This window comes from Sminthopsis crassicaudata, chromosome 2, assembly GCF_048593235.1.
Source record: "Sminthopsis crassicaudata isolate SCR6 chromosome 2, ASM4859323v1, whole genome shotgun sequence".
Classification (NCBI taxonomy): Eukaryota; Metazoa; Chordata; class Mammalia; order Dasyuromorphia; family Dasyuridae; genus Sminthopsis; species Sminthopsis crassicaudata.
This window is the reverse complement of record NC_133618.1, coordinates 606981015-607053103: the sequence shown is the minus strand read 5'-3', so window position 1 is coordinate 607053103 and position 72089 is coordinate 606981015. Positions and strand designations below refer to the sequence as shown.

Genomic DNA, 72089 nt, shown 5'->3' with positions numbered 1-72089 from the left:
ACCTGAAATGTGAAATATTCATCTGCTGGTGCATTCATCATATTACAAATCTGCAGAGAAAATAAAATGTCCTCAGAAATAATAGAACTGATAATAATAAGAGATAACAAAACTCAGGTCAAATACAGCAAATAGCATTAGTACCATCACTTTCAAAATTAAAATACTTTATGTTAAGAATTGGTCAATTAACAACATAGAAAGTGATATATATTAATAATCAGAATCAATAGTAAGGGTTTTGCTTAGGATATTTTGTTGGTTTTGTTTGGGTGTTAATCTGATGTTCCAATACAAAATTATTAATTAAAATTTAAAATTAATTTAAAATAATTGAAATAAAATTATTAATTAAAACAAAATATGTTTTAAAAGTCATTGACTATTCAAATCTTCCCAGCTTGGTGAAAACTGAAGCCCATTCATTTCCTTCCAGAGTACATGAGGGGTCTTATAGACTCCTTTATGGGGTTACTTCTTAAGGAACCAGACAAATATTCCAAATAGCAGCTTATCAATGACAAATGCCCATTGACTTCTTATTGACATTAACATTTATGCTGCTTACTTGTCATTTGTTGAAATTTAATATTACCTCTCTTCATTCATACTTCTGCATGCAAATTGATTTGTAAGTAGTTTGAAACCAAAGCACTTTATTTCTCCTATCTAAAGAAGACAGGGATATAGAAAGTGAAGTGTGTGTGGTGTGTGTGTGTATGTGTGTGTTGTAGTTGGGGAATGGGGTATAGCGACTTAGTGTGGGGTAGGATAGGGGAAAGATGGTGGAAAGAAACCTTGCTTAAACTGGTGTTTTGTATGAGAGGATGCTGAAGATTGTATTTCCAATACAAAGTGGAATTAGGGGAAGAGGAAGGTAGGGAAAGGCTAAGAAACCAGACAGTTTCTCAGCTCCTTCTGAATTAGGTTTTCACAGAGTGACTTCATTATTTTAAATGTTATGAATTCTCAGAACATTAGACATATTTATATTTAAATGTATGCACAAGATGACATTCCATTACATGCTATTTTTGGTTCCTAAATAGCAGATAATGGAGCTGTTACTCAGCTTTTGAGTCCGTAATTACTTGCAAATTTCCTTTCCCCCTTTCCTCTCTCAGGTCCTATTCATTCCTCTATCTGTGCTACCCTCCCACTTCCTCTCCCTGGCTCTCTCCAATCTTCCCCTCCCATCTTTCTTCAGCTCTTTTTGTTTCTCTTCTTTTTGTTCCCTGTTATCTCCTCCTTTCTCTCTTTCCCTCTCCCTTCCCTTTCTTCGCTTCTCTTCATTCTTGACCTTTTCCACTCTCCTCTTCCCTTCCTCTTTCTGTCCCTCTTTCTTTTTCTTCCCCTTTACTTCCCTTTCTCTATTAGCTCCTCCATTCTCTTCCTTTTCTTGTCTCCTCCTCTCTCTTCTTCCCTTTTCTCCCCTTCCCCATTTCTCCCTCCCTTTCTTTCCTCTTCCTTTTCATTACTAATTAAAGCCACACTCCAAGCATTGAAAATTTACCCACAGAAGAAAAATATCACAAGGTCTAGATTCTAAATAGGTTCACACTGACTGCTTTGTAAATCTTCATGAGTCATTATGAGTCATTGAGACTCTCAGCCCAGGTGGTCAAAACTTAATGGACGCTGCTAAAGGTGTAGAGAAAATGTTAGAGGAAAAGGAGAAATCGTGCAAGTAAGCACAGCAAAAATACACTTCAGGTGTTGGGCTGTGAAGGGAAGAAGAGAAACCATGGTAACCAAAGGAAAAATCTGACTTTGGTGAACATGTTTTGAAAATGTACAGGCTCTGAGGTAGATGAATGAGGAGTCAGAAGCCAGGAGAGTAGGAATGAACAGGAATAGGGAGACTTATGACAAAGACAGAATGGTTTAGGGAGGCTGAGTTAGGCAAGACATTCAATGATGAGAAGAAACAAAGGGTCCTTAAAAGACTGGGCAGTATGACATATCCAGTACAGCTGTGAATCAGAATGTCAGGAGAGCTGGATTCTCCTGACTATGCCTTTAACTTGTTGAGTATCCTTGGACAAACTCATTTCAGTTCTCTGAGATATTTTTTGCATGCTAATAAAACAACACAATCGTGTTTGATTATATGGTTTCCAACTTTTGCGATTCTACAAAAACAATGTTGCCATGAGAGAGCCCTGATACTATTTGGCACAGATGGAGGTATTTAACATGGGAGAAATTGGTGCAGATTTCAGGTTTCCAAAGGGCTCAGGGAATCAAAGAATTTCAGAACTAGAACAAAGTGCAGAAGGAAATTGAGATTTCATCTTTCATTGGCTCTTAAGTGAATGGAAGAGATAATACATTTGGTAATTCATAAATATCCAGTATGGGAGGGGGAGAAGAAGAAAAGAGAAGAGCAAGGAAATTATAGGAGACTTATGAAAGAAGAAAAACCTGAAACTGAATTATATATAATCATGATGACAAGTTTGGTCCCAGAGAAGAAATGAGAAGACATCCCTTTGCAGAGATAGGGGACTATGAGTGTGAAATAGTATTTATATTATCAGAAATTAATAAGGTTTTATTGTAAAGAAGGGAAGTAAGATTGGGAAAAGACATGTCAGAAAATCAAGAGATATCAATAAAAATAAAATTTAAACACTTTTTAAAAGAACAATATAATAAGGAGGCCATTTATAGGACATCACAGTGGAATGGAAAGGATCGTTTTGGAATCTAGAGTCCAAAAACCTAGGTTCAAAGCTTGATTATATGACTGGGCCTCTCTTTGGCATTCTTCTAATAACATAGAGTTTAGAGTTAGAAGTTAGAGTTAGAGGTCTTTAAGTAGCTTTATGGCATATGCTACCTTATGTCATAGTTGAAAGAAGGATCTGTTCCAAGGCTAATTAATGTGGTTATTCCCTGATGTATTATTTTCAATCCTTTAGCTAATATCAATTGGAATCAACATTTTGATAAATAATAATTGCAGAGAAACTTACAAATCCATGTTCAGCAACATATGTTGGCAACCCACTAACAAGAGACCAGTGGTCTGGAGGAGGTGTCCTGTGGGTTTAGAAAAAAAAGAAATTATGAGGCAGATAAATATAAAGTATATTAAATCAGTCAGTATACAAGGAATAAAAATCATTTGTCATTCATACAGCAATATCATTCATAAAAATACTCACTGGATGACTTTGATCTCTTCTTTTCCATGCAGAATATAATCAATAATCTTATAAAAGATAATTTCCTAAATGAAAGGGACAGATTAAGAATGTGTCAGAATGAACAAACTCTCCTTAGAAGAAACCCATAGTTTGAGAAATATTTTTTCATAGAACACTTTAAAGCAGCTAGTCCATCATCTTTTCTACCAACCCACTTCCCCATCATACCTTTTCTTCCTGATGTAAGTCTTTTTCTATGGATTAAGGTTGTAGTAAAATGAACAGTATGTCACTAACTAGTTAGCTACACAATAAATCTTTTTTGACCAAATTTATATCTCCAGTACTTAGCACAATGCTTGACACATAATAAGTGTTCAATAAATGCTTTTTCAGGTAAATATGACTTCTTGAGACCCAAGTTTAAATCCTTATCAGACTATTTCTATATTACAATGGCAGAGATAAATGAATCATGGTACCCTTAGTGGGGAACTCAACTTTCTCCAGTGCTCTGAGAACCATAGAATATTTTAGTTAAAGTGAGGGAGGAATTTAAAGATGAACCTGGAATGGCTGTTGAACTGAGCTGGAAGTGAGAGAAGTTTAGAAAGGCCTACTTGAAGTTATAAGATGGTTATTAAGGTTGAAAAAGAAATAGCTTGAGAATAGAGAGTGAAATAAAGTATGACTGGCATATTTCAGATAATAAATCAAAAGCTACCGTTCCAATCAGGACAGTGGGCCCCAGAGTATTTTTTCACCAGAATCCAGCATAGGGTTTTACCCACAATTTGTTCTGTGAGATAGATGAATAGATGAATTGATGGATGGATGGATGAAGGATTGGATTAATGGATAGATGGATGTCTCTTCCAGTCTATATTTGTGCAGAGCTTCCTCCCTCCCCCAAATGGAACTAAGACGTAGGATTTTCTTATATTCAGTACAAAGTGGAATGAGCCAAGGAAAGACTTTCTTTAAACTTACTCTGCCATCTGGTGTCTTTGGACCTTTGTAGGGCTCTACTTCTCCAAGCTTGATAGGCCATTCATCATAGAATTCCTACAGATAATTAGGTTTGAATGTTATCCAATAAAAAAGTTCACAAATCCATCCACTTTAGATACATCTTGTATAGTTGTTAGTTCAGTGTATTTCTTGTTTATAGACACTGAATTATCTAGATTACTTTAGAAGTTCTCTACTACAACAACTTTACCTTACAGATAAAGAAACAGGAAAAGAGATTGAATGATTAGATAATTAGCAGGAATAGGATCAAAATTCAGTATAATGTTCTTTCTGTACCATCACACTTCTTCTCTTATGTCACTTCAAATCTCAAGGATATTAAGTAAAAAAAAATATTTGTTATTAGTAGCATAATGAATGAAAACCCTTGAGAGATAGTTTTCAGGTAAATAATAATCAATTTCTTATTTAGGCTGGCCAATAATCAATAGATTGATGGTCAGAGAAACCACTGACCCAAGTAACCAAAGTAACCAAAGACCCAAAAGGAGACGTGGAATTACTTTAAATTCCTTCTGAAACAGAACTCCCAGGACAAGTGGAACTTATCCCTGATTATTAGATATTTAATAAGGAGATGCAAGTCTTCAGCTCCTCCTGCTGAGAAAGTGGTTTGATCATGAAATTCAGCAACCTTAAGGCATCAAAGCAAGGGAAGCCTCCATCCATACCTCTAGCTAGTTTTCTCCTTCTTGAGATGAATGGACCTAACCTCTAATGGAGAGGATCTAGAAGCTCTTTCCTCAGGGAAAGGCTTGTCCAGACTGGATTTTGTTTACACGCTGAACAGAAATTAAGTTCCCAATTGGGTGGGGTCAGACCCAACCTAGATAATAAGCATGTACTTTGGAGGCTAGGAGAAATCTCATCACTCAGCCAAGTATTTCAGAAACTGAGTGACCTTTTCAGATGTTGGGCTTTAATAGAAAAAGCAAGATAAAAGAGTGGATCACAAATTAATAATTAGTTACTTAAATAATATTATAATATTAATTTCTCTCAGTAGACATGGGATTTAATTATTATGGATCACAAATAGGTGCACAACAAGTTCTTTATACTTTACCAAAAGCCCTCACAGATCCTATTTTTAAGGTTTTTTAATCACAACGCTAAGAGCTGCAATTTCACTTGAGACAATTAGTTGCACTCTATTTTTAGTTAGTTATTTAAATAGTGCAGGTGAATCAGGCATTTTCTATGATGAGTGTATGATTCACTGGAGACTTTAAGTGGGGAAAAAAATCAATGGAATGATGAAGACCTTTTCTTTGGTCATGTCCAGCAGGCCGATGGAGTATCTTTCACAGTTCAGATAGGCTCTAATGGTATATAGGGCTTTATGAAATTGCCGCTCAATATCTGTAAGTTCTTCAAATACTTTGTTGGCTGACCATAAAAGGACCTGTGAATAGTTGTAAGAAAAAAAGAGTGAAATATATAGTCCTTAGATAAAACATTAGAAAGATTATTATTTTTGTTGATATTTTATGAATATATATCCAACAGGCTCCTAATGTACCTAATTTTCCCTAAAATAGGAGTGAGAATGAATAATTAAAAATATATTGGAGGGACATCCTTCATGAACTGACCAAAAAAGGGACACAGTATTCTAACATGCAGAATTGTACCTACTGAAAATTTGAATCTATAAATTTCTGAATGCACATCATAAAGTAAGGGCAGGGTGAGCTAGTAAATGTCTTAGCTTTCCTGATCCCACACTTGGCACTCTATACATGTGTCATCTAGCCATACCTACTCTGCCCCCTTGCTCTAAAGTAAGTGGTGAGTAAAATAGCCATCATGGTTTCAAAAAGAATAGATCATAGCATACTAACTTATTTGCATTTATATATAGCAGGTAAATCAGAAGAATGGTTGCAAATATAAATTTACCTGTCCTTTAGCAAAGCCTTTGATAAAATCTCTCATGCTATTTTATGGAAAATGTGGAGAATGGTAGACAAGATGATAGGACAATTAGGAAGATTCTGAAACAGTTGAATAGATGAACCCAAATAATAGTTGTTAATGGTTCCTTATCATCTTGGAAAGAGATCTCTCATAGATGATCCCAGAAATCTGTGCATGGCCATACATAATTTAGAATTTTTATTCATGGTTTGGTTAAAGGCATAAATGGCATATTTATCAAATTTGTATCATATACACAGTTGAGAGAGAGTAGCTAATACACTGGACAACTAAGTTGTCCAAAAAAAGATTTTGACAAGATTGAGCATTGGGCTGACTCTGATAAGATATAGTTATATCATTATAAATGTAAAATTTTACTCAGGTTCAAAAAATCAATTTCCCAAGTACACAAAAAAGGAGGAAGGCAAAATAGGAGTTTGAAAAAGATCTTAGAGTTTTAGTGGACCATTAGTTCAATAGTATTATATGGATAATCAAAAGGTTCAAACTCAGAATATATGAAGAGAGGCATAGCATTTAGGACTGGGTAATAATAATATTATTAATGATATCTAACATTTATATAGTGCTTCAAGGTGTGTAAAGCAAGTTCCATAGATTATTTCATTTATAATAAACTTAATGTACTCTACCCATGTCAGGTAATAGCTAGAATATTGTGTTTGGTTCTGGATATAAAATTCCAGAAAGATTATCAGTTTATGTTGTTAGAAACATTTATTAAGCACCTGGGTATGTTCCAGGCATATGTGAAATGATGGATCTTCAAAGGCAAAAACAAAAAAAGTTCCTACCCTCAGACAACTCACAGTCTATTGAGAAAGGGGAAAAAATACATACATACATACATACATATATATATACACATATGTATATATATATATATATATATATATATATATATATATATATATATACACACACAAAAGATGTACAAAATAAATCCAAGGGATGGGAGAGGTTGTAATTGCCAGGGGATCAGGAAAGGTCTCATGTAAGAAGTGGCATTTGAGTTGAACTTTGAAGAAAACTAGACATTCTAAGAGATAAACATGAGAATAGGTGTTCCAAGGAAGGGGAAACAGCCTGGGAGCAAACTTTGGTGACCTCCTACTTTAATGAGCCTTTGACATTAATCACATAAACACACATACTCACATGCATGGACTCTGGATTCCCTCATTCCCTTCTTCCCTTTCTCTTTTTTCAGTTGAAGACAAGTTTAGTTTCAGAACTGCGCTTATCAAGTCTGTCTGCATTTTGTCACCATAATCCTTAAAACTAAAATCATAATAAGAAGAGAGCACCAGAACCAAGCACAAACTCAATCTTAAGGTTTGAAGCACCAGCAGAGGAAGTCAGCCATAGTGCCCAGTATCTGTGTGTTCCCATACCAGTGCTTGGTACAGCACCTAGCACACAGTAGACACTTGAAAATGTTAATTGACTATTTATATTCAACAGCTTCTCATTTATTCAAAAAGCCCAAGAGACTAGACTTCAGACCCCGAGTCAGATCATAATCAACAGAACCAAGTCTGGGAAGGGGAGTAGACAGACTGCTTATTGCACTTACTGCACAGCTACATCTTATCTACAAGGGTATAAACCTGCCTCAAGGATCTTAGTCTTAATACCCATGTCTATCCCCAAATCAAGTCTTGTCTCTGGGATTTTGGAGGAATTGAGGCTCATTGTCCTTTGTGTATGTTCTTCAGAATTGTTAGCAAAATATTGGTGACTGGTTTCATGATTCCTTTACCTGAGTTTTTCGAGTTTCAATACTGTGAAGATATGATAGGTGGTCCTGCCTTAGAACAAAAGAAACAAAACTGAGGTATTTGGAAAAAACCTACAAATAAAAAAAGAAAAGAAAAAAAATGTGAGTAGCCATTAGACTTATCTTTTTTCTTGGAAGGGTAGGGAAGATGGTCCATATATAGGGAATGTAGGTCCAATAAAGGAATTCCCTAAGTGGAAACTTTCTCCATTGATACAGATAGAACATTTGTTCAGTTGAATCCAACTCTTCATGATACCATTTGGGGCTTTCTTAACAAAGATACTAAAATGATTTGCCATTTCCTTCTCCAGATCATTTTATGAATGAGGAAACTGTAGCAAATAGGGCTAGGTGACTTGCCCACAGTAACATAACTACTGTCTGAAATTAGATTTTTATTTATGAAAGTGAGTCCACTGCACCATCCAGCTGCCCTACCTAAACCATTACTTATCTTTTTTTTTCCTTTTTTGAAATAATTTTTTGAATTACAAGTAAAAATAATTTTAAACATTCATTTAAAATTTTTTTGAGTTTCAAATTCTTTCCCACCCTCCTTTCCATTACCTCTTCCTGAGATGGTAAATAATTTAATATAGGTTATTCATATAAATCATATAAATGTATCTCCATATTAGTCATGTTATGAAAGAAAACATAGACCATTTAAAAAAAAATACATACAAAATTTTAAAAGTGAAAAATAGTATTCTTTAAGTTGCATTCATACTCCATCAATTCTTTCTCTGGAGATGGATAGCATTTTTCGTCATGAGTCTTAAAATTGTCTTGGATTATTATATTACTAAGAAGAACTAAGTCATTCACATCTGTACAAATATCATTGTACAAATACTGCTATTACCATATACAATATTTTCTTGGTTCTGCTTACTTTACTTTGTATCAGTGCATGTAAATCTTTCCAGGTTTTTCTGAAATTAGCCTGCTCATCATTTCTTATAGGATTATTGTGTATTCCATTATATAGCACAACTTGTTTAACCTTTCCTCAACTAATAGGCATTCCCTCAATTTCTAATTCTATGCCAACACAAAAAATTGGTGCTGTGAATATTTTTTACTTATGGATCCTTTCCCCTTTAAAAAAAAATCTCTTTGGCATACAGATTTAGAAGTGGTATTACTGGACCAAAGAGTATGGAGAGCTTGATCGTCCTTTGGGCACAGCAGACGATTGCTCATCTGTAACTTCTAGGCTTAGAACTGCCTGGGGTTCTGAGAAATGAAATGTCTTGCCCATGAACATGTGGCAAAGTCAGAACTCAAACTCAGCCTTCCTGACTCCCAGCTTGGCTCTTGCCATGCTGCCTTCCATCTTGAAACAAGAAGAATCAACTGAGAATAAAATCCTGTTTCTAATTCCTTTTGATTAAAAATGAAACCTATACCCGTTTCTTATCCCCATGCCTATCATTACCTCTTCATCCTGCTTAGTAAACTCAGGCTCGTTGATTTTGTTGATAGCCATCATAACAGCAAGAACCTCCTTGCCCATCACGATAGGCATTGCCAGCATGTTCTTAGTGGTGTAACCAGTTTGCTTATCCAGAAGGTCTGAAAAATGGCTGTTCTGAAATTTTAAAAAAAAATCATTCATTTATTAAAGTTGTTCACTCAGACCCATCCCTTACTTAAGGGCATTAATTAGTTCTGTGAAAACTTGAAATTAGATGCCTAATAATAGTAGAAATAATAGTGAGCTAATTTGTCACTCATCTACTTCCACAACCCTTAATGAGTGGAAGTTCCTCTCGCTTTGGGTGAGATTGGTTTTTTTGTTTGTTTTTTTTTTGTTTGTTTTGTTTGTTTGTTTTAACTACTCAGTTCCTCAACCTCTCTTCCTTTGGAAAAATGGTTTTCTTTTTAAATTAGAGTCTGAAAAACAATGGGAAGAAATATAGGAAGGCCTCACCTCCAACCCCATCCCAAGCCAGTTAGAGCCCACCTTCTTCCCTTTCCCTCAAGCCACTGATGACATTTATTCATTGCCTAGAGATATCGTGGTACAAGTTTCTCTTTCTAACATGGGGAGTTAAAAAAAAGTTCCTTTTTCAATTCTGATTACCCACTCATTAGGTAAGTGATTTTTAAAAATTCTGCAAAAAATTGCAGTTTTAAATTTATTGCTTCCCTTAACTGCCACCTAATTTCTCCTCTCCTGTTCAATTCAGCAATTGAATTCACACACATAGATTAGCAGGTTCTCACCTGCTCCTTTCCCCAAGAAGGCATGAGAGGAGCCAAAGAAATGCGAAAGGAAAAGAAGAGAAGGAAGAATAATTTCCTTGGAGCCTGTAGTGAGGATTGGGGATAGGACTGGTTAGCAATCCATCCTCTTCCAACACACCACAGACAATATCCATATGCTCAGTCCAGTTCTGGAGTCTGATACTGCTGATCTCCTAGATCTACCCCCCACTTCCATATGGGACAACTCCTTCTTCTCTGCCCCTGCCCCATGTTTACCAGCTTCTCTGATATCATTCCCTGAAAATCACTCAGAGTGGAAGGAGCTATTAGCCAAAGTTTGGGTCCATTAGACACAAGATCAAGGAAGAAATTCTCCAGAAGACCAAAAAGAGTACTTTTTGCCTGAGATGGATATATCCTTATTGTCAAGGGAAAGCAAGGAAGGTTTCCAGTATGTTTCATGGCTCTCTGTGGTGAAATTATGGAAGGAGATGAGCACAAGTCTCATGGGATAAATAAATTTTACAGGTTGTGATCTGCATGGTAAGGTTTAGCTATAAAGGATTGTGGGGAAGCTCAAATGAGAAAAATGTAAAGTACTTTGCAAGCCTCAAAACTTTGTATAAAGGCCAATTATTATTATGATGATATCTGATATCAAATCTAATAGTCTTGTCAATGCACCAAGCTGTAACACTTCTTGTACAGCTGTGAGCACTAATCACATTCTAAGTAGCTATTTTTCACTGACCTAAAAATTTCCTTAGTATTAATAATTATCAGTTTCAGAAAGGGTTAAATGGAAGCCATTCAAGATAATTCTCTAGTAAAAGAAGGACGAAAACTTGTAGGAGGCCATTCCAAGACCTGTCCATGTTACCAAGATTTTCTTTTTTTCCATGCCCTATTCTTCCTGTGCTCTCTTTTTGTGCTCATTAGAGATAGAATATATGTAGCTCTGCATTAGAAATATGTCATAATTCACATTAAGATCTGGGCCTCAGAGAATAATAATAAAGTAATAAAATTGTGAGACATCATTCGCAAATAGTTTTGAAGTTTGAGCTATTGATACAATAAAGGATAGAGACTAGATCTGTGATTTCATTAGTCTAGGGAACACATGGTTGAAGAGACTTTCTCTATAGCTATACCTTATTTTATTGTATTTTGTAGATACATTTATTTATTTATTCATTTTTATAAATTGAAGGTTTGTGTCACTCCTGCATTGAGTATGTCTATTGGCACCATTTTTCCAACATATGCTCACATCATATTTCTGTATCACATTTGGGTAATATTCACAATATCTCAAATTTTTTCATCATTCTATTTATTGTGGTATCTTTTATACTAGTGTAATTGTTTGGAACACTGTGAAGTACACCCATATAACATGGTGAGTTTAATTGTATGTATTCTGACTGTTGCACTGACTGCCTGTTCATCTCTCTCTCTTTCCTGGAGCCTCCCTATTCTCTGAGACACAACAATACTGAAATTAGGCTAAATAAAAGCTCTACAATGACTTCTAAATGTTCAAGTGAAAGGAAAAATCAATGAATGCAGCAAATTTCATTGTTATCTTAAGAAATTTCCACACAACATCCCAACCTTCTACAACCACCACCCTGATCTGTCAGCAGCCAACCACTCAAGGGAAGACCCTCCACTGACAAAAGGTTTACAACTTGTTGAAAGCTCAGGTGATGATTAATATTTTTAGCAATAAAATATTTTTAATTATGTTTCCTTTCTGTTGTGTCACCATATTTTATTGGTCCACACACCATCCTCAGATGTTGAAATGACACTTTTTTTAACAGTGGAAATTTGAAAAGAATAAAATACAGGAGCCCTTGAATACGAATTATATTGAGAGGTGATGGAGGATGGGGAACAGGAATAATATCTACTATTAAGCTAAACAAGATTATAAATTTGATTACACATATTGTTTTCTTTTCACATATTATTATTTTTGAGAGGCAGAATATCATAGTGGGCAGTGACAAAGCTGGCCTCGGATCCAGAAATACCTGATTTCAAGTCTTATTTTAAGTATCTTCTGGGTGGTGTTTCTCTAGTTAAATCACTTAACAGCTTAGTGTCCCTGGGCACCTTGGTAAGATTTGCATAAAATGCAGAGCAGTTGCTAATCTGAATTATAGAGGAAGTTTCCTCATTAGAAGCTTCTTATGACAGTGAAGAGACAGGTCTGGTCCAAACTATTTTATTTGGAGACACATGGTTTGATAGATCATATAGGCATTCTCCTCTAATGGGAATTTGCAGTACTTGGAGCACTGAGTTGAGGGTATTTTATAGTATGTAGACAACTTTAATTATTCTTTGACTTTTCTTATTAAGGAGAGACAAGGAAAACATGAATCCATGAAAACTATAGAGTATTTTTCAGTAGTTTTCATTTTCTTCCTCACTTGCCTTCATAACAAATTAAATTGATGAGAATTTTCAATCCTCTTCCTGTACCTGTTTGCCCCTTAGTGGAAGTGCTAATAAGCAATAAAATAATTAAAAGATAACTGGTGAATGGGAAAATGATTCCCAGCGCAGAAGGCCTCTTCACCCACCAGCAGAGGGGAATGGCTTTCAGAAATCTATATATGGAGCTCTTCAGTATCTGTCTCTAGAATAGGCAGTTTATGGAGTCTGTATAAAATTAACTATGTAATATTTTGTAGGTTTCATAGTAGTTTTATAGTAGTGTAGTGGATAGAGGGCCAGTCTGGGAATTGGGGAGGCTTACATTCAGGTCTTACCTTTGACAGAGACTAGTTAAATTCCCAGTTCCCCATGCAATTCTCTAATATAGTTGCTGATCTGTCTTGTTTTGGTTAACCTACACAAGACATTCCCGGCACTGAAGTTACAGGCTTGGATCCTGGCCCACTCCCCCCAAAAACCATCTACTTTGTTAACATTGACAAATTGACATCAAGTTCCTAATCTGTTGAAGGAGAGGACTTGGGCTAAGTCATCTATGGATTTTTTCTACTCTAAAATTTTTTTTTTATTTTGAGCCCAATAACATAGTATACTCTTCAATAAAGCCCTTTTAGAATCATGGAGTAAGTATCAGGAAGAAGAGAGACACTTCTGAGCCTTAGTTTCCTTGTCTGTCAGAGAGGAAGTTAGGACAAATACTTTTTAAAGGCTCATCCCAGAGTGAATTGTCTGAGGTTATATATCATTCTCTGTAACACCTGCTGTTCTGGTGGGCTGACAAGTGACCCAGGACAGAGGAATCCTAGACTGCAAAATGTGCTGACCATCCCCAGTGCACTTGTTCCCTGAACTTGAGAAACCACAGCTATTCATTATATAAAGGCAGCAGAAAGAAATAAACCAATGTTAAACAATAGTTCCTTTTTTCTTATTATTGAAAATTAAAAGAACCAAAAATCTTTTGACTTAGTGTTTACTTAATCCCAATGTTCTATTAATTGTGAGCAGTAATTCAGCTAGAGAAATTATAACTCATGTGAAAATGTTCACCTACATAATGACCCTGAGCAATAAATAAATAAATAAATAAAAAAGGCACTTTCTTGGGTCAGTTTCACCAGAGAGAAGGATATGAAAAAAATCACCCATGTGGCACCTTTCTTGATCTCTGCAGTCTTTTCCTAGGTAATCAGCTTCGTGAATTTAGAAGGATTATCCTTCCAGCCTGCCCAAGGCATGTCAGACGCAGCCCAACAGAGAAAGCATTTTTAATAGAAGTCCAGCACAAAGTAGTCCAGAAACAGAAATCCTTTTTATAAGATATTTTCTTTCTATATCATCTTAATGTACAATGCTAATGATAGTTTGTATTTATATTATTTCCTTTAAGAAGTTTTAATTGTATTATGTATATTATATGTAACTATTCTCTAGAAGGAGAAGAAAAGCAGCTGATTTTTGGAATTAGAAAGATCTATTAAAATTGGGATCTATATTAAAATTAACTATGTAGTATTTTGTAGGTTTCATAGTAGTTTTTATGGCAATATAGTGGATAGAGGGCCAGTCTGGGGATTGGGAAAGTTTACATTAAATGTGTGACAATAGGCAAAGTCTTTTAACCTCTCAGTGCCTCGGGAATGTCTATCCACATTGAGAAAAGATTTTTCTATGACTAGAAATTCCCCAGGCCAACAAAATAACATAACCAGATCCCTTCCTCTTCTTTCCCTAACAAAAATTCCTGTGATGTAGAGAAGTTTCAAACAAAATCACTTGTTTTTTAATTTTGTTCTAAATTCCATATGAAAATTGAGAAAATGAAAACCCTGAACCTTTATTTAACATCACACTATGGAACTTATTTTTAAATTCTATGTGCTCTAAGTAGTCTCTAGACAGAAGGATAGTGTTCATGAGTGAATATATTCAGTTAGACTGAAGGGACAGTTTCAGTGTTGGAGAAATAGAAAAACAATTTCAGAAGCATTAAAATAAAGAACAAATGTGTTATAAAGGAAAAAAAGAAAGAAATAAAAGGAGAATAGGAGCCACTTTAGTTGTTCAGTTACATCTGACTCATCATGAATGTATTTGGGGTTTTCTTAGCAGTGATACTAGAGTGCTTTGCCATTTCCTTCTCCAGCTTATTTTTCAGATGAGGAAGTTGAAATAAACATGATTAAGTGATTTACCCAGGATCACCCAGCTAGTATCAGTAGCCAGATTTCAACTCAAGAAGATGAGTCTTCCTGACTCCAGTTGACTCAGTACACTATTCATTGTATCACCTCAATGCCCTTAATAGGAGTCATAGACCTCGGTTCTAAGTCCCAATATACTATGGGACTTTGGAAAAACTGCTCAAATTTCTTTAGGCCTCCATATCTGCAAAATGGGACATTAGACCAAATGATCTCAAAGTCCCTTCAACTTCTTAATTCTATGGTTTTGTTAAAATTCATGCCTCTAAAAATAAATAATTTCTTAGTACTTCTTAATACTTAAATCTGAGTTGTTGTTTGTCCTTAGTTCTCAAAGAGAACCATGACGTGTGGAGAGGTGATTCCATGACATGCAAGTGAATTGGATTTAAGTGATGGAAGCCTGTGCAAGGTCACCTGCCTCACCTTCTCCTTCAGAGCCATCTGGGTCCAGTTGCCAGATATAGATCAGGATGACTGGAGCTGGCCCTGGATGAAATGGAAGGCCTTGGCCTTTTTAACCTAAGGTCTTCCACAGGTCTCAGTTTGACTGAGGTTGCACCCATTCAGATATTAAGGCTGGGTAGGAATTGAGACAAAGAATCTCCTCTTTCTCTTAGTCCAAGAAAAACAAACAAACATGAATCTGGAAGGGGAAGACTCTCTGGCCAAAACAGAAATGTCTGAGTCAATTAGGACCCAAACAATGACCACATGGGGCTTGGGCTAGGACTATTGGTGGCCAATTAGAATCAGATTGGTTTTGGTTTAAAGCTTGGTTCTTAAAAAAGAACTCTAGCTAGTAAACCCCAGTATTTTTAGTACTCAACCTAGGACTCTTGAACTATAAAGAAAAAGAAGGTAATAGATATACCAGGACTTCTTAAGCTTTTTCCACTTGTGACCCTTTTTGTCCAAGAAATGGTTTTTTTTGTTTTTTGTTTTTTCTGAGACAATTGAGGTTAAATGACTTGCCCAGGGTGACACAGCCAAGAAGTGTTAAGTGTCTGAGGTAAAATTTGAACTCAGGTCCTCCTGACTTCAGGGCTGGCACTCTGTCCACTGTACCTGCACTGTCAAAGAAATTTTTAAGCAGCCCTTTCTCAAAACTGAGTGGAGGGGGCAGCTAGGTGGCAGCTAGGTGGCGCAGTGGATAGAGCACCAGCCTTGAATTCAGGAGGACCAGAGTTCAAATCTGGTTTCAGACACTTAACACTTCCTAGCTGTGTGACCCTGGACAAGTTACTTAACCTAACCTCAAAAAAAAAAAAAAAAAAAAAAAGTGGAGCAGCAGCTCTCTGGTGGCATTTGTTGGCATTTCCTGGCATTCATGCATGCACAGTACAAAGTGCACATGTTGCATGTTTAGAACCAAGGCTGCAAGGAAGTTGGGGATACAATAAGCGCAAGCACTGTCAGAAACACCTTGTACTCATTAGGTGTTTTATTAATTATTGGTCATTGCACATTCAGAAACCTTTTACTATTGCCAAATTTTTCTCAACCCCCACATTCATGATTTAAGAACCTTTGATCTAGACCATTCTGTTGGTAGCCATCACAAGCAAACTTAAACCCTTCAGTCACTTTGGGAACACACTCTAATTTATAATAATCCTGTCACAGAGGCAAACTTCTCTCACATTGGGGAATAATCTCTACTTGCCTACCCCAACACTCTCCTTTGCAGAACTCTCCCTCCAAAAGAGGTCTCACAAAAGACCATCTCACTTCAAGAATTTCTTCTACCAGAATCATGTTTACAGATCAGAACCAGTGCTGGCTACAATTTCCACAAGCACCAGAGACAATCTTCTCTCCCAGAAGAGTGTTTTTTCTCAGGAAAATAAAAAACAAACAAACAAACAACTCAGATTTGTTTTTTGAGACACCTTTCCTCTTCATTGGATAACGTTTCCTTAGCTTGCCCCATGGAATCCCCAGTCTGGCATCATGGAGGATTTCATAAAACAAACAACCAATCACTTTATGCTCGACCCTGAGGAAAAATAAGTGAATAAATCTACTAGGAAGAACTAATAATACATTTGAAGGAAACAATCTGCCAACCACAGAAGCTATAGGATGTGGTCTGAATAAACCCTCAAGAGGCTCCAAGTTGCTCCCTATCAGATAATAGCAAACAGATGTAACAAATACAAGAGGAGGTATCAGTTACCGGCCCCATCCCTACTCAGGTGCAGCTAATTAGGGTTCGCCCTGCAAGAACTACTTTATGACTAATAGGAATGAGTCCCTAATCTGTAAGTTTTGCTTTTCTATGAGACTTTTCCCCGAAAATAAGTACTCTTCCCCCACTCACTCTATGCTCAGGTCACCTACCTTGGTCACATCCGGAATATTAAAGGATTTTTTAGTATGAGCAACCCAACCCACAATCCCGTTTTCTAGAGGAAAAACAACTTCTTTGTCAGGAGACACAAGGTTGTCCTCTAGCTTAGAGGTCGGGGTGACATCCAGCAGCCGCGACGCCACCTCTGGAATTCCATTGCGCGATCGGCAAATGAACATGCTACAGCGGTCTGCGGAGAGCAATTGGGACAGCCTCTGGAGATTCTTGTGCACCACTGCCTCCATGCTGGCTGCTTCATCTTGGACCTTCTGCAGCAACTCAAAGAGCAAAGCTGATTCTTCCACTTGAGTCATCTCACTGAAGGATGTATTGTCCTTGATGGGAACTGGGCTGCTTTTGAAGACTTTTCCCAGCACCTCTGCCCTCAGCTTCTTGTCAAAATACTCCTTTGCAAACTGAGGGTTGTTTCCTAAGTATTTCTCCACTTCTTCCTTGGTGATCTCACCCATTTTGTCTTTGCTTTTTTTCTTCTTGCCTCTTTAGAATCGAATTGAATATGAAACAGTAACAGCAAGGGGATAAAATAGTAACAACTACTGAGGAAGGGATGAAAGATTTGTACCACTTCCCAGGGGATTCATCTTGCAACAGCTCCCCAACCTTCTGAAAGCCCAGAGCAGTGACAGAAGGTCCTGGCTTAGCATACTCTTAGCAGGGTAGCCTGGAAGCTGTGACTTTGTTGTTCAGGACACTAAGCCCTATAAGCACAATTAGCTCCTAAATCCTGCGAATCGTTTGAGCATCTTAGACCAATCCGTTCTTAAACATCAAATAACAAGTGAATATGTCACAAGCAATGGTGTAGCAATGTCTTCAGCAAAGACAAAAATATAGGGAATTTCACAAATTGTATTTATTCAGCATTCTCTTTGCAAAGAGTCTGCCTTTTCATTAAAGCAAAAACTTCCTTTAGTTTTAAACTGCTAATAAGGGAAATTATATGGATTTCAGAAATGTGTTTTAATTTATTGTCACACTTCTTCAGGGTTTGGCAGGTCATTTCAAGGGCCCTTAATTCTAAATAAGGAAGCACACTATTTTTTTAAACAAAGTTTGTTAATAATTTGTGAAATTAAATTACGATAGAATAATAATATAAGATGTAAGTGGCACCCAGTAGAATTCAGCAGTGTTTAAATAAACATTTATGATATATTGATATTATAGTTAATTATATAATACAAAATAATGGCCCCAGTAGGGAAGAAATATGAGCAAAACCATTGTGATTTTGTTTGAAATCATATTGTAAACATGATTTTCTTTACTTTCCATATTTTAAGAAGGTATGTATTGCTCTGGTCATGAATGGCATGCTAATTCCTTAATCAAAGTCAAGTTCAGTGCATGGCATATAATAGATCCTTAATAAATGCATGGTAATTGAATGATTGAATTTGTATATGTTTTGCATTAAATAATTTGTGGACATATTATATTCTTCTAAGTGTCTGCAAACCTTGTGAAGTAAGGGATTGCTTGGATAATTTAAAAGCTTCACAAATTGCAGGTCGTTAATAAATGTCTGTTAAATGAATAAAATATTCTACTTAGACTTTGTGCAGGATATCATGTAACCCTAATTGCTTTGTCAAAAAAAAATACGGAGAAGAATGATGTAAGATCAAAAACAATAATGTCCCACTAAGCATCCAAAAGCAGGAATGGAAAAAAAAAAATCAAAACATCTATTTCATTGATATAATTTTCATGAACCCAGAGTGACCTCTATTACAATGATACACTGAAATAGGATTTTAACTACATAAATTTCACAAACTAGGGCTAATTTTTTTAAGTAGGGTAATATACAATGTGATATGATTTTTTAAAAAGGCACTGGGTCTGTATTCTGTAGTCACTACTTAACCATGTGTCTTTGGGCAATCCACTAAACCAGCAGATTATAATAGATAGAATGCTCAATGTGTAGTCAAGGAGATCAGAGTTTAAATATTACTTCTGACATTTGCAATTTGTACTGCCATTGACAAGTCACTCAATCTATATCTGCTTCTGTTTCTTCATCTCTAAAAAAAGGATGTGACAGAATACCTATCATACCTTCACAAAGGATTGCTGTGAGACCTAAATTAGATAATCTAATTAGAGCCCATTGCAAACCTTAACTAACTAGATAAATCTATATGTATGCACAAGGTAAATATGATTTTTTATTAAAGCACTAAGTTTAATGTGTTAACATTGTTGTTAATTATCTTTCAGTATAAGCAATCCAAATCTGAATGTATTTTTTTAAAACCATTTTCCAAGAACCAATTTCTTCTAATGGCCCAAATGAATAGAACACTGGGCCTAAGTCAGGAAGAACTAAGTTCAAATCTGGCCTCAGTTTCCTCATCTGTAAAATGAAGATTATAAGAATATCTACCTCACAATGTCAATGGGGGGATCAAAGGCAATAATAATTGTAAAATGCTTAGCATGCAGCAAGTGCTTAATAGATGCTTTTAAAAAAGGAATAACAAATTTTGTAATGAATTTAACAACAGCCTCCATATGTTGACTTAACATATATTTTAATTTTCAGTGATTTTAATAAGGTAAGCAGAGAGGAGAAAGGTGAAAAATATATTGGAAATTATGTTTCGAGATTAAGAAATGAAAGAGGTCAAAGGCAGAAATTTCACACCTAGGTATAATGAATATATCTTGAAGAGAGAGCTGCAAGGTTCCAGGCAAACCCAAAACAATATCCCAAAAGAAATGAAAATTTTATCTCTTATGAGATAGAAAATGACTTTATCAGCCTGACTGATCTTTCAGAATTAGTATTTGTGACTTCATAGATACCATAACTGTTTAGAGCAAAGGTAAAAATAGGAAGAAAGGATAAAGACTTGTGTACAAGTACAAACGCATTATCTAGAACTATTAAACAAGCCATTGAACCTCCAAAGTGGGAAATGGATAAAAGTAAAGACATAGACTCTTATTATTACTAATTCTTAGAGAAATTTATAGAGTAATTGCCACAATGAAAATGGTAAAAGAAATTAGAAACTCTTGATCTTGTCATAATTAGAGGGATGAAGCACAATTTTCCTTGAATACTTTGCCTTAATTTTTCCTTGTCTTATACTTATTTATGTGTTATACATTTCATAATACCCCCAGAAAGAAATCAATTCCTAAGGAAAAACCTTGTCAGATTTTATTTTTGTATTCTCAGCATACTGCTTAATACATAGCACACATCTTTAACAAATACTTGATGAATCAAAATGAATTAAAAACTTTTTTTTAGAATACAGGCTCATTTGCTAAATATTGCATAGGATGATGATTAAGCATATGAAGTGTGTCACTTTACAAAACAGCAAAAATCAGTGAAGGGCAAGATGACTCGGAAGACTCACTTGGCATGAATGGAAAATGCCATCCACAACCAGAGAGAGAACTATGGAGTCTAAATGCAGATAGAAGCAGATCATTTTCATTGGGGGGTGAGAGTTACTATGATTTTTCTCTTTTGTTCTGTTTCTTCTTTCACAATATGATTAATGTGGAAATATATTTAGCATAATTGCACATGTATAACTTACATCAGATTACTTGCCATGTTGGGGAAAGGAAAGGAAAAAAAGGGAAAGAGAAAAATCTTTAAAAAAAATGTTGAAAACTATCAACATATAATTGTAAAGAAATAAAATACTATTTTTGAAAAGAAAAAAAGAAAGAAAAAGAAAGTTTGGCATGAGACTAAGTCAGATCATTCCAAGAGCATTTCTAGTTGAAACTGGGAATAACACCAGAAATCAATATCAAATGGAACAGATTGGCCAGCAGCCAAATAGCATCAGCAATGGTAGTAAAGCCAACATATCTGGTCTCTAATATCTGACACCCTGGTATATAATATGAGGAGGTTGAAGAAAAAAGAAATGAAATTGGGTAAGAGCAGTAACTCTTGACCATACACATATAGATGAAAACCATTCTTGAAGCTATGCAATTTGGGAGGCACTCAGATCCATTTTCAAGATATTTTAAAAAGAGAGAAAGATCCCAAGGGAATGGAAAAATCGTAGTTTATAGTAAGATCAAGAGGTGACCACAAAATTATCAGTAGCTCTTGACTTCTATGTATACTTTCTCTATAAAATCTTTATGAAAATGACCTATATTTGCATGTAACTGAAATATTTCATATTTATTCAGCCCATTAAGGCTTGTGAAGTGCTATTCTATGAGGTAGGTAGCATAAATGCAATTATCTTCATTCTGTAGACAAAGAAACAGATTCAGAGATGATGTAATTTGCCTAGGATTCCTTATCTAAGCTGGGATTTGAACTCTGTTTTCTTGACTCTGAGTATAACATATTCAGTATGAAAAAATTGAACACAATAGAACATCCTGCTTTGTAATGATAGATGTTTTTGTTTTTATTTTTTTCTCTGATAGTAGAGGTGTTTAGATAAAATTATCAGTGTTTATTTACTCTGCTTCCCTTGTGACCATGTATTTTTACAAATTGCCTGCTTAAAGTTAGGTCAAATAGTATGACCAGGTCAGTTTCTTCATGTTGAACACTACCCAGGTCACCAGAGAGTAAACTGATGACCCTGTGATCTCATTACCACCACACCCTTAGCCTGAGACAGAAATATATTGCAGACATGTGTACTCTCACATCCATGGCCTGAGAAGTGGCAATGAGGGGCAGTGGATGGAGCTTCTCAACCACATGGCCCCAGGACAATTTCTAACCCAAGTTCCTAGACCATATATTCCTAGACCAGCTATATAGAAGCATTGGTGTAATCTTGTAGCCAAAGAGATGGTAAAGAAGAAAAGAATCTTTTAACTAAGTGGTAGGAGCTCCAAAAACCCAGCCTTTGAGTGGAAGTCAAGAATTCCTGTACTAGCATGTGGTCCTGGGAGTGAACCACAAAAGAAAGGAATACCAGAACTCAAAAGAGCCTACAGCAAGCAAGCAATGCTAAAAACAGCAAAAAGAGTTGCTCTCATTTTGATGTGGTTGTTAGAGCTATGTTGAGGCAAAAACAAAGAGGATCAAAGAAAAAATAGACCTGCTGTTTGGGACAATAATTACTGACCACAGAGGGAAGAAAGCTGCCCAATCCTCATTTTGCTTCATTTACTTTAACAAAGAGAAATCTCTTTTTCCTGAAAGAGACAGAATAAAGATGGCTAATAAGGTATTGATGCCCATGATTCGAGCACCTGGTTTCCCTTGATTAATTCATGTCTTCAGGTCCAGAATAGTTGCATCCTCAGGTACTGAAAGAGCTGGCAGATGTGATTGTAATTCTGAAGATACAGTCAATGATCTCTGAAGATGTGGAAAGCAGAAGATGTATTCTGGGAAGGGCAAAGGTTAATCTAATTTTCAAAAAAGGGAAGAGAAATGAGTCCAGTAAGCTTGGCTTTGATTCCTGGGAAAATTTTAGAACACATAATTAAAGAGCTAGTGCCTGGCACATAGTAAGCATTTAACAAATATTTGTTGATAGATTTACATTGAACATCTTGAAAAGGAAGCAATTATTACAAGAGCCAACATGGCTCCATCAAAAGTTGACCAAACCAGGCTAAACACTTACTTTCTTTTTTTAATAGAATTACCAAACTAATAGTACAGGGAAAGGCTATAGATAAGAGTTTACTTAAGAAGTCATAAACATAGTGGATAAAAAACTGGCTTCCATGCAAGAAAGACCTGGATTTAAATCCTAACTTTAATCTTCTCAGTGCTCCAAGGCATTGATAAGGTTAATCTAGTATAAGTTTTTTTTTTTTTTTTTAATAATACATCCTTATAGTTTGCCTAGATTTTAGCAATATTTTTTGATAGTTTCTTAGAATCTTCTTGGGAAAAAGATGGAGATACTGAGCTAGAAGATAATAAAATTAAAAGAATTTGGAAGTGGTTGAATGTCAGGATTCAAAGATTAGTCTTTAGTTGTTCAATATTAAGTGTCCTAGAAACTTGGGTTTGTCTTTGCAATGTGTAATTTTTTGTTTACCAGTAATTTGGATAAAGGCATAGATAGCAATTTTGCAGATGTTCTTGATGTTGCTGTTGATGTTATTTTTATTAGTCCTTCATTTTATTTTATTTTTTTCTTTTCTTTTCTATCCGTTATTGTAATTGCATTGGATCTTTGAGCCACTGAGAAGAACCAAATCTTTCATAGTTCATCAATGCACAATCTTGCTGTTATGTGTACAATGTACTCCTGATTCTATTTGTTTCACTCACATTAATTAATTCATGTAAATCTTCCCAAGGCTTTCTAAAATCAGCTTGCTCATCATTTTTTTAAATTTTATTTTTAAAATTAATTTTATAATTATAATGTTTTTGACAGTATATATGCATGAGTAATTTTTTTTATAACATTATCCCTTGTATTCACTTTTTCAAATTTTCCCCTCTCTCCCTCTACTCCCTCCCCTAGATGACAGGCAATCCCATACATGTTAAATGTGTTACAGTATATCCTAGATACAATATATGTGTGTAAAACCAAATTTCTTGTTGCACAGTAAGAATTGGATTCCAAAGGTATAAGTAACCTGGATAGAAAGATAATAGTGCAAACATTTTACACTCAATTCCCAGTGTTCCTTCTGTGGGTGTAGCTGTTTCTGTCCATCATTGATCAACTGGAACTGAATTAGATCTTCTATATGTTAAAGATATCCACTTCAATCAGAATATATCTTCATATAGCATTGTTGTTGAAGTATACAATGATCTCCTGGTTCTGCTCATTTTACTCAGCATCAGTTCATGTAAGTCTCTCCAAGTCTCTCTGTATTCATCCTGCTGGTCATTTCTTACAGAACAATAATATCCCATAACATTCATATACCACAATTTACCCAACCATTCTCCAATTGATGGGCAAACCATTATTTTCCATTTTCTAGCCACTACTAAAAGAGCTGCCACAAACATTTTGGCACATACAGGTTCCTTTACCTTCTTTAGTATTTCTTTAGGATATAAGCCCAGTAGTTTGCTCATCACTATTAATAGAACAATAATGTATCATTTCTTTCATATTCTATAATTTATTCAGCCATTACCCAATTGATAGGCATCTACTCATTTTACAATTCTTTGGTAGGTCCTTCATTTTCAAAGTCAATCACTAACATAAAAATTGGAAGGAATAGCTCACATACTAATGAAAGACTTGGAATCTAAAAAGCTCTTGATATGATCAAATTTTGGGCTGAATTTAATAAGATGAATTTTATTTGAGATAAATGTAAAGCCTTTGACTTCAGTTCAAAAATAAGTTTTGGAAATAAAGAAAGGAGGGAATGTGCCTAAATTATAGTTTGTGTGAAAAGGATCTAGGGGTTTTGATGCAAGCTCAGTATGAATCATCAGTGTGATGTGGACACTAAGATAAAGATAGTATGATGCTGAGCAGTATTAAGAGCTTCTAAGAATAAGGAGACAAGTCTACCCTGGTCAAACCCCATCCAGAATATTATGTTCATTTCTGGACAAAGAAGAGTGACCAGGATTATAAAAGGTCTAGAATCCATGTCATATGGCAATCAGTTGAAGGAACAAGTGATGTTTTAGCCCAGAGAAGAGAAGATTTGTAGGGTCATGACCAACTATGTGCAAGAATTTGAAGAGCCATCATGTGAAAGAAGGGTTAAATTTCTTCTCTTAAGCTCCAAAAACACAAGTGTATGGAAATTGCAAAGTTGGGCTTTATACAAGGGGGAAAAAACGATTTAAGTTGTCTTAAAAATGGAAAGTAGTCTGTTCCATTTTTAAGACAACTTTAATTGTAGAATAGCTGCTAATCTCCATGGCCAAGAGGGAGTTTCTTCATTAGAAGTTCCCTATGCCAATTAAATCACAGATCTACTCAAAAAGAAAAAAAAAAAAAAAGGAAATGGAAGGATAACTTGAATGTTGTACTGATACCCATGAAGTATTAATTGACCTAGATGAATCTACAACATGTTGAGTAGATTCTCGATGGAAGATTTTTGGGGGAAAATGTGGAAGTCAAGAAGTAATTATGAAATGCTTACTCTGTACCAGACAGTATGCTAAGTGTTGAAGATACAAATAAAGGCAAAAATAGTCTTTGCTTTTGAGGAACTGAGACAACATGTAAACTACTACATTTAAATAAAATGTATACATGTTAATTTGTAGATAATCTTAGAGGGGAAATATTATCATTCCAGGGGACTAGGAAAGTTTCCTAGTAGAAAAAGAGATTTTAGCTGAGATTTGAAGGAATCCAAGAAGTGGAGACAAAAATCAAGAGCATTCAAGGAGAGACAGCCAGTGAAAATGTATGGTGTTGGAAGATGGAATAGGTTTTGTAATGAAGAACAAGTTTTCCAGGGACACTGTAACTCAGAATATGTGAAGTAAAGAAAGGATAAGGCATTTTATGAAGGGCTTTAGAAGCCAAATAAAAATTTTTGTACTTAATCTTGGAAGCAATAGTGATCTGTTGGAATTTATTGAATAGTGGAGGGTAGGAATAGGAATCATCTATGTGATGTCAACAAACTCATTCTTTAGGAAGATTACTTTGAAAGCTGATTGGAGACCATTCTGGAGAGCAATTTGTAACTATGTCCAAAGGGCTATCTAAATGTGCATACCGTTCAATCTGGGCTTATATCCCAAAAAGATCTTAAAGAAGAAAAAGGGACCCATATGTACAAAAATATTTGTGGCAGCTTTTTTTATAGTGGCAAGAAATTGGAAACTGAGTGGATGCCCATCAGTTGGAGAATGGATGAATAAGTTATGGTATATGAATATTATGGAATATTATTGTTCTATAAGAAATGATCAGCAGGAGGATTTCAGAAAGGCCTGGAGAGACTTACAAAGATTGGATGCTAAGTGAAAAAGAGCAGAACCAGGAGATCATTGTACATGGCAACAACAATATTATAACATGATCAATTCTAATGGACGTGGCTCTTTTCAAGAATGAGAATCAGGCCAGTTCCAATGATCTTGTGATGAAGAGAGCCATTTACATCCAGAGAGAGGACTGTGGGAACTGTGGATCACAAAATAGCCTTTTCATTCTTTTTGTTGTGGTTTGCTTGTATTTTATTTTCTTTCTCATTTTTTTTCTTTTTTGATTTGATTTTTCTTGTGCAGCAAAATAATTGTATAAAAATGTATGCATATATTGGTTTTAACATATATATATATATATATTATCATATTTAACATATTTTGGATTATTTGCCTAAGGGGGGAGGGAGAAGGGAGGAAATTGGAGGGTTAATGTTAAAAAGTTATCTATGCATATGTTTTGAGAATAAAAAGCTTTAATTAAAAAAAAAAAGCTGATTGGAGGATGGACTGGAATAGGGAAAAAGTTGAAACAGGGAACCTAATCAGAAATCCATTGTAATAGTCCAAGAATGAGATGATGAGAACCTGTATTAGAGTGGTAGAATTATCAGATGAGAAAAAAGGGGAGTGTATGAAATGTTAAGAAAATAGATATAACAGAATTTGGTAACAGATTGGATAAGTAAGAAAATTGGATAATTAATTGGATAAGTAAGAAAAAGTGAGGAGCTACATATGACATCTAGGTTGTGAAACTGGGTGACTGGGAAGATACTTCTGCAGTCATTAGCAATTTAGGAAGAGGACTTTGGAAGAAAATAAATGCCCAGTTTTGAACATATTGAATTTGAGATGTCTAAGAGGAATTTGAAAATATGAGTCTGAAGGTCAGGAGAGAAGGGAAGATGAAAGAATAACCCATTATGATTAGATAAAGGATTTTCAGAGTTTATAAACATGGAGATGGAGCAAGGTCAAGGTTAGGATCATCTTGTGTATAGCTGAAGTAGGATAGAAATGGGAAATGGAAAATGTATCAGTTGAGGAACTGGGAACTTAATGTTTGAGGGATTATCAGCATGTATGTTGAAGTTTTTAAAATGAGAGCAGGAGTTAGGAAGGAGAGAGAGAATGATGAGGCATTGTCATTAAGGAAGGAAGAAGAGTATCCTGGAAATCAGTCATTGATAGTTACTAGAATCTTGCTATGGTCAGAAATGGATTGAATGAACCTCAAAGGAGAAAAAGGTCACACAGTGATTGTAGCAGAAGAGTCTAGAAGTGACAGTGAGGAGCAAGGAGCATTCCCACTCACTCACTATAACAAGTGATTCAGAAATTTGAGTGAAAATGCAGCCAAAATGGAAACAGTATCATCAGGAAGGAGCCAGGTCTCAGTGAGTACAAGATGGAAGGAGTGAAAAAGGATGAATCAAGGATCACATAAGAAGAAGGGTGGACAGAGTACAAACTGCATCAATGAAAGGAATGAAACACATTGGTGAGATCATGGATCTCTTGAGGTATACAAAAGCCAGTTTCAGAAAGGGAAGAATCAAATAAAAATATTTATTAAAAACTTAATACAGTCTCAGAGAGATATCAGAACATAATCGGAGAAAAGGTTGGTCTTGAAATACACTGTAGGTTCAAGGCTTGCCTCTGACACAAACATTTAACTTCTTAGCCTCCTGAGCAATTCTCTAAGACAATTTGTGGCAGGTGCAAAAATAAAGTCAGATTTAAATAATTGGAAAGACATTCAGTGCTCTTGGATAGGCCTAGCGAATATAATTAAGATGACAATACTCCCTAAACTAATCTATTTATTTAGTGCTATACCAATCAGACTTCCAAGAAATTATTTTAATAACCTAGAAAAAATAACAACAGAATTCATATGGAACAACAAAAGGTCGAGAATTTCAAGGGAAGTAATGAAAAAAAAATTAAGTGAAGGTGGTCTAGCTGTACCTGATCTAGAACTGTATTATAAAGCAACAGTCACCAAAACCATTTGGTATTGGCTAAGAAATAGACTAGTTGATCAGTGGCATAGGTTAGGTTCACAGGGCAAGAGAGTGAATAAAAATAGCAATCTAGTGTTTGGCAAACCCAAAGATCCCAAATTTGGGGATAAGAATTCATTATTTGACAAAAACTGCTGGGAAAACTGGAAATTAGTATGGCAGAAACTAGGATGGACCCACATTTAACACCACATACTAAGATTAGTATGGACCAAAAATGGGTCCAAGATTTAGGTATAAAGAACAAAATCATAAATAAATTGGAGGAACATGGGAAGGTTTACCTCTCAGACTTTACTTAAATTGTATTTCATTTACATAAGAATGAGAATCAACCTAAGACTATTTTATGGGGCTAAATCTCAATGTGGTTCAACCTTATTTTACCCACCAAAGCTAAACTAGAGTTGACCTATATACAAGTATTTGTAATCATGAAGAAATCTGAGTAAGTGTGCCAAAATCAACTCTTAATTTCATCAGGACCAACTAAAAAACACACGAATAAAGAAGATTAAGTACCTCTTTCCTGGGTAACTAAGAATTACAACATGTTGTTGTAAAAAAATCACATCAAAATGATTAGATTTGCAAACTAGCCCACTTTTTCAAACTTTGAGTCAAGGACTTGATTTGTTCAAATGAGTCCTGTTGTTATTACAGATGTAGTCTATGTTAATAATGTTGGCAGCATATGGGGAAGAGAGGAGCTTATGGAACATTCCAAGACCTCATTTCTTGGTCATTTGGCCAATTCTCTTCCTTTCAGTCAAAGACTGTGATTTCCTGGGATATTCTAAATAAGCTAGCTGATTCCTTGGCTATCCCTAGCTAAAGCCAAAGCAAACCATTTTAGATTCAAAATATCCAGTCAATCTGAATGTATACTATTGTGTAGACATTGGGTAGACCCATTGGCTCAGGACGTGGTCCTTATTTATCCCAGTTAATTCCAAATGCTTCCCAGGATCAGTAGTTTTTTAAAAAACAAAAAAAAAAAATTCATATTGAACTTTAAAATGGTTAACTCCCCTTGCTGATAGTGTTATGGAGTCGGAGGTCATCCCTGTAATTATTGAAAGTTCTCCTCTGCTGTCCAGGGTTGCATTGCTAGAGAATATTTAACAGGGGTTTTAGTGTTTCTACAGATGTTGAAAGGCCCTGACAAATATTGACCTAGGGGCACCACCACTTGCCTGAAAGAGAGAAAAATAAATCCTTTATGTAATAAAGAGCTCTTTTGCTGAAATTCTTCTAATATCCTTCATAATTTACTCTCCAGTGGGAAAAGGAAAACCTTTCACAATGTTAGCTCCATGGTTACTAATATAACGAGGACCACACTGATTTCCACAGGATCTCTAGAGACTTAATGCTCTAAGGAATCGTTTTTTCTTCTGCAAGGGCTGCAAAGGGTCTTCTGCCACTAAAGACAGGACCCTGCAGATACAGACCAGGTTATGATTGAGCACAACTGTTGAAAAACTGAACCCCGGGGTCTTTAGGCTATTACTGGGTTGCTTCCTATCCCTCTCTTCCTCTCCCCCCATCCCCAACCCTTTTCAGTTCTAGCAGCAATCTCGAGGTTCCAGGCTCAGGGCTGAAGAGGTTTGACGTCCTTCCCGAACACCCCTGTGTGTGACCTGGTCCCAGAGATCCTAGTGACTGTGCCCTCCCCCCCCCCAAGGCAGCGGCAGACAGAGAACTGTTATGTAGGCTCAATCTCCGCAAGCCCCCTACCACCTGTTGGGCTGGACTGTGCGCGCCCCCTCCCCCAACTCCCGGGTCTCTCAGTCGGTCGGTCTTTCACCCTGCAAAGTTACGAAAGAGCGGCCCACCCCGGCGCTATAAAAGGGGCGGCGAGTCGCGCGCCTCCGCTTTGGCTCTGCAGTCGGCCACAGCAACCCCGAGGACCAGCCGGACGCTCCCACTGAGCCGCGCAGCATCTGAGTGAGTCTGAATCCGAGCCAGCCCCGGCGCTCGCCCCCCGAGAAATAGGCAGGCAGGAGGAGGGCACAGCCGTTTTGCTGACGCCCCTTTCCCCTGTACCCTCCAGGACGGACCTCAGGAGCAGGAGGATGCAGCGGGCCTCAGCTCTCCTGCTGCTGCTGGCGCTGGGCGCCTGCAGAGCGGAGCGCGATTGCCGCGTGGACAGCTTCCGAGTGATGGAAAACTTCGACAAGGCCCGAGTAGGTATCCGCGCGGCCCCCTGAGCCCAGCCCGCCCGGGACCCCGTTCAGGGCTGGGCCAGGCTCAGCGAGTACTCTTTCCCCCTCTCTGCCCCCTCCCCTTCTCCTTTACAGTTCTCCGGAACTTGGTACGCAATGGCCAAGAAGGACCCTGAGGGGCTCTTCCTTCAGGACAACATCGTCACCACTTTCTCTGTGGAACCCGAGACTGGCCAGATGAAAGCCACGGCCAGAGGCAGAGTCCGCCTTCTCAAGTTAGTCTCCCCGGAATAGCTTTGCACTCTCACTTGGCGGGGTCCGAGCTCGGTGCTCCGCGCGCCAGCGAGTCCTGAGCGGGTTCTGGACACTGAGCCCTGAGCTCCGCGCCCTGCGCCCTGCGCCCTGCGCCCTGGCCGGCGTTGCGGGCAGGGCACGCTTGTCCTAGGCATCTGCCCCGCGCTCCCTCCGCCCTGGTGCTGGACGGTGGCGGGGGTGGAGGGTGAGGAGGTGCTGGGGTGGGCGGAGAAGGGACCCTGAGAGGAGAGTGCGCCGATCAATCTTGATTCACTCTCCCTGTCTGTCTCCTTTGCAGTGACTGGAACGTGTGCGCAGATATGGTGGGCACTTTCACGGATACAGAAGACTCTGCCAAGTTCAAAATGAAGTACTGGGGAATGGCGTCTTTTCTCCAGCGAGGAAGTGAGTATTGAACTGGTTTGACAGCCAGAGAGCCAGGATTTGTGGGGCAAAGATTCAGTACTTTGAATATTAATACTACTCCTTGGGGAAAGAGTTAATGATGAGCCTGAGATTGGAAGTGGATGGGAAACTTGAGAAAAGGAATTGGCATGATCTCTTGGGAGTGTTGTCAGGTTTTGGGATTATTCAGACTGTTTCCTGAACCCTTAGTCCCATACCAAGGTATGCAGGTGGGAGACTGCTGGCCAGTGATCCACTACATCTTTAAATATGGAGAAAGCACAAGTTTACCTGCTTTTCTTGGAGTCCCATCCTAGTTTAAGGAGTCACCTAACAGTGTCTCAGAATGATGCCTTAAACTGTATTTATTTTGACTGTTCATATTTACTAAATGAATTCTACATATCATCCTATTTGATGTTAATAATTCCATGAGGTACTTCAAACAGGTATTGTTCCCATTTTACAGATTTATAAAGTGAGGTTTCTAAGAGTTAAAAGAGCGTTCCTAAATCACACAGCTGGGAAGTAGCAAAGCTAGGATCCTAGCTCTTACCTTTTGATTCCAAGCTGAATGATCTTTATATGGGAGCATCTCTACCAGCCACTTACTAATATCCTTATTTAATGTTTCCCCCAGTCCTTGCATAGGCTGGCCACTGAGCTAGTGATACAGGGAAAGGACACTAGAAGGTATCATTATCTCATCTGTGTTTTTTCTATAAGTGATCATCCTTTAAAAATAGGCTTCCTGTTATCACAGCTGCATTCCCTTTAATGTATTTTTCCATAGATACTGCTATCAGTGGGTCTTGAATTTAGGGAGCCTTGAATTAGTGTGCCTTGCTCAATACTGAATGGAAAATCACAAAATTATAGACTTTTTGAATAGGAAATGATCATAATGATTATCTAAAGCAAATAATATGTTCATTCATTCAGAGATATAGGGGATAGTCTGGAGTCAGGAAGGTGTTTTTCAGAAATATCCAACTTTTCAATGACCCCATTTTAAGGTTGTTTTTTTTTTGTTTGTTTGTTTTTGTTTTGTTTTGTTTTGTTTTGTTTTGTTTTTTTGGCAAAAATACTGGAGTGGTTTAACCCTTTCCTTCTCTAGATCATTTGGCAGATAAGGAAACTGAAGCAGAGTTAAAGAGTTTGTCTAGGATCACATAAGTGTCTGAAGTCAGATTTGAAGGAAGGTCTTCTTGACCTGATTTTAGCTGTTTGACGGGTACCCCAGACTGTAATGTACTCTCGTGATCTTTAACCCTGTTTTCTTGACAATTCTTGGACGTTATCTTCTGGATGGATCTGTCTCTTACATTATCATGTCTTGCCCTTTCCTATAAAATGGAGATTCAGCTAGGTGGCATAGTGAATAGAGTGCTGGGTCCCCAGCAGGACTTGAGTTCAAATTCAGTTTCAGACACTTCCTAGCTTCAGTTAAACTCAATTGTAAAATGGGTATATTAACAACACTTACCTTAGGGGATTGTTGTGAGAATCAATTAAGATAATTCTTGTAAAGCCTTTAGTACAGTGCTTGGTACATGGTAGGTGCTATATTTCTTTTCCTATTTAACATTATCCCAGTATTCTAAAGCTACTTTCCAGGATAAATGCATTTGAAATCTGTTTTATAACTTACTATATAAAAAGGTGAAAAAAGGCTTTAGAACCTAAGAACCTTAGTTTGAATCCCAGCTTTGTCACTTATTGTTTACCTCTATGTGCCTCAGTTTCTTTTCTATAAATGAAGGAGATTGGACTAGATAGTCCCTGGAGTCCCTTTCACTTTTAAATTTGTGCTCCTTAGGTGTCCATCAATCCATCTATTAGACAAGTTCCTAAAAAGTTATATGTTTGATGAAACTATATGCTGCTAAAATGAATTTATATATATATATATACATATATATATGTATATATATATATATATATATATATCTCAGATTGTTTGATATCTAAGGGAAGGGGGAGGTAAAGAAAGGAAGGGGAAAATTTGATACTCAAAATCTTACAAAAATGAATGTTGAAGATTATCTTTACATGGAAATAGAGAAAATAAAATACTATTAAGTGAAAAAATATACATTTAAGGAAAAAATAAATTTTCTAATCAAATAATATTACTAAAAATAAATTATGACTAAAAATTCAGCTGAGATAGTCTGAAATGAGAAACATCATACTATTGCAAAAGTTATGCAATCCAAATGACTTAATCATTAATTCCTCCTGACGTTAGTAAGCCACCAGGCACCAAGAAATATAAAAAAATGTAGAATTACAAATTGATAGAACTGACAGGGACTTTAGAGATCATCTTTCATGTCCAATTTTATCATTTTTACAAAGAATGAAACCAAGGCCCAGAGAATTTTAAAAAATTATTTCAAGACCTCACAACTTATTAATAGCATATGTTAGTATGCTCTTAAACCTGAGATTGGTGAACTTTTTTTTTTTTAATTTTTGATAACCATTTCAATATAATAAATTTCCTTTGTAATTCTACGTATTTATGTATTTAGCAACATTATCCTGATAAAAGCTCCAGAAGATTCACCACACTGTCAGAAACAAAAAAGTTAAGAAGCCCTATAGGGGCACTCCAGTCCTAGAATTTGAATTCATTCTTAATATAGATGGTTCTCCTATTTTCAAGCTGACTGAAACCCCCTATGAACTTTTGTGTGTTTTTGCTTTCACCCCCATGGTTTTGTTAGGTTTGTATTGTCCCAAACACTTTCTTTTTTTCCTTAGTGAAGAGAGCACTAGACTTGGTGTCAGAAAGACCTGGACTTGAGGCACCAGTTTAGCAATCTTGGGGAGATTACTTAATGGGGCTTAGTTTTTTCATCAGTAAAATAGGCATTGTTTGCCAACTTTGCCTCATAGGATTTCTATGAAGAGCAAATGAAATAAAATCTATAAAATGTTTTGTAAATCGTAAAGCTCTATAGAAATGTGAGGGACTTTTTTTTACATAGTTTATTTCTTTTACTTATTTATTTTTCCCTAGGTAGGATGTTATGGTGTGAGAAGAGCACTAGATCTGGAGCCAGATAACCTAGATTTAAATCCTGGCTCTTATACTTGCAGTTTGACCTTTGGCAAGTCAAAGCCTTTAACTTTTATCTTATCATGGCCTTTGACATTTTGTTTATAAGAGCCTTTTTTATCTATCATCAAATTGGGGGAAGGGTATTGACCTAGATAAACTCTAAAAACTCTTTTCATATCTAAATTCTTTAATTTCAAAGATATTTAAAGAAGGAATATCTATACCCCTGAAAAAATTCAAATGGTACAATTTAATCCCAAAAATTAATTCATTTTAAAAGTAAGATGCAAAATGCCCCCCCCAAAACCTGTTTTGCATTTAAATGTTTCCTTTAAATGAATAACTATGTTGGCATTTTCCCCAGAGTTAAATGTCCTTCTATACATAGAGGACAAAGAACCTTCCTCTATTCCTGTCCCAAAGACATCATGTTCCTATTGAGTTGTGGCTAGAGTTTTGGATGATGGGGGAAGGAGGAAGAAGGAATATGAACTTCAACCCTTCAAACACTCCAGCCCAATTGATCTGGATAATTAGGTTCAAAGTGTTTTCTTTGCATTTTCTAGTCAATGCTTTTTAATTTTCTACCAGCTTTGTCTATGTACACTCTGGAGTAAACTTATTTGATAAGTCAGAAAAAAATCTCAATCACACTGCTGGATTGACTTGACTAGTTTTTCTGGGGGAGCAAGAAAATGACAGTCAGTATAGCTAAATCAAATTGTGTATGTACTAGCTGATACTTTTCCTTTTTGGATCTAAGGAAACCAAGAAGCAGATTTTCCACAATCCAGGCTTTATATCACACCACCATTTGGGAATTAGCTCTCTGCATAGGAGAATATCATGTAGACTACTGGGACTTAGTACAGATGAACATCAGGAGATGGAATTGTGTAGGTCTATTCTTCCTTGAATATCAGTAAGATTGTGGACTTGGTCTTTGTCAATGGGCCATGAATAACTTTTCTATTGAAAACATTCTTATAAAGATGAGACTTTGACCAAAAGTTGTTACTCTGGCATTATTACTTAACACCATCACTGAGACATTAAACTGAAAAGAAAGTGTCAAGGGAAGAGATGAGAAAGAACTCTCCCTCTTTTCTTTGGAATGGTAGAGAATAATAGATGCAGAATGTAGTATCAGACATAGAAATGATGTACTTGCTTTTTTCTTAACCTTTTCTTGGTCATGTAGAAGCATTGTGTTGTAGTAGATGGAGAGAAAGCTTTGGAAAGCCTGGATTAGAGTATATTTCTGATACATACTGTCTATATGACCCAATCAAACTAATTAACCTTTTAGTGCTTCTGGAAACTCTTAAGACTCCAAACTGCATCAAAGACACTGATACACTGATTTCTGTTGATAGGGGAAATTCCCCATATCATTGAAATCACAAGTCTTATGCCTATCTTTTTTACTTGTTTCAAGAGAAGGTTTCTTGGTTGGATAGCTGGATGAGGTGACATATCTAGAAATATAGTGTAAAAACAAAAAGCATCAGTAATACTTAATTTAAAAAAAGAAAGGCCCATGAGGAATGTGGTGGAGATAAACCAAATACCCTCTCCTCCTTTTAAAGTCAAGAATAGTCATAAATTTGACATAACCAAATGTAAAAAAATAAAGTATATTTTGGTCCCAGAATTTTGTATTCTCCAAGTTATTTGGAAAAGTTCACAAAGCACAGGTCTGCTGAGCTATTCAAGCTTGGAAAGCTTATCTAAATCAAATGTCAAAAAAAAAAAATCTTTACCTCCATAGGAAAAATCATTCTCTTTTATGAATCATTCTAAGAAAGTCTTCAGGAGAGAACAAAGCAGAATTCTGTGGGGCATGGAAGGAAGTAGGACTCATGCTCATGCTTTCTATTTTTGGCTTTGTGGCTTAATAACTAATTGTGTGATCATTGGTCACTTCACAGATATCTACCAGTTCCTCCATTAATAAAATGAAAGTAACTTTATTGAACATAAAAGTTTGGGATTTTAGTTTAGAAAAAGTAGTCAAAAAACATTTACTAAATGCCTAGCATATATGTCATGAAAGACATTCAGTATTATAGAACAGGGCTTTTAGTTCCAGTAGACTTGTGCTATCCACTTCCAAAGAGAGAACTATAGAGATTGAATATGGATCAAAGCAAAGTATTTTCACCTTTTTGTTGTTATTGTTATTTGTTTGTTTGCTTGTTTTTTTTTTCTTTGTTGTGTTTTTTTCTCTTTTGATCTGATTTTTCTTGCATAGCATGACAAATACAGAAAAATGTTTAGAAGAATTGCACATGTTTTACCTAAATCAGATTGTTTACCAACTTTGGGGAGGGGGGAGGAAGGAAGAGAGGGGAAAAAATGGAATACAAGATTTTGCAAAAGTGAATATTGAAAACTATCTTTGTGTGTATTTGAAAAAATAAAATACTGCTAAAGATAAACTCAGGAAAAAATTTTTTAAAAAATAAAGTAGGGCCTTTAATGAAATTCCTTTTCCTTCCTTGTCTGGGTTAGAAAGTACAAAAAGGTGCGCCTTGGGATTAGGTCCTGGCTCAGCCATGGGTTGTTTCATGACAATGCATTAGGATAAAACCATATTTTATGTCTAGAGGATTGCTATTTGCAGCTAAGATACATTCATGTAGGCCTAGATGGTCCCTAATCTTTGGCCTAGTGTGTACAAGTGTCCTGGGATAAAAATTAGGGACCATCCATATAGATAACTCCCAAATCTATATATCCATCCCTAGTGGCCTTGAGCTTCAGTCCCACATAACTCCCAGTTCCCTATTGAGCATTATAAACTGCCTGTGTCAGAGACATCTAAAACTCAACATATCCAAAACAGAACTTACTATCTTTGTCTCCATATGCTCCCTTCTTCCAGATTTCCCTTTTCTGCTCTATGCCTTCTTTCAATCTCCCATATTTGTAATGTTGGTATTATTCTTGACTTTTATTTTCTCTCACTCCCCATGTCCAATCCTTTGCTAAATGTTTATTTTTCTCCCTCCACAATATCTCTTGCATATGACCCCTTTTTTCCACTCCCACACCCATTATTTTAATTTAGTCTCATTTGTATTATTGTATTATATGAGAACCAACTCAGCAACAAGAGCAGCAACATAATGGAGTCAATACTCAATGATCCACAAATAGGCCAGACATATTTCTCATTTTTTATAGCAGATACTGTTTGTAAGTTTTTATTGACATCACCCATTCTACTTAGGTGTGAGGTAACACTGTGATCATATTAGTTTGTTTATTGTGTATAGTATATAGTCCAGCAAAAGCCTTTTAAAGTTATATATTTCAAGGCATTTGAAGTAAAATTTAATAGTTTTTAATTTTGCTTATTAGCCAAAAAACCAAAAATATGGGGCAAGGATAGCAAGTCTAGAGAAAGACAAATTCTACTGAGACTGGTAATTCATTCTAAAACGGGGTGCTGATAGAGATCATACATTTAGAGCCAGAAGAACCCTTAGGGGTCACCTTGTCCCAGTTGAGGCCCAGTAACTTATATCAACTCACACAAATAAGTAACAGAGATGGGATTCAAATCCAGTTCCTTTAATATGGGAAAGGTAGGGGCCTTCAGAAACAGAATGGCATCCTTTCCATCCATTGTCAGTATAATGTGGATGAGTCCAAAATGATACCACAGAAGTAGGAAGAGGTATTAAATCAGGCTACTTAGTGTGGTTTTCTTTATATGAAATTGTGAATTCCTGGAAGATTGTATCAGTATTAAAATGTAAATACCAAAACCACCCTAAACTGCCTTCTTTCCATCTCATGTCCTCCTACTATATTTGCTATTATTGGTTTTGTTTCTTGGATGATCCAGCTGAATGAGCACTCTTATGTCCTACCAGATCAACTGACATTTTTTGCAACTATACAGTAATTTTTTATACTTCTCTTTTTGGCTAAGATATTGACATTATCTAAAGGCAAATATCAATAGTTTACACACACACACACACACACATATATATATATATATATACATATATAAACACATCAACATTTGCTATTTATTTATGACAAGAACATCTAGAGGTCTTGCTCCTCTATGTTATAGGGCAACTTTATATAATAAATTGAAAGTGGAAGAAGTATCATTATTAGAAGCTATTATTAAGTTCATAGATGAACACTGAAGAAAATTCTTTGTTGTTTTAAGAAGCAAAATAAAACGTTTCCAGATTTTTTTCTATTCCATAAAATTATTCTGAACTTTATGTGATTAAAATTTTCTGAACCTATCTTACTGACTTCTGAGCTAAATGAACCAAATCCCATTTAGATTCTCCTAAGCCATGTTTGTGTGCATCTGGAGAAGATTGCTGTTGAACACTATTCATTGTCAGGGTGTCTTATTCTTAATCTCACTATTAAACTTTGTCCCTCACAAAAATATGACATCATCATTTCTTTAATCCTAGATGATGATCACTGGATTGTGGATACTGACTATGATACCTATGCACTGCAATACTCCTGCCGCCTCCAAAACCCTGATGGTACCTGTGCTGACAGCTACTCTTTTGTGTTTTCTCGGAATCCTCATGGTTTACCCTTACGTGCTCAGAGAATAATTAGGCAAAGGCAAGAAGAGATTTGCTTAGGGAAACAGTACCGAATGATCGTTCATGATGGTAAGTTTTTCCAACTCCCTCTGTATATATCCAGCCAGTAATCAACATGAGCTTCAGGAGTGTGGTACAGCATTTATCTTGGTGAATTATGATGAAACTCTTGACTATTTCTACTAGACAATGAGTTGGTAGTGAATCCTGTACAAATAAATGCAAGAAGAAAAGTGGGGTTTTCTAAGCTCCCAAAAATCTTAAATCTAAATTTAAGAATAGAGTTCATTATGTCATTTTATATTCTCTATTGTCCTATCCCTGGAGGGGCTCAAGGACTAGAAGGAAATCAAAACAATCAACTGAATTTTTTTTTAAATCAGGTTACGATCCAAGATCACCATGGAGAGATTGCTTCAAATAGAAATGACTTTCCTTGGGCCGGGTGGAGATTTTGTATATCAGAGTCCAAAAACAAGGCTATATTAATTTTTCTTAGCATGCATCCCATGAGGACAAGTATCCAAGTAAAATGCAAAATAACTTTTTTTTTTGCTTATGGCACAATGTTATTCTTAGGAATTATAGTATACTGGGAGAATTGAGAGGCTCACAGTCCAAGCAATTTTCAACTTAAGCCAAAACTCCTTACAAAGTAGGGTGCCACAACATGCCCTGTGAGAGGCACTAATGGAAAAAGATCAAAATAAAGATTAGAGGACATCATTTTATAGGCAATTAACTCAAAATGTCATATATCTTTTAGTAATTCCTTTTTTTTTTTCTATTTCAGGCTACTGTGGTTAACACTGAGCAATGGGAACTCATTTTATCACTACACCATAAATGTAGAGTTTCGTTTCAAAACATCAGAAAAACCCTCATTCAACCCTCAGATCTATTTATCAGAGTTGCCTAGTTTGTTTCTGAAAAATATAGAAACCTTTACCAAACATAAATTTATAAAGGAATGCATGCTAATTGTAATAAAATGTACGTGTTTACTATCAGTTTCTTTAAAAACATTATAGAAGATAAAAATTTTGAAATGTTCCACTTAGTCCTGTTTTGTTTTTTATTAATATCCAAATTAGAAGTGCTCATATCTCTTCAAGCACAGCATGGGAAGTGTATTTTGATTCATGTAAACAAATTCTTAAGTCCTGAAATTTCTCAGCTAGAGAACTCCTGTGTGTGTACCTCAAGACTGCTGAAGTTCCATACAAAATCCCATGTGAAGCAAGGTTAATGGTTAATTTAAACTCTAAACCTGGTATAGTAGAGAGTATTGCATTTATCTTTGGAAAACCTGGTTTTCTCCACTACTTATTACCCTCTATGCAAGTTAATCAACGTCCCTGGGCCTATTTGTTTACCACTAAAATGAAGGATTTGGAATACTCCTCCAATTAACTCTTATGATGTTGGTCTGCTCCCATTTCCTAAAACAGAGTTTTCTTATAATTAAGCAACTGACCCTTAGCACTACATAGGTGGTTCTATGCTTCTGCCCAACTAGGAAGGTTGACTCTTTAGTCTATAGTAAGACCTTGGACACAATTCACTTACTCCCCTTTAATAGTTTTGGAGATTTAGAGTTGGAATAAGCAATCTAGTTTAACATTACTCATTTTAAAGCTATGGAGACTGAACTCCAGAAAACTTAGGAGTTCAAGATCACTAGTGGTATCAAAATTGGGCATTCAGCTCTTAACCCTAAAACCATCTCTTTTTCCATCATAAGAAGTAAATGAAAAACTTCTTTGTTTCTCTCTCCTGTTCAAGTAATTCTCCCCCCCACCATGTCCCCAGAGAAAGGTATAATCTGTTCATTACTGTGCCCTGATTTGGAAGTGGGTACCAGAAGACCAGAGTATGGGGGGGAAGGAATTGGTATTTGTATTAAGATGTTTGTATAAGGGTGAAAGTGCACCCCACTCTTTCTTCTCTCCCTGGCATTATGATAAATAAAGGATGACAGAAAGGTCTAGGATTTGGGGGAAGGATATACTAAGGTGCTTGGGTTAGTGCTTTGCTCAGGCAGATAGTATAGAACATTTGCCCTCCATGAGAGGGTGGTGAAAATCCTGCCTAAATAAAATTTCTGAGAGAATCTGCTAGGCAGAGAAACATGTCATGAGTTGATGTATCAAAATTTGTAGAGGGCAGAACTCTGGAGAAGTATACTTGAAAGAAGGTGTTAACTCAATGGAATTGATGAGACAAGACAATGGTTACCTAATTTACATATATTTAGTTCTTAGCATGGTGTAATAGTTCTACAGTTGATGTAATTGTAATAGGGTATTTAAACTGAGGACAAAGTCAGCCACAGACATTCTATCTTTGACCAGCCATGTGGTGGCTCTCATGCCTCCTGCACTAAGATCAAGACTGGGCCAGAATAAAGAATTTTGACTCTATTCTTGACTATTCTCGTGGTGATTATTCTGCTGAGACAAAGGCTAGTCCTAAGGCCCCCCAAAAGCTAGCCCAGACATTACAAAAAATATCAAAGAATACTGAGGGGCCCACAAATGAGAAATACACCCAGTGATGATTTATGGTTATCACTGGTGCCATTTAAGCCGGTTTCTGAAAGGAAGAAATGCTTGGGACAATCTAGAAGGGTCTCCATTTTAATTTCTATACCATACCATTCTAAAAAATACTGGTTAGTTGTCTTCATGTAGATACCTCCAGATCACAAAAGAAAATGCATCAAACTTTTCACAAAACAGTTTTAATTTATATTCAACTATATTTTCCCAAAAATATTCCAACCCTTTAGTCATAAAGTTTCATACCCACAATGACTGCAGGTCTTATTTCATTAGAAGTCTTTTATGAGGAAAATCAATTAGAAAAATTCCTGGGGGACAGAGGAACAAGGGTGGGACCAAGGTGACATCATGGTGACTTCATCTGGCTTCTCAACTGTCAGCAAATTACAAATACCTATGGATGCCTAAGATCCAGTTGTACCTGATGTCTAGAATTTGGCTTTCTGGAGGCAACCACAAGCAAAAATCTAGTCATTTCACCGGCTGTCAATCCATATCCTCTGCCCTCCCTTTCCCTGAGTGCTGAATTTTGCATTAAAGTTAATTATACTTGAGAAAGTTCATAGAAAGTTTTGAAAAAACCAGAGACACCCTGAGGTAGTCACTGGATTGGGGTAAAAGTGGAAGAATGGTTATCATGAAGAATTATGATATCCAGGGAAAGAATGGTTTGAGGTGGGTCAAGACCACTGATGTGCATTACAAACTTGGTACAGCCGGAAAGATATGTCTTATTGAGTTTAGAGTTGATAAAATTGGAGAAATTATGCATTAAATTAGATAGTTATACATAAATCACATTTTGGAAAAAAATCTTATGTTTAGTGCTCCAAGCAAAGCACAAGTTAAGGGGAAAATGTGATAAACCCTTTTGTTGAGCAAAGAATATTTGTTATGGTGAGTAAGCACCTACCCTCATTTAAGCATTTCTGTTAAAAAAAAAAATCAACTTTTGTATAGCAAAATGTCTTAAAGGAGGGCACATCTGTAATGAGGGTCCTAGAATTCACTACCACCTGAATAACTTTACCTAATGCACTTACCCTCAGCCCAAAAAAAAACCCACACTGGTATAAACTACAGTCCTGCAATATGCACATGGGTGAAAAAACCCACAGCCAGTGAACTCATTAGCCTGTGACCACAGACAAGTCATTTCTTCTCACTGAAGTGTCCGTAGCCATGTTGTTCTTCTCAGGCAGCATGGAGCAGGAGAAAAGGACCCTCCACCATTCCTTCTGAAAGTGGGAGGCACTGTACAGAATGGGGTTGACTGCCGAGTTGGCAAATGTAAACACTACAATCCAGAAGAACAGGGATGGCCATATCACCAGGTCCTGCTGGAAGTTCTGGATCAAGATCAAGAAAACAGTGATGATGATGGGGCTCCACATGATGAAAAATGAGACCATGAGCACGAGGAGAGTCCGGAACAGTTTGTAATCTTGTTGGGAGACCCGGATGTGGCGGTCTTCTGAATAGGCCAGATTGACATTCAACCTTTTTCTGGAAGCTTTTGTAATCTGCAACGTCAAAACAAGGTGTCAGGGGATGCTAAGTAACATCTGAGTTAACATCTGAGTCCCTTTTATATTAAGGAATAGCCCCAAAGAACTGGCCTCTGAAAATCCTCTTGCCTATGTCTGAGAAACATGACATTCTTGAAGAGATCTAAGAGAATGTTTCATCAGGGCTGTCAGACTTACAAAGGCCTGAAAAACTTAAAATGTCACTGAGGAATGTTTAACAAAATAAATAAATGTACGCTACTACACAGATAATTTTAATTTATGGTTTTCTAAGTCAGGGCTTATTAGTGATACTATTTATAGTGAAGGGGAAAGGGAAGAAAGGAAAAAGAGAAAAAAAGGGGGGAAAGGAAGGGAAAGGAAGGAGTTCAAATTAGAAATACGATATAGGGTTGAGTTAATGAAAAAGAAAAAAGAAAGGTGAGTAGGATCACTCAAGGACATGGTCATCAGGTTATTTCAACTAAATAATATTTTTAATTGTATCAGAAGATTTCAGAATAGCATAGAACAAAGGCAAGAATTCCACAATGGAAACTGAATCTGGGTTCAAATCCTGACTCCTCTACTAACTACCTATATGACACCTGTCAAGTCAATTAACCTGCCTAGGCCTTCTTTTCTGTAAAATGGAAGTATTTGAAGCTAGAGTCCTTCTATCTCTGCTCCTGCAATGATCTGCAAAGTACATTACTTTAGATCATTTCATGAGGTTTTCTCTCACCAAATGCAAGGACAATAAGGGAGAAGAGAAAGGAATTCAGAAAATTCTGAAGATGAACAGGTAGATGTGGAATAAGTAAAATCAAAAGAATGATACACTAGACTACTGCAATCTAAAGGAAACTACTACTAAAGGAAACTGAATTAGGAATTTCTAAAGAACTGATAATTATTCAGAAGATAAGATCACAAAACAAAGCATCCTCCACTTTTAACCCAGAGGCCAAAAAAGAGAGATAAGAACTGAGTTGGGAGAGAAATAGTTACTGAGAAAGAGAGATAAAGAGAGAAACAAAGACATAGATTTAGAGACAAAAAGGAAGAGAGAAAAATAAACAAGAGCAAAACACAAAGTTAGAGAGAGAAAGAGACAGAGACAGAGAAAGTGAAAAAGAGACACACAAAGAGAAAGAGAGAAGGAGGGAAAGAGAGAGGGAGGGAGAGAAATATCAAGAACACTGATTTGCTATTTATTCTCATATCCCTTGATTTCTTAATAATGATGATAGCTCTTATTCATATAGAACTCTATAGTTACAAAATACTTTAAAATAGCCTCCCAACCACTCCATAATGCATGACTAATGCAAAAAAATAACTCACTATTTGACAAAATTTGCTGGGAAAATTGGACTTTCACAATTTACAGATAAGGGATGTGAGGCTATTAGAGACTTTTTTTATTTCATAAATTTATTAATCAGCATGCTCTGAGTCCTCTCTCTCCTATATGTCATGGTACCTACTAGTAGAATTAACTAGGCCAAGGCTGTTGCTTTTTTTTTTTTTAAACACATGCATGGATAGTTTTCACATTCACCCTTGCAAAACTTTGTGTTCCAAATTGTTTTCCTCTCTCCTTTCTCCCCACCCTTTCCCCTAGATGGCAAGTAATCCAATATACGTTAAGCACGTGCAGTTCTTCTATACATATTTCCACAATTATCATGCTGCACAACAAAAATCAGATCAAAAAGGAAAAAATGAGAAAGAAAACAAAATGCAAGCAAACAACAACAAAATGAAAATACTATGTTGTGACTACATTCAGTTTCCATAGCCCTTGGATGTACAAATTTTTCCCAGTTTAGTGTTTCCCTTCTAATATTGTCTGCATTGGTTTTGTTTATACAAAACTTTTTAATTTAATATAATCAAAATTATCCATTTTGCATTCCATAATGTACTCTAATTCTTTTTTTGGCCACAAATTCCTTCCTTATCCACAGATCTGAGAGGTAGATTTGTTATTCTAATTTGCTATAAGCAAATATCATATAATAAATATAATATAAATATAATAAATATATAAATATAATAAAAAAATATCACCCTTTATGTCTAAATCATGAACCCATTTTGACTTTATCTATAGGATGTTAGGTGTGGGTCAATGCCTAGTTTCTGACATACTAATTTCCAATTTTCCCAGCAATTTTTGTCAAATACTGATTCTTGGGTTTATCAAACACTAGATTGCTATAGTCATTGACTATTTTATCTTGTGAACCTAACCTATTCCACTGATCAACTGATCTATTTCTTAACCAATACCAAGTGGTTTTGATGACCTCTGCTTTATAATATAATTTAAAGTCTATAGACCAAGGCTTCTTAAACTTATTCTCACTCATGATCCTTTTTCGTCTGAGAAATTTTTACCCAGCTCTGGATATATAGGCATATAAAAATAGTTATAAAAACCAAAATTTACTGAAAACAAATTGTAATTTCATGACTCTCACATTCAGTTATGCAAGCCACAGTTTAAGAAGTTTTGAACTAGACTACAAGGGCTACCAAGTTGCTTAATGCTACCAGCAATTAGGTATAATAAATGTCATAGTGGCTAGATCTGAATATGGATTGATTAACATGGTACAGCCTGTCATAATACCCCACTTGGAATATCCTGAATTGAAATGGTCACATATTTGATGAGTTTGAATGTGGAAAAGGGAACACTTGTCCTGCTTAGAACTAAGGCCAACAGGTGGAAATTCCAGGGAGGTAGATTTTGGCATTAGGTGGGAAAATCTGCCACCAATGAAATCCATCCAAAAGTATACATAAGGGATAGGAGCAAAACCTCTTTAGGAAAGCTGGGCTAGTTCTTTAAAGTGGAAAGGAGGCAAGTTTGATTCCTGGGGTATAAAAGGCCCAAGTTGGAGGAAGCTGGAATAAGAAACTTTCTCTTATTATCCTCATGGGATATCCTTGTGGGAATGTTTTCCTGGTTTTTTGTTCAGTTGATACTGCAAGGAAAGCTAAGTATTATTTTAATTTTGCATTTTTAAAAAGTGTATTATTTTAACTTTATTTGGTAAAGAATTGGTTTTTTAATTATATTCTCTAGTCCACAAGTGCTTCTTAAAGTAAATTTTAAAATTCTGAACTTGAGTTTTTGGGCTAAATCTAATTTTAAGTTGGCCTTCAAGACTAAGTTGCAAGTCCTCCATTTACAAAGGTCTTTAGGTGGAAGTTGATGACCATTTGTAAGGAATGATGCATATGGAGGGAATTCTTATTTAGGGAGACTCAGAGCCAGCTGGAGGGTACAGTGGAAAGAGCCCAGGCCCTGGAGTCAAGGATTTAATATCCCCCACTCATGTTTTTTACCTGTATGGTCTATGCTAGCCATTCATCTTCCCTTCTAAAATTTTGGTTTTCTCATGTACAAAATGAAAAAATTAGAGGCAGCCTCTCAACTCTTCTCTGATTCTCTAGTCCTGTGATCCTTATCTATTCCAAGAAATTGGTAATATATAAGAACAAACATACCTGTAAGATTTTGGAGTAACTTATCACAATAACCAATCCCGGCACGAAGAAGTTCAAAATCGCAAACAATACATCCCAAGAGATTTCTCCTTGGATACTGGGCCAGACCAAGGTACAAATCTGAACTTCCTATTGAGAAAGAACATGGAGAAATTTCTGGATTAACTTTTTGCTCTTAACCCACTAAAAGGTGGTAATTTGCAAATATTTTCTTTCTTTATAATATACAGTAAATCATAGTGTGACAGGTCTAGAAAGAGCTTCAGACATCACAATGTCCTTTCCCCTCATTTCAAAGAAGGGAAAACAGAGGTTTAGGGAGAATCCCATGAGAACCTGGTAGAATATGCACGCTGATAATGTCTGTGAGATTTATTTAATATCTTTGGACAAAAGATTTAACTACATTCCTAGTAGTCCGAAAAAGCAGATATACCTGCTAGGGAAATAAAGTCCAGACAGGAAATAGCTTTGTGGAGGAAGTGAATCTAAGAAGCACAGAAGAGATCTAGCTATGGATTTAAGACAGAATAGATCCTGTCAGTTAGAAATTAAGCTGAAGAGATGAGATGATCTATCTTCTCAGCAGAGACAGAATACCCTGTGGGAATCATATGAGGACATCACAAGAGGAGAAAGCTCATTGATTCCTGCAGTCCCTAAGCCATGAGTTGCTTTGGCAATATGTATTTCCCAAGTCTGTTCCTTACACATTTATGTGGGAAGTATAAATGTGTGTTACAAGTATATGTTGGTATTCACTCTCCCCACTGATGCATCATGGATTTGTGGGAGAATGTGTCTCAGATTTATAGGTGGCAAGAGGGAACATTTTGTAGCTGTTCTTATGAAGCCATCTCCATAAATGTCTTTGCTTTGAGCTAATTGTGTCTATGAGCTGACTGTTAAAGGGAAGAAAACTGGTAGGGGCTCATAAGCTATTATAGAAGGCTAGATCAAAAACTAATTGTAGGAATAGTCATCCTTTTTGACTCAATCTAAAACATGCAAGTACCTAGTTGGGGAGGTATCCCCAAAAGACTGCTATATGAAACACTTCCAGTTCTAGGCTACCCAAAAAGTTGTCAGTCCTGCCTCAACAGAAATTATCCTATAAAGGGTGAATGATCACTTCTTGGGAATATTGTTGAGGAAATTATGATTGCTGAGTTCCTTTTTAATTCTGAAGTTGGGTTTTCTGAATGTATATATGTCATTGGGCTGGAACAATGGGCTGAAATTAACAAGGTAAAAGCTAATAAGAATAAATAAAAGGTCTAGATGTCAAGTTCAACAAATCAATTGAACAAATATAGTGTGGCATGTGGGAAGAACCTGTTTCAACAGGAACTGGGGATAGAGGCAAGAAGTGGGAGTATTATATGATCTGCGTGCCCTGTGAGTCAACAGGATGATGGCTTCCTGAAAAAAAAAAAATCAATATAATTTTAGACTCCAATGATAGAGAAGGTGGTATGTCTGGGAAAAGAAAGGTACCACTCCACTATGAGAAATGCCAAAAAGTTGTGTTTTCCACAACAAAGCTTGTGTTGCAAGCTTTGAGGTAGTGTAGGATAGTGGGTACCAGTGACCAAGAAGTTGTCAGAACATGAGAGGTTAAGGAAGGTTAGGATTCACAGAACAATTAAATAATCAATAGAAGCCTTGAGCAAACAAGGAATTGAGGGGCTAGGAAAGCACAGGGGGATTCAGCCAATCAGAAAGAGTCTTGTGGTTTTGAGAAAACCACAAACAAGATAATAGTAGCCCATCCAGCCCAGACTAGTTGGGGGTCAATGATGGGATTTGACCAAATCACTATTGTGCCTGCTTAATAGGCTAATTGAATATTAAACAACACTCCAGAGGAGGAGTTTTCTACCATTTTTGAACATGAGATGTATGGAGGGGGGACATGTTTTATACATATTGAGGGGATATGTAGTGGGTGTATCAGAAAGACTGTAATGCAGAAGAAAGAGACCAGTCTATTTTCTGCAGGGAATGGCTGCTTCACACTAGCAAGTATAAAGGTTCCCCCACTTCTGTACTCAGTGCTCTTTCTTCCTGAAGAAGAAGGGGCCCACTTCTGGCCAGAAATGTTAAAATGATTCCTTAAGAATATTCTTTAATAAATTTTCCTTAATATTTGATTTTTTCCCCCCCTGGGGCTGGGGTTAAGTGACTTGCCCAGGATCACATAGCTAGGAGGTGTTAAGTATCTGAGGCCAAATTTGAACTCAAGTCCTCCTGACTTCAGGACTGGTGCTCTAACCACTGTACCACCTAGCTGCACCAAGAGTGTTATTTCTCACAATTTTGGTGCCCAATGTAGGGCTTCACTTGAAGACCTTAGGCGGAGTAGGGTGAGACTCCTTGGGAAGATCGCTCCCATTGCTTTCAACAGTCCTGGAGGTTGAACCCTGTTCCTTTCAAACTATAAGCCTTAAGGTGGCCTGATCTTAACGATTGGAGAGCCAGCCCACAGACCACGCAAGTCAATATATCGAATAAAGGTAAGAAACACCCCTGGTTGCTCGGGGACATTCCTTTCTAGCGGAAGGCCGAAGTTAGCAGCCTTGGGCTGTGTTGGCCTTGCAGAAACTATCTAGTGGAAATCCACACAGAAGCCTCCAGCTGGCTTTAAAACTTGCTGGATTTGCAGATGGAAGTAACGGGTTCTAGGCCTAGGGAAAGGGAAGTAATCCCTAGGAAGGGATTGGAAGGACATTCCCAGGAGTAGGGGAAAGGAGGAGAAGAGATACTCTGTGCTAAACAGAAGGAAGAGGAATTTAAAAGCAGTTTGTGTTTGTGTGTGTGTGTGTGTGTGTGTGTGTGTGTGTGTGTGTGTGTGTGTGTGTGTGAGAGAGAGAGAGAGAGAGAGAGAGAGAGAGAGAGAGAGAGAGAGAGAGAGAGAGAGAGAGAGAGAGAGAGAGAGCGCTTGTGTTTTGTCTTCGGTGTGTGAATTATAAAGGAAAAAGATCTGGCCATTTGAGATTTGAAAGCATTTGTTTTGTACATAATTGGATTTATGCAAATAGTTTTTAGCTAGAAAGAGAAAGGATTAGTTCCGAGAAAGGGAAAGTTTTTAACTACAGCATCAAAAAGAAAAGAAAAAAAAAAAAAAAAAAAACTTGACACATTTCTGTGGATATAAGATTAGCCAAATTGTATCTGCAGAAAGAGAGTTAAGGTTACAAAACCATTAAAACATTTCAGCAGATTCTGGGGGTTTTGCGACTAATCATTAAGTTGCTCGGTACTCTCTCAGTCTATTTACTGGAGTTAGTCTACTGTATTTTTAAGTAGGCCAAACTTACATGACTGAAAGCCTCCAAAGGGCCAGAACTAGTGACTTACCAAAAAAAAAAAAAAAAAAAAAAAAAAATCCTTCTCTAAGAGAGGCTGGTGAAATCTAACCTAGTAAGGCTGGCATTCCTCCCTGTCTATATATTTTTGGAGTTTGTACTGGTGCCCCAACATCTTCTACAGCTCAGCCCCTCTCTGGCATTTCTGGCTGGAGGGTGGACCAGTCATTGTGCCACAGACCTGCAGCTGTACACCTGGGTCCAAATTTCTCTTATCCTCTCCCCCAGGGTCTTAAAGTCCTCCAATTTTTAAAAGCCCTGTTAGCAAACTTGAAAGAACTATTTTCTACTATCTTAAATTTGGGGACTGTGTGTTTGTGAACATGTTTATTCTGGTATAAGATTTTAGAAATATGTATGCATTTATATTGAAGTTTTGCGAGAAATTTAAATCTGTATTTGATTTGAAGTTTTAAAAAATTAGGTATTGAAACAAAATTCTCTGGTTTTTAATCTAAAAAGGTCACATGTTTGTGTTTCCTAATTAGATGAAATATATTTAAGCTACTATGTTATTCCCTAAATTGTATTATTGGGTAATTTGTAAAAATTGTATGGGCTATGCTGTAGCATTTTGTCAGTCCTGCTGGATATAATAGTATAAATTTTGTGAAATGTGGTCCAAAGTTATTTAGGATATTGATCTTAAAGTTTATCTTACTTTCTCTCTTTAACACAAAAATAAAAGCAAGAAAATTTGGTATACAGGGATATGCATAATTGCAGAACAAAATGTACCTACATATGGATTGGTAGAGACTAATAATTCTGATCCTGAAACAACTATTTGGTGTGGAAATAAATAAACTACTGTCACATTTTTATTTGTCCCCAAAGCAGGAGTAAATCTATTGGGAAGAAACTTAATTCTTAAATTAGATCTAGAGATAAAAGTGGTATAGGAATGATTAGCTGTTAGACTACATTTGGTAAGTACTGAAACCTATAAAGATATTAGACCAGAAGTTTGGGTAGGAGAAGAGAATCATGGGGGGATGAAGGTTGATCCAATGGAAAGAATCCTCAGGCTGTAGCCTATGTTAGACAGCATCCTATCCTGATGGAGGGAAGGAAAGAGCTACAGATGGTTATCGCTCAACTATTAGAGAAAGAGCCAGAACAGTTAGAATGGTTAAAAGAGAAGGAAAATATTTCAACAGGGAAAAGCAGGTTCTGGTTACAGCCCCAGTATTGGCCCTGCCTACCCTTAACAAACCTTTCCATCAGTTTGTTACTGCAGATAAAGGAACTGCTTTGGGGGTTTTAACTCCATTGTGGACTAGAGAAAGACAACCCTGTTGCCTTCTTATCCAAAGTACTTGATCTGCTCTCTAGAGGATGGCCTGAGTGTATATAAGTAGTAGCCTCAACTACCTTGTTGGTAGCAGAAAGTTGAAAATTGACTTTTGGGGGACCCAAAAGTAAGCACCCCACATCAAGTTAGGACCATTCTAAACCAAAGGGCAGGTTGTTGGCTGACTGTTTCAAGAATCTTAAAATATGAATCATTATTGCTGGAAAAAGATGATTTGGTTTTAAGCACTGAGAACTGAGTTTTAAGCACTACCTTCCTACAGAAAAGTGAATCAGGTCAGGAAGAACCTGAACATGGTTGTCTGAATGTAATAGACTTCCAAACCAAAGTTAGATCGGATGTGAGCGATATTCCTTTTGAAAGAGGAGAACGATTGTTTATACATGAGTCTCCACGAGTGTCTGGAGGAAAGAGAAGGAATGCTTATGCAATCATAAGTGGGAAAGATTGGTCAGTCCAAGAGTCTGGATCCCGGCCAAAGAACTGGTCAGCACAGACATGTGAACTCCATGCTCTAAGTCAGGCCCTTAAGAAACTGAGTGGGAAAGAAGGAACTCCATATGCCTGTGAGGGTAGTTCATACTTTTGGAAACATGTGGGAGGAATGGGACCTCATAAATAGTAAAGGAAAGGATTTGGTCCATGGTGAACTAATAAAACAAGTGTTAGAAAATTTGCTATTGCCATCAAAAATTGCACAAATAGTACAAAAAGTACACAAATAGTGGTGGTCACCAAAAGTCACTGGAAGTGAGGGGAAATAGACTTGCAGATGAGGAAGCAAGGCAAGCTGGGCTAAGTGACAGAGAAAACCCTGTATTAATCTTAATGCTTCAAGAAATCATCCCAAAGTGATCCCCATCTTTAATCAAAGGGAAACAGAAGAGTTGTCTAAATTAGGGGCTGCTAAGAATGGTGGGTACTCCCAAAATGTTAAACAAAGGGATAACGAGAGAGTTTATGGGAATTCTCCATAGGGGGAGTCATTGGGGAACCCAGGCATTGTGGGATATGATTCTTAAACAGTTTGAGTGTATGGGACTTATACAATAGCAAAACAAGTCGCAGAAAGATGTGCAATATGGCAGAGGGTTAACAAAAAGATCCTGAAGAAATGAAGGGGGGAAGGGAAATCTCACTAAGACCCTTCTAAAGAACTGAGGTAGATTTTACTGAAATCCCACTAATTGGGAAACTTAAACATTTACTAGTTATTGTAGAGCACTTAACTGGAGGGGTGGAAGCCTATCTCTGAGCTCAGCCACAGCAGCTGGGGTCAGCAAAGTCCTCTTAGAACAGAACATTCCTCAGTTTCAGTTATTGGAAAGGATTGACTCAGACAATGGAACCCATTTTACTGCTAGGGTATTATAGAATATCATGATGTGTTTAGGAATTAAATGGGAATTCCATACCCCTTGGCATCTACCTTCCTCAGGAAGAGTAAAGCCAATGAATCAAATTTTGAAACAACAGATCATTAAACTGGTCATTGAAACAAAGTTACCTTGGACGAGATATTTGCCACTAGTATTTCACAGTCAGAATGGCCCCTTGGAGAGATATTGGATTATTACCCTTTGAAATGTGGTATAGAATGCCTTACCCAGGCAGGGAAGGAGAGGTGCCATCCTTTCAGACCAAGGATAGGTGACTAAGAGACTATATACTTGCAGTATTTACTTGTCTTTCAGAACTTCCATTGAAAGGACTCCTTGCTCAGATTCCACCTCTTGAATTCATAGTACATACATTTCAAACCAGGTGACTGGGTACTGATAAAATCTTGGAAAGGAGAAAGTTAATTCCTAACTGGGATGGGCCATTCCAGATTTTGCTAACCACTGAGACTGCTGTAAAAACTGCTGAAGGAGGTTGAATTGTTATACCAAAGTTAAGGGACCTGTTTCTGAACCAGGAGAATCAGAGGAAGTGGAGGAAACCAAACAAACAAATTATAACTGGGAGGGGGGGCAGGAATTCCTATGGGAAACCATCTACAGGTAAAACCAAGGAGGGAGATTTAAAACAGAAAACTCTTTTGACTTAAGAGCTTTCTAGGATGAATTTCTTGCTGTTATTAATGTAGAATTGTAAATACTTATTTAGGATATATAATCCTTGACAACTAAATTCACCTAAAACTTTGATTGATGAGACTTGCTATTTGAGATATATCTCTTGGGATTGTAACTGATATTATTTAGAGTTTTGAATTCAGATATGATTGTCTAACAAAGTCCATTATATGAGAGAAATGTGCCACAATCTACTCAGAGGAATGTACTTGAACTGGTATAGGTGGAGGTTAATATCTGGGCTAAAGTTGGAAAGACAACTTTGGCCTCTGCTTGAGATGGGATCCTTCTGACTCAGTTTCCCAGGGTGTTCTTTCAATAAAAACCCATCTGATTATTCCTTAGTGGCTATAAGGTGGAATTGTTACTGTATAATTGGCTGTCAACTATAAAACAGAGCAAAGGATGTTTTATCCTATCATGTATGTGCTCTCAAACTGAAGTCTGAAGAACCAGTTTTTGATTATTAATTATGTCCCAGCTTTTTCCTCTTATGGCAAGCTTCTTTAATCAGAGTAAGTGATCAATAGAAATCATGAGTACAATACAAATATGTAAGATCTTACAGTAGTTTTCAATCTGAAAAATATGGTCATTATATCCTAAATAAGTAGGTAAATGAATATTTGGCCTAGTCAATCTATTAGATTGATAGATGCATAAATCTGTATGAAATAAGATCCTTAAAAGTTCACCCTGTAAAATGATTCACCTCTATGCCCCTTTCCAGCTTGAAGTAGTCGGGATTCCTTTAGAAGACTGAGATCCCCATCCCTTATCCTCAGAATTCTATCACCCCAAAAGACAGAAGGGGAATGATGGGCCCAAGCTAAGGATCTATTCAGAACCATGTACCTAATTAAGGCTTGTGGAACGTATTATTGTTTTATCTTCTTGTTTGGGCCAAGTTTCTTGTATTCTTTTGTTAGTCTTATTCCTTTCAGGTTACAAGTTTATAGTTTAAAGAGAAATGCTAAATTAGAATGGTTACTTTTGAGGAAGATTAAAATATAGATGAGGAATGTAAGATGATGTTAAAAGATTTGAAGAAGGGGCATCAGAAAAGATGCCATTATTATTATTATTATTATTATTATTGTAGCGAGCTGTCGTCTCTAGAAGCTGCCGGATCGCTCTCTGGGAAGAGATCTGCTGTGTCTACTCAAATCTTTAAGACAGATTCTTCTTCCTGTAGTGAACCGTTGTCTCCAGGCAGTTGCTGTTAACTCTTGTCCTTAGAAGTGACTTCCCTTCCTGCAGAGAGCCCCGTCAGGCCTGATGTAATGCAGAGAGTCTTCCTTCTTGAATCCTGGCTCTGAATCTCCTCCAGCTCTTATCCTTCTCCAGGCCGATCTGCCCTCTGCGCCCATTGCTGTCTCTTTTTATCCTCCCAGAGAATGGGCGTGGGATAATGCAAGGGCTTCTGGGAAGAACCACCCCAGCCAATGAGCTTGCCCCCTCTATCAAGTCAACCTGAGTTCTCACCTTGTAATTGTCCAGAAAACCTGAATTCTCACCTTGTCACCATCCAGACAACCTCAGTTCTCACCTAGTAATCCCAACATCTCCCCCTTTCTTTTGATTTAGAACATAGGACAGTCATGACCTTGAAACATAAATCCATCAATATGGGAAATATTACAGATAATTACATAAATGACCTTGAAACATAAATCCATCAATATGGGAAGTATTACAGATAATTACATAAATTACATAAGCATATAGTAACATAGTAACATAACGCATGCTAGAAGTATATAACATAATCAAATAATCATAAATTGAAAATTTATAAATGTCCATAAGTCCATTGTCCATTAGTCTCATCTTGTGTGAGGAAGTCCAATGATTCCTGCTGATTTTAAAGTTCTTTAACAGTCTTTTTATTATCCATGCTCTTTCAGTGTCAGATGTTTCTTAAATCTTCTCCTTTATTTTGAGGTCTTTCTCTTTTTCTGTCTCTCTCTGATGGACAAGGCGAATATGACTCGTTGGCACCCATCTGATTCCTTCTCCTGCTGAAGAAATACAAGCAAACCCTCTCTCCCAGGCAGTTAACCTATCTAATTTCCTTCTATTTACCACTTTCTAAATATCTTCTCATCATTTGGCAATTACATTGGAATTGTTTGCACTGGACACAGCCCTGTTGGTTTAAAAGGCCTGTATTCTCCCCAAGTGTAATCCATTTTTGCAATCTGATTGCCTTTTGGCTCACTTATCAGGTAATCCCTTTCTACCATGTGATTACTTTTCTGCTGGTTGATCAAATCAGAGTCCTGACCTTCTAAAGGCTCTTTAGGTGTAACATCAGCTGCCATCATGCCCCAAGTCTTTTTTGCCTGGGGCCCTGGATCTGGGCCCCTCATCCTATTTCCCTGAATTAGTTTACACTCTGATGCCCAATGGAGTCCTCTGTTGCATTTTGGACATGGGGTTTTAGGTCTTCTCTCACCCTGTCTTCTCACTGTATCTCCATACCTACACTGAGCTCTTAGATGCCCAATTTTTCCACATTGAAAACATCGCCGAGTTTCTCTAGAAGTCCCTTGCCAGGAGGGACCCTGTCTTTCCACATTCATCATTGTCCGGGTGTAAAAAGCATTTGTTCCCACTGTAGCACAGCGTCTTATGATCTCCTCTAAAGGAGCATCTTTGTCTAATCCCCATATAATTCTTTTGCAAATCTCATTGGCATTTTCCTTAGCCAGATGTCTGGTCATTATTTCTGTAGCTGCATTTTCTCCAATAGTTCTTTTGACAGCAGTTTGCAAACGTCCCACAAAATCTGCAAAAGGTTCATTGGGACCTTGCTGTATTTTAGTGAAAGCCTCTCCACGATCTTTCTGTCCAGGAAGGACACCCCAAGCTTTTATTGCAGCCTTAGCAATTTGCTCATATATTGTCATGGTATAATTAATCTGTTCCGAATTCTCTCCATACTGACCTTCACCAGCTAAGTGCTCAAAAGTGAATTGTGTGTTAACTCCTATTTCCAAATTGCATCTGACTTGAATTTTACATAATTCATGAAATTCCGAAAGCCATAATAAATTTTCTCCAGGTTCCAGGCATATCCTTGCTATGGATTTCCAATCATTCGGGGTTAGGACTTCATAAGACAAACCATCTAGTAACATTTTGACATAAGCTGATGTAGCCCCATAAAGGGTACAACCTTTTTTCAAATCCTTAATTTTATTCAAATCTAAAGGTGCATATCTTCTCCTTTTTTTACCTACAGAGTCAATATTTTCAATCACAGGATATGCATGTATAAAATCACTTATATCCTGTCCTTCTCTCTTAGCTTTAACCAATGCTTTTTCTAATCTTGTCATAGGCTTAGGCTGCTTCACAGGCAATTCTGTTTGTGTTTCTGCCTCTTCCTCTCCTCCTTCTTGCTCCACCCCTGAAGGGTTAATTGAGGGAGGAGATGGGAGGTGCTCCTGTTGCTGTTGCTCAGAATTGTACTTAACTTCATTGTTATCTGATTCATCCTTTTCACCTAGTTTAGTTGACACCTCCCCATTTTGCTCCTTCATCTCTTCCTTTAGAATAACATTTTTTAAAGCCATTTGGATTAAATTGTAGGTATGAATTGTATCTTTGGAAACTGAGTTTGGTCTGGAACCAAAGGGTAAAATGTCACAAAGGTAATTGTACTGTTCACCTAATTGCTCTCCTACTAATTCCCATTCATCTGGATCCAATTCTTCTTCCAGAGAAAAAGAAGGACATATGACCTTCACAGTTCTTAAAAGTTCAGTAATCTCCTCTAAAATTATAATCAATCCTTGGCTTTTCATAACCTTGATGATGCTCTCTAAACATTTTCCTTGAACAGAAGGTGTTTGCCCCATTTCACTATAAGAGATTCCTGGTTTAGCCCTTAAGTTAAGTTCCTTATTTATCTATTAGCACGCTCACTTAATCTTTAACAAAGTTTCCTCGTTACTCACGGTTCTGGGTCAGAGAGACTGAGATCTAGATTGGAAGCTTTTCCACTGGAATCAGGAGCGTGTCTGTCCTTGTTCGGGTGCCAAATTGCGAAGGTCTGGTCTAGCTCTTCTTGTCAGGATAAGCAAAAGTCCTTGCCCCACGTGTGGACGCCAAATGTAGCGAGCTGTCGTCTCTAGAAGCTGCTGGATCGCTCTCTGGGAAGAGATCTGCTGTGTCTACTCAAATCTTTAAGACAGATTCTTCTTCCTGTAGTGAACCGTTGTCTCCAGGCAGTTGCTGTTAACTCTTGTCCTTAGAAGTGACTTCCCTTCCTGCAGAGAGCCCCGTCAGGCCTGATGTAATGCAGAGAGTCTTCCTTCTTGAATCCTGGCTCTGAATCTCCTCCAGCTCTTATCCTTCTCCAGGCCGATCTGCCCTCTGCGCCCATTGCTGTCTCTTTTTATCCTCCCAGAGAATGGGCGTGGGATAATGCAAGGGCTTCTGGGAAGAACCACCCCAGCCAATGAGCTTGCCCCCTCTATCAAGTCAACCTGAGTTCTCACCTTGTAATTGTCCAGAAAACCTGAATTCTCACCTTGTCACCATCCAGACAACCTCAGTTCTCACCTAGTAATCCCAACAATTATTATTTTTGCTGAGGTAATTGGGGTTAAGTGACTTGCCAAGAGTCACACAACCAGGAAGTGGTAAATGTCTGGAACCAGATTTGAACTCAGGTGCTCCTGACTTCAGGGATGTGCTCTATCCACTGCGCCACCTAGCTGCCCCAACCAAATCCTTATTAAAAAGGAAATGGGGAGATTGTGAGAAATGCTGAAAAGTTGGGTTTCCACAGTGTTACAAGCTTTGAGGTAATGTGGGATTGGGATAGTGATACCACTGACCAAGAGGTTGTCAGAACATAAGAGGTTAAGGAAGGTTAGGATTCATAGAACAATTATATGATCCATAGAAGCCTTGAGCAAACAAGGAATTGGGGTGCTAGGCAGGCACAGGGGGATTTAGCCAATCAGAAAGAGTCTTCTTGTTATGAGAAAACCACAAACAAGATAATAGCCCATTCTGCCCAAACTAGTTGGGGGTCAATGACAGGATTTGACCAAATCACTACTGTGCCTGCTTAATAGGCTAATTGAACATTAAACAAGATACTCCAGAGGATAAAATTTCCCCCATTTTTGAACATAGGATGCATGGGGGGCATGTTTTTTATACATATTGAGGGGAAACATGTAGTGGGTGTATCAGAAAGACTGTAATGTGGATGAAACAAACCAATCTGTTCTCTGGAGGGAAGGGCTGCTTCAAACTAGCAAGTATAAAGGTTCCCCCACTTCTGTACTCAGTGCTCCCTTTTCCTGAAGAGGAAGAGGACTCACTTCTGGCCAGAAACCTTAAGATGATTCCTAAAGATTCTTCTTTTATAAGTTTTCCTCAACATCTGGTTTTCAGTATCAAGAGTGTTATTTCTAACACCACCAATCCCTGACTTAGAGCACATTTGGAAGATCTGTTTTCAGTTCTAGGCTAGATATGGCTAAGATAGCCACATGGAATATAGGAAGGAAGGCATAGATGTGGTAGACAGAATATTGTTCTTGGAGTCAGGAAGACTTGTCCTGTATACTTATGAGCTGTATGGCTCCCTGCAAGTGACCCAACCCCTGTTAGGCTATTTTCCCACCTGTAAAACAGCATGATATTAAAGGCTACATGTGCCATATAAACTTTCATCGAAGGCATGTTATATATATCAAATGAGATAATATAGATAAAATACTTTTCAAACTTTAATCTATCAGTGTTAGTTATTCTCCACATGAAGGAATAGATTTTATTCTGTGGAATTCTAAAGGTCAGAAATAGGACAACTGGGTGGACATATTTTACCTCCATCACAGTTCACAGTTAAGAACTTTTTAATAATTTTAGAATTGTGAAAAAGTGAAATGGGTTCCCTATGACTGGAGGTATCAGAGCTGAGACTCCACTATCTATCTGGGATGTTTTTGAAAGGATTCCTGCACCTGACAGGAGGTAGATAAGACTAAATGGCCCATAAGGTCCAATACCATTCTAAAACTCTTTTGTGAGTATATGGCTTAACTCCCTCATTATTGGAAGTGCATTTCGTATATTTAAAGTATATGTTTTAGTATTTATTGATCATATATTTAGTATTTGTTTACCCTGTTTCTCTAATTTTTATTAAAGAGAATAATAACAATAATATATACATATACACTAAATTTAGTATATATTTAGTATACTAAAGCATATTTAGAGCAAAGATATGTGTGTTAGGTTTTTTTCCCCTTAAGTTTATTATGGCATATATAAATTATTGACCCAGTACTATATAGGTCAATTTAAAGTTAAAAAAATGCAACAAGCTGGACATATAGAGAGAACAAAGGATTAATAGTCAGGAAACTTGGATCTTAGGCTTGGCCTATAACTAACTCCTCTCTGACTCTGTTTCCTCATTTGGAAAATGAGAAGTTAGACTAAAAATTCAGGAATTCTCTACCTGACTCTTCAAACTCTGTTTTTACAAGTTTAATAACAGTATTTCAATATAACCAGCTTGCAATCTCATGTATTTAATTTATGTCTTTAAAATTTAATTTTGAGAAAGGGTTCACCAGACTGCCACCAGGGCTCATGACCCAGAAAACAATTAAGAAACCTCTGGTATAGATGATCTGTTAGGTCTGCTTTACTTCAGGGTTGCTAAAATTTCTCTATTTTTATTAAGGAGAATAACGATTCCTACTGATATGGCCCTTTAAAGTTAATAAAGCCCTTTTTTCACAAATATCATGAGACCCATTGGAGGCCTGACTTTTGACCTACCACTGGACTTTGATGACTCAGAGTGAGGCTGACGACTTTGGGCAACTTTGCCTCACTTTAATCCAATTCACCCACAAGTCAAGTTGTCACCTGTTATGTCATTGGTCTCTTCAGAAAGGAAAGAGAAACGTACAAGACCCTTTTAAACAGACAAGAAAGATGGCCATGATCTGCCCAGAGTCACACAGCTAGCCAGTGTCTGAGACAGATATTTGGATTCAGGTCTTCCTGACTCCAAGCTCAGCACTCTACTTATAGAAACACCTAGTTACCTTAATAAAGTTCATTGGCAGAACTTGAACCCAGTTCTCTCAAAATTGAGTATCTTATCTATTATGCTACCTTATGAATAAAGTGAAACTGAGAAAAATCGCATGATTGAGAAGCAAAGTATGCTATAAGAAAGATAAGACTAGTTAATTCACTTTGATACAGAGGAGCAAACCAAGCCCAGAAGGTGATATGTTTTACCCAGAGTCACTCACACAATACAAAATCCATGGCAGAGCTAGCTAGCTTCAATTCAGATCAGGCGATGGACAGTTAGGAAGAAACTGATGTATTCTCATCTGCATCTTCCAAACCCTACCTTTCCTCACCACCTCACTGCTCCTTTTTTCTTCTTGTTTGATCATGAAAACAAAGGCAGGGATCCTTCTCTGACCCTTCCCTACTTCTTTCTGACTATTCTCCTTTTCCCAAAATCCTCCTTCCCCTCCTTTGAAAGACAAAGAAAGGAGAGGTATAGAGTGAGATGAATGTGTCCCAAAAGAAGGGAGATATCTTGAGTCTGACACCCAGGAGCTGATGCTCAGCAGGCAGCCAACTTTTTAGGAGTATTAAAAGACAAAGATTTAGGATTTACCATGAGACAGACTAGAGGGATCCTGTCATTCAAATGCCTTTCTGAAATATTTCTTAGCTGTGGGACGAACTGCTCTGGGCTTCAGGTTTTTCATCAACAAAAACAACACCCAATAACTGCTTGTCTTACCTTATCTTTAAGATGCAAGGGCTGTTTTAGGGTTTTACTTTTTATCTTTTCATTTCTAAAGTCTAATCACTGGGTAGAGTGGCTAGCCCATAGTAGTCTTTAAATAAATGCTTGCTGAAAAGAATTGCAAACTTTAAAATGCTATTTAAATATCGGGTGTTAAAATTATCTTCACAGGGAAGGGGCAGGTGAGATCACCATGGCAGCAGCAGATGAGCTCACCCAAGGAGTGTGAAGAGGGAGAAAAAAGAAGAAGGGGCTCGGGACATTTGATCTTTATATCTATTCAAGCACAATGGTCTGTACCCAATAGAGACATAATAAATATTTGCTGAATGAATGAAAATCTGCAGTTACCCAGGAGATAAGGCTTACAAACATTTGTCTAAAGTTAAAAGTCCAAAAAAAAAAAAAATGCCCCAAATCCCTTATCAGTTTAAGAACTGATCTTAAAGAGCACACCCCAAAGAGGCCATTGTAATCCTAAACATCACTTTTATTTCCTTAATACATTGGGGTGGGCGTAGGGGGCCACCCAAGAGGGAAGCTCGAAAAAGGCATGAAATTAAGCATTTTATGAATCCATTTGATTTACCAATCAAATGGGTACCAAAAATAATAGCTAAAATCTGCAAAATTGCTTTGAGGCTGAGAAAGTGCTTTTCACCTGTTAATTCACCTGATTTAGAAGACAGCCATGTAAATACCAATATGAAATTACAAGTGCTGGGAGACATTTCAGCAATATGTGGGGGAGGCCGTTTAAGATAAAATATACCAAAAGTAGTGGGGTTTTTAAATTGTGAGTTCAGGGACTTTGGGGGGACAAGGGGGAAAGGGATCATCGTTTATAACCTGAGTGACAACTACCACAAAAAAACTGAAAATATTTCTTAGTTCCAATTCATATTTTCAGAAATTCAGACTCACTCTTAACTTGATCTATTGTTAGAATGGAACCCGCAAATAAGTGCATGGAATTCGATACTGGTTTAGATTGAGGTTCTAATCTGGGCTCTATAAACTTTAAAGAAATGTTTTAATAGTTGTATTTCAATATGATCGATTCCCTCTCGCTCCTCTATTTTTTGTTTTGTGCCCATGATTGTGAGACGGGGCTCACAGGTTTCACTGGAGACCAACGAGAGTCGGTAACAGAGAGTTTAGGGCTCCTGGCTTGGCCGAACACTCCCGTCGGCCCCCCTGAGTCACCTTTCCTCTTCTCTCGGGCAGCCAGCAGGTGCGTCTCTAAGTTCCTGATTCTCTCATCTATTTGCACAGGGCTCTGAGCCTTCGCTGGCTCCGGGCGGGCAGGAATAAGTGACAGGCCGTTCCCTCCACAAATGTTGTCCCAGAAATAAGGACCAGGAGAAGCCTGGGCGCAGGATGGGAAGCGTGAACCTACAGGGATCCCGCTCTGCCGACGGGTTCTGCCCCAAAAGGGAAGGCGCTACTGAGTGCTAGCGCTTCCCTCATGAATCAGGGAGAGAAGCCGAGCATAGAGGAGGGGGCGAGACAGGGTCTGGGCGCTCTGGAAAGCCACCGCTGCGCGGGTGGCCTCGCTCGCTGCCTTGCCTACAGAACGGAACCCCGAGCGCGGAGAGGAGACCTGTGGCGAGTCGCCCTCACGCAGGAGACCGGAGCCTCCAGAGCCGGGTTCGCCCGCACCGGATGCGTGCCCTCGAAGCAGCCCTGTTATCAGTCCGGGCGGACGGCGCGCGCTGCAGCCCTGCCCTCGCCTCCCCTACCCCTCCTAGGCGCCCCGGGCCGCAGCGGCTGCGCAAGGCTCACCTTGCCGAGGCCGTGGAGCTGCAGGCGGCGCACGCTGAAGAAGACGCCGAGCGGCAGCGAGGACACGGCCGCGTAGAGCCAGATGAAAGTCAGCAGCGCGGCGCGGACGCGGGGCCCGGGGCTCTGCGCGCTGTGCTGCATCCGCACGATGCACACCATGCGCTCCAGGCTCACTGCGGCCAGGGACAGGATGGTGACGCTGCCGCTCAGGCTCATCACGTAGACGAGCAGATGGCAGGCGAGGTCGCCCAGTAGCCACTCCTGGGTCCAGCGCACGGCCAGCACCGGCGGGATGGCCGTGATGAAGAGCAGGTCGGCGCCGAAGAGGTTGAGCACCAGGCAGGCGGTGGTGCCCCGGCGCCGCTGGCGTGCCAGCAGCTGGATGGCGCACACGTTGCCCACCAGGGACGCCGTGAAGATCAGGGCCAGCGCTATCGTCTCCACGACGCTCAGGGCCAGTCCCTGGTCCCCCTTGAACTCCGAGAAGAAAGGGAAGAAGGTGCGGTTAACCCCCTGCAGGCTCCGCGGCAAGGGAGGGGGCGGCGCCCCCCGAGCCGTCCAGGACCCCGCGGGGCTGTCCAGGAGCTGCAGCATTGCGCCCCGGGCCGCCTGCCGGCCCCGAGACGTTTGCCTGCGCGGGCTGCAATCATCTGGCAGGCTGAACCTGGCAGGAAAGAGGAAGGAGGCGGTTCTGACATCTCCCCTCCTGCCCCCTCCCAGGATCCAGGCACTTTACTGCTCCCCGTGGGCCCGGGAACGAGGAAGTGACTGGTGGGGGAGGGCTGGATACTCTCGGCCTGGGCGGGGAGCCGGCGCCGGCTTCCCAGCTGTGGGGGTGTTGGTGCCCGGGCGCAAGGGGCGGGAGATGCCCCGCCGAGCCCCACGGGCTTCCACGCCTCTGCCCAGCTTCCCTTTTGGAAGGGCCTGACTGGGCTGAGCCCTTCTGAGGTCCCTCCCTTCCCGAAGAGAGCCCTCCTGACGTAGCCCAATTCCTGCCCCTGTAGGATAAAGTACACTGGTGGCTCCTGGCTTTGCATCACTCCTGGGGCAGTTTGGGGGACCGAGGTTCAAATTCCACTTCGGATATTTACAGGCTCCGTAACCGGTGGGTGGAGGGAGCAAGTCTTTCAAGCTCTCTTTCCCTATTTGTAAAATGGGGGTTATCTGCACTATTCACAGAATTGTTGAAATTCAAATGAATTAATGTCTGTAATAATGTTTGCAAACTTGAATGGATTTTTTTTGTCAGCTGTTTTCACTGATCGACCAACTCTTCTACTTAACCATTTAAAAATTATAATTCATATTTATTCTGAATTTAACAAAAACTAAGTATTGCCATATACTTTGTAGAACCAATGATAGAAACTAAAACCATTATCCACAACTTGCTACTATCTAATAAATGTAGCTGCTTCTTTGTGATTGTTTCTGACTTTCCTTCCATTCTCTCCTCTCCTGGGGGGACGACTGGTAGGGAGGGAGGACCAAGAGCAGCACTGACTTTATAGCAAAAACCTTTCTCTTCACTGAGCTTTCCTTTCCTCCAAAACTTTTTTTTTATCTACTTCATTCTGCCAAGTCTGATTTTATCATTTATCTAGGCTTATTCTTTCCTGTTTGCCCATACTTTCCCTTCTATTTTTGAGTCTCCAAATATGTGTGCATCTGTATAACAAGTGGGTGGGTACGTCTGTCTGTGAACTATTTCTATGAGATAGTAACTGCGTTGTGGGCATGTTTATGACAGTGTTTAGTTTGACTCAGATTGGCATTTGGAAAATCCAGAACTGATTCCAGATGGAGATTATGTCAACAGTGGGTGGGCATTGGGGTGCCTGGGTCAAAAAAGAGCCACTATGCTTCCTGACCCAGTTTAAACACAGAAACTTTAGAGCAGCTCTTCCTCTGAGTAGCTATCTGTATACATGGGTGGTTATGTGCACATTCTTGGATAAAAGATGTGTGTGGGGATAGAATAATTATTGGAAATAGAGTGAATCCATTCAGTATAAATATGTGGAGATCAAATCTGCCACATATGTATGAATATATTAATGTAGGCACTTGTATTATACATGTATTTACATGTGTGTGTTCATGTAATGATGGCCAAAAGGAGTGTGTGGGTGAGTGTGTGTGTTTGTGTGTGTGTGTGTGTGTGTTCAGAATCACAAAAGGATGACGGGAAAGTATTTCCATGAAGACTGAAAATATGTTTTCTAACAGGTTGCTAAAAGCAGTGTTCCACTAGGTTTGTTATGTTGGCTAATTGAAATTGTCCTCATATGGATAGTTGAAGTCTGGTCAATTCTATCTCCATAAATCTCCCATCCTCATCTGGACAATTTAAATATCCTCATAATTGGCCTCTTTGTTTCCCTCCTTTCACCCCCAAAGCATTCCCCCTGTGTATCTTCCACTAGAAAGTGAGCATCTTGAGGGAAGCTACTGTTCTATCTATCCTTAGTGCCCAGTTCAATGCTATTCACATAGCAATCCCTGATGACAAAAAAAAAAACCAACAAAGTATTTACTTTAATTTTGTCTGCATGTTTTCCCTCATGCTGTAACTGTTTGTAATTTTCATGTAGATATCACGACTCCAACTGAAGGCAGGGATACCGAGTAATCTCTCATTAAGTTCAACTTTGATTAAGCTCAGAAACAAGAAAAAGGATCTACAACAGCTCATTCAGCTCTCTCATTTTACAAATAAGGAAAGTAAAGCTCATATAGGTGAAGTGATGGCATCTAGAGATAACCAGGACTGAAAACAATGTCTCTAAGGCTCACAGGAGCATTTGTCTCATTTCCCATTATTCTCCACCTTGGATTTTGCAGTTGGGAAATTTCTTTTTCACTTAGACCCTGTCCATAGTCTTCAGAAGAGATGTATTTGTGTATGGGAGGAAGGTGGTTATGATAGTAACTGACCTTTATATAAAATTTTAAGGTTTGCAAAGCGTTCCACATATGTGATCACATTTGATCCTCATAACAAGCTGTGAGGTGGTTTCTACAAGTGTTCATGTTTCCATTTTATAGAAGAAACAGGCTTAATTAATGAGAGGTTAAGTGGCTTCTCCAGGTCATGAGGTTAATATATATTTGACATAGGATTTGAACTCAGATCTTTGTGGCTCCAGCAACCATCTATGAGTTAAATTATTTTAAAAATTATGCTAATCATTTGTTATTTTCAGCTTTCCTCTTTGACTCATTCCTCTGTTAGATAAACTGGGAAAAGAGAATGGATCTGTTCAGTATAAACATGTGATCCAAGTCTGTCTGCCACTCTAAGGCACAGGGGGTGGTTTTATAGATAGAAAAAAAATACTGACTCTGAAGGGAAAATATCTATTTTGATCCTTCCTTTGCCATTTAGCACAAATAATGTGACTAAGCACATTATTTCATCTCTGTAAATGATCCATTTAAGTTATTGTTCAGATCAATATCTGATCTATATCTGACCAGTGGGCTCAGCTCTGGAGGAGAAACTGAGGCAGGTAACTTTGCATTGGCCTTCCTCACTTAAATCTAATTCACTTGAATGTCATGGCATCACCTCTCTGATATCATGGTCCTCTGAGAATGAAGGACAAACAACAGTAACAACAGTGATCTTGTGAGATGAATAATGTTATTAGATGATTTACTAAAGGAGCTTCCTTTTTACTGTTTCTGACCAAATGGGGATAAAATACAATTTCAGTTGATAAGAGTTTTTCTTGTTTCATTTTTATTCAAAGAGAAGTCAAATTTTTAATGTTTTATTTTTCCTCCCCAATTACATGTAAATTAAAAAAAAAATTTGCTTTTAAAACTTTTTGAGATCCAAATTCTATTTCTTCCTCTTTACCCCACCCAAACAATCTGATATAGGTTATATATGTGTGATTGTGTAAAACATTTCCATTAGTCATTTTGTGCTAGAAGAAAGAAAGAAAGAAAGAAAAGAAGAAAGAAAGAAAGAAAGAAAGAAAGAAAGAAAGAAAGAAAGAAAGAAAGAAAGAAAAGAAAGAAAGAAAGAAAGAAAGAAAAGAAAGAAAGAAAGAAAGAAAGAAAGAAAGAAAGAAGGAAGGAAGAAGAAAGAAAAGGAGGGAGGGACGGAGAAAGGGAGGGAGGAGGAAGGAGGGAGGGAAGAGGAGGAAGGAAGGAGGAGGAGGAGGAGGAAGGAAGAGGAGGGAGGAAGGAAGGAAGGAAGGAGGGAGGGAAGAGAAAAGGAGGAGGGGGAGGGAAGGAGGGAAGGAGAAAGGAAGTCAAAGAGAAATAAGATAGAAAAAGAAAAAACAGAAAGAAAGGAAAGAAAGGAAGGAAGAAAAAAGAAAAAGAAAGAAAAGAAGAAGGAAGAGAAAGAACAAAAGAGAGAAAGAAAGAGAGAAAGAAAGAAAGAAAGAATGAAAGAAAAGGAAAGAAAAGAAAAGAAAGAGGGAAGAAGGAAGGAAGAAGAAAAGAGGAGGAAGGAAGGAAGGAAGGAGAAAGAGAAAGAGGAAAAGAGGAAGGGAGGAAGGGAGGGAGGAGGAAAAAAGAGAAAAGAAAAGGGAAAAAAAGAAAGGAAGAAAAAAGAAGAAGAAAAAGAAAAGGAAAAATAGTGTGCTTCAGTCTGCATTCAGATAACATCAGTTCTTTCTCTGCAAGCAGCTAGGACCTTTTTTTTTTTTTTTTTTTTATCATGAGTCCTCTTGGAATGTCCAATCATTGTATTGCTGAGAATATTTAAGTCATTCACAATTTAAGAAGTGAAATGCTAATCTAATCAAGTTGTACTGATGGAGAAAAGTCTTGGAAACAATTGTGGTTCAAAGACAAAATTTAAAAATGAAACTAGATTACCTCAAAATGAGAAACAGTTCAATTTTAAATGAAGCATGGTCTGACCAAATGTATTTCCTAAACCACAAGCATTTCAATAATTATAAATGTGCTTGTGTGTGCAACTCACACATTTCTATATATAGCAGACACTAAAGTACTATCATTATATAAAGTCTTTCAATACAAATTAGTTCATTTTCAATCAGTTATTTTTCAAAAAAATAAATAAGCCTACCTACCACATCAGCAAAAATTACAAGCGAAGAGTCAACAGACATTTATTACTTATTATATGCCAGGCAGTGTGCTAAGTGCTGGAGATACAATAAGAAAAAGACAGTTTTTTATCTTCAAGGACCTTACAATCTAATGGAAGAAGAAAAAACCGAAAAGGGGGTGGGGGTGTGGAAAGACTCCCATTAGAAGGCATTCAGCTGAAGCAGGAGAGAAGAGTTGAAACCAAGTTGTGAAACTACTATGAAATGAATCTAGCTGGAAAATTCTGAGGTCCTCATTAGACTGTGTGCTCCTTGAGGGCAAGGCCTCCTTTCTTTATAGTTTAGCACTGTGGCTATTTCATAGTGGGCACATAAAAAGTGCTTGTTTCCTTCCCTTGGTGAGCTTAAATGTGGCACTGAAAAGTAGCTCCATCCTCCCCCTGGTGGTAGCTGCTGACAGTGCACTACTTTTGCATTTTTTCCCCCCTTTCCCTGATGACAGTCATCTTGGCTAAAAAGGACATCAATGAGGCCTTATTACCATAAGGTCTAAAAGAAAACTGACCCCTTTAGTTCTTGTTTTAAAAGCTGAAATTGATATATATGTAATATCTAGATAGATAGATAGATAGATAGATATAAATATACATAGCCTTTGATTGATCTTTAATTGATCTAAACCTCCCAACAGGAACCCTTGATCTAGATGAGAGAGAAAAAGGTAGCAGTGGTGGCTGCCTATGCAGGGCTTGTAACTGACTAGTTGTGATAGAAGAGAAGCATCACCGTACTGGAGAAGGGGCTGGTCCTAAATGCTTCTCTTTCTGACCAGTTCTCTGCAAAAAAAAAAAAAAAAAAAAAAAAAAAAAAAAAAAAAAGGTTTTCTCTTTCTCTTTGTCTCTCTCTGTCTCTATCTCTGTATCTCTGTCTCTGTCTCTCTCATTTTATTCATTAAAGGAAGCTGGTGAAAACATCTTTTCTAGCTCTCTGTGGCCTTTGGACTTTCAACTTCCCTAATGTGAGTTTCCATCTGTGGGCGGCATCTACTGACCCACCAGATCAATAGCCCAGCTCTGAATATTTTTTGTCATCTCTCTGTATTGACTGGATTTTATACACTAGCTGTGTGGGAACTGTCAGCTGAATTTTTTTCTTGGGTTAAAGTGAGTTGTTTCTCAATTTTTAAGAGAGTGCAGTTTGAGGAATAATACCATTTGCATTCATAGAAGATTTTGCATTCAGTATCCTTGGATCCTTAAAACAGACCTTAAGGTAGGATTCTACTTTCAAGATCTGTAGTATTTGGTCATGGTGGATGTACCTTCCATCAGTGATCACTCAGTAGATGACCTTTGAGAGCTTGGTGTTGTGGAAAGAATCATTTCCATCAGTCCATAATAAGATCACAGTGTCTATATTCATTATCACCCATATGCTAGGTTCATGTTTTAAAATCATTGACAACTTCTTCCAGAGATAAAAGCTGACTTTATAAAATATTAACTGTTGATTTCATGACTGTGAGTCATGGAGGATAATAGCACATAGCTGTCATTCTTGCTAGGGAAGGTCTGGCTGGTGACTATATTGAATCTGGGAGTTTTGAGCTGAATCAGAGGGGCAAATAGGCTAAGATCAGAAATAAAGCAAGTCAAAGTTTCCATGATGGTCAGAAGTGGAGTTAGGCCCATGAGTGCCCACTACACTTCTGTCCCAGCTGAGATAGGGAAATCCAGTATTAAGAAAAGCAGCAATGACAAAAAACTTTCACTCAGAGGGTATTGGGAGAAGTGCATAGAGAATATGAGCAGCTGCAACATATAATGGACATTATCCATCATCATTCTGTAAGTCTTTCTAGTTCACAGCCTACAGGGCTTATATTCTCCTGGCACAGCCTTTAACCAGGGTCTCCTCCCTGAAAGGATGAGCCATCACGGTAAGAATTTAATGGATGGAGGGAGTCAGTGTCAGCAGTTGTATCCTCATTTTATAGGCAAAGAGATTGCCATTGAAGAGGCTTTTCTCGGTATATACAGCAAATCCTGGATCAGTGAATGCTCCATTCCTTCCCAGACCAGCGGGTCAACCAAATCTTGTGCCCTACTGTGCCCTCCATGACAAGATAAGTTAAGTGGCTTGTGCGAGTTCCTGCAGGAAGTTAGTGACAAAGCCATGACTTGAACCTGAGTCTTGACTCCTTGCTCATTCTATTATGCTGAGAAGGCCATCTGCCTTAGTTATCTCTCTTTCACTAGAAAATTGTCCCATTCACTCTAAGTCTATTTGATGATTAGGAAGAAATATACTTCTGGGAGGCAACTGAAGCCTTTCTCACACTTTTCCATTTCACCAAAGCCACTGCTCAGTAAGCAGGGAAACAAGTCAGGGTATATACTCAGACTGGCTAATACTGGGCAGGACCAGGTGCCAAAAGCAATGCTCAGAGCTTCACTTGGCTGCAATCACTTGCTCCCTTGACTTGTTCCTGGACACACTTTTTTCCTTTTCTTCTTTCTAGATTCCAGAGGAAGTCTATGGTATGTTTTATATTGTGCTCACAAATGGTCTGAGCCCAGGTCACATTAGGAAGAAACTCTTTGGGGAGCAAAATTAGAGGTGATCTTCAAAAATGATCCCCAACTTCCTAGGGTTTTTTCTCCTTCATGTAATCTGCTGGAGATGTTCTAGAAATCCCAGCAAAGTCCTGGCTCTCTACTGGATTTTGTTCCTTAGCAACATTTAGAAGCCTCTAGCTTTCTTGTCTTTGTTAAGGGCCTCTACTAAGAAATTCCCTTTACTTTATCATTTATATTTACTTTATATTATATATATTTACATTTACTTCATCTATGGAATATTAATTTTAGTCTTCTGATGTTTTAGATCAAGAACATAAATCCTCATGCCTCTGGAATTGATAGTACCTTTCCAGTACTGCATTTGTGCAAGAAGGGATAATCTGTGCTCATTCAGCTATCAGAAAGAGCAAAGGTGAAGCTAAAAAGCGCCCTAAGTGCAAGAGGACTTTACAATAATTCTAGTCAGAAATTATTTCCAAAAGCAAGAATTGTTTTTTTTTCCTTTTGAGAAGTATTTTATGTGGGTGATGTAATTAATCAAATATTTACTTTCTTTATAGCCTATATACTTGAAGCCTGCTTTGTACAATATTTGATACATATGCCTATTTGAGTATTGAGTCATATTCCTCAGTTACAGAAATTCCAAAGATATACTTTGCTTATAAGCAGACAAATATAGAAATTCAATGGTTATTGTAGCTTGTAGTTTCTGATCTTTTCCTACCAGTCCTTTTGTCAAGAAAGTCTATTGAACACACCCAAACATGGATTCTGGTAAAACGGGGAAGATGAAAGAAATAACATTTACAGAGGATGGGCTTGAATGGAAGAGTAACAGAACTTTCCACTTAAGAGTGGTAACCAATAGTGGATATTTGAGAGTACTGAGCACCAATGTATTTAATGTTAAAAAAATTAATGAAATATTTGCTTCCATGCAACAAACATAATGTAATAATCACTCAAAGCTGACAAAGTACATTTCCTGGAAATAGTAAAGCAAAACCATCTGATATTATTTTACATTTTTGGTGGATATAATTTTTTAGTTTTATGGCTTATATGCTTATTAACAAATCAACAGGGGCAGCTAGGTGGCTTAGTGAATAGAGCACCAGCCCTGATTTCAGGAGGACCTGAGTTCAAATCTGATCTCAGACACATAACACTTCCTAGCTGGGTGACCCTGGGCAAGTCACTTAACCCCAGCCTCAGAAAAAGAAAAAAAAAATCAACAAAAAGGAAAGAAGTTCTTTGTCATTTGCTACCAACACTGTCTTTTGACATGAGTTATTTTCCCTTTTAATGCCTCTATTTACAATTATGGTTATTGAGTACTATTCTTTTTGTCTCTGCTTTCTTCTTTCTGTACCTCTTCATACAAGTCTTACCATGATTCTCTGAAAACTTCACATGTGTTTTATCTTTTTGGTTCTTAATATTCCATTATGTTTACATGTTATATAAGCAATTTGTTCAATTCTAATTGCTTTAATTCCCAGGAATATATTTGGCTTCCATATTTTTGTCACTATAAAAGATGTTATCACTAATATTATTTTTGCTTAAGAACCTTCCTTTCAGATCTTTTTTTTCAGTATATCAAAGATATGTCCCTTTAATTCTACAATTGTTCTATTATTTCCCTTGATGTTTTTTAGCTTTTGTTCTTCCATGTTGATTTTGTTATTATTTTGTCTAATTCATTAATGTATTATCTGAGTAATTTGGTTGATATAAGGTTAAATCTATAGATTAATTTGAGTAGTTATGATGGCAAGTCACAAAGAATGTTTATACTTTGTTATACTCTTTTTGCTATTATTTTAGTAATTATTTTTCATCAATGTCCATCTTTGATACTGATTTAAAGTTCCCTTTCTTTGTTTTCTTC

General features: G+C 37.6%; 3 protein-coding genes across 5 annotated transcripts in view; 1 reads left to right on the top strand and 2 right to left on the bottom strand.

The window, feature by feature from the left end:
• Nucleotides 1–17627, bottom strand: part of PDE6C (phosphodiesterase 6C) — a 78368-nt gene extending 60741 nt beyond the window's left edge. For both annotated transcript variants that reach the window (XM_074295905.1, XM_074295904.1), the window contains exons 1-8: nt 17148–17627; nt 9356–9508; nt 7894–7983; nt 5452–5592; nt 4143–4217; nt 3171–3235; nt 2979–3045; nt 3–50 (exon numbers count right to left, since the gene is read on the bottom strand). In XM_074295905.1, coding sequence (XP_074152006.1) covers nt 3–50; nt 2979–3045; nt 3171–3235; nt 4143–4217; nt 5452–5592; nt 7894–7983; nt 9356–9508; nt 17148–17627 — 1119 coding nt within the window. The remainder of the gene's footprint in view (nt 1–2; nt 51–2978; nt 3046–3170; nt 3236–4142; nt 4218–5451; nt 5593–7893; nt 7984–9355; nt 9509–17147) is intronic.
• An 11795-nt stretch (nt 17628–29422) lies between these two features.
• RBP4 (retinol binding protein 4) lies at nt 29423–39659 on the top strand. 2 transcript variants are annotated; one of them, XM_074295892.1, is made up of 6 exons: nt 29423–30018; nt 30125–30257; nt 30372–30511; nt 30829–30935; nt 38463–38675; nt 39400–39659. In XM_074295892.1, the coding sequence occupies exons 2-6, from the start codon at nt 30147–30149 to the stop codon at nt 39411–39413; spliced, it is 585 nt and encodes a 194-aa protein (XP_074151993.1). In that variant the 5' UTR covers nt 29423–30018; nt 30125–30146; the 3' UTR covers nt 39414–39659. The 2 variants fall into 2 exon arrangements, with proteins under 2 accessions (XP_074151993.1, XP_074151994.1); XM_074295893.1 differs by having other exon boundaries at nt 30007–30257.
• A 1674-nt stretch (nt 39660–41333) lies between these two features.
• On the bottom strand, nt 41334–63300 carry FFAR4 (free fatty acid receptor 4). The gene is made up of 3 exons (XM_074295891.1): nt 62572–63300; nt 46204–46332; nt 41334–42693 (listed from the first exon to the last, which is right to left on the bottom strand). The coding sequence occupies exons 1-3, from the start codon at nt 63163–63165 to the stop codon at nt 42301–42303; spliced, it is 1116 nt and encodes a 371-aa protein (XP_074151992.1). The 5' UTR covers nt 63166–63300; the 3' UTR covers nt 41334–42300.
• Nucleotides 63301–72089: the final 8789 nt, after the last annotated feature.

What these genes read in the sequence shown, in the direction of transcription:
- FFAR4 (XM_074295891.1), bottom strand. Translation starts at nt 63,165, where the DNA reads ATGCTGCAGCTCCTGGACAGCCCCGCGGGGTCCTGGACGGCTCGGGGG. An exon ending in AGCTCCACGGCCTCGGCAAG is followed by an intron (nt 46,333 to 62,571) that starts GTGAGCCTTGCG and finishes CTTTCTCAATAG; the next exon opens with GAAGTTCAGATTTGTACCTT. An exon ending in GTTACTCCAAAATCTTACAG is followed by an intron (nt 42,694 to 46,203) that starts GTATGTTTGTTC and finishes TTGACGTTGCAG; the next exon opens with ATTACAAAAGCTTCCAGAAA.
- RBP4 (XM_074295892.1), top strand. Translation starts at nt 30,147, where the DNA reads ATGCAGCGGGCCTCAGCTCTCCTGCTGCTGCTGGCGCTGGGCGCCTGC. An exon ending in GGCAGAGTCCGCCTTCTCAA is followed by an intron (nt 30,512 to 30,828) that starts GTTAGTCTCCCC and finishes TCTCCTTTGCAG; the next exon opens with TGACTGGAACGTGTGCGCAG. An exon ending in GTCTTTTCTCCAGCGAGGAA is followed by an intron (nt 30,936 to 38,462) that starts GTGAGTATTGAA and finishes CTTTAATCCTAG; the next exon opens with ATGATGATCACTGGATTGTG.